The 72,089-nt window shown below is 41.7% G+C and overlaps 1 long non-coding RNA gene across 2 annotated transcripts; it reads right to left on the bottom strand.

Moving 5' to 3' along the window:
• Positions 1 to 19,981: 19,981 nt before the first annotated feature.
• On the bottom strand, positions 19,982 to 58,682 carry LOC109903263 (uncharacterized). 2 transcript variants are annotated; one of them, XR_002256998.2, is made up of 5 exons: positions 58,567 to 58,682; positions 58,197 to 58,299; positions 41,940 to 41,997; positions 37,348 to 37,382; positions 19,982 to 20,192 (listed from the first exon to the last, which is right to left on the bottom strand). It is a non-coding gene; the product is annotated as an uncharacterized LOC109903263 (long non-coding RNA). The 2 variants fall into 2 exon arrangements; XR_004202817.1 differs by lacking the exons at positions 58,197 to 58,299; positions 58,567 to 58,682 and adding an exon at positions 56,425 to 56,886.
• Between the last annotated feature and the right edge of the window lie 13,407 nt (positions 58,683 to 72,089).

Below are 72,089 nucleotides of genomic sequence, written 5' to 3'. Positions count from 1 at the left end.
TAGTTTTCTGTTCCCAAAACTAGAATCTGTTAAGAACAGAGTGTACTAAGTTTTGTAGACTTTATCCTTTGCAAAAGTTGTAAAAAAAAATTGCTCTGTTTAAAAGGAGTGCAAGGCAAACTGAGTTATTTCACATGCGCTTCACACTTCAATCTCAAATATAAAATATATTTGGATTTGTTCAACACCTTTTTTTGGTTACTACATGATTCCATATGTGTTACTTCATAGTTTTGATGTCTTTATTCTAAAATGTAGAAAATATCCAAACGTATGACGTAGGTGTATCCAAACGTATGACTGGTACTGTACATCTATCATCATCTCTACATCTGAACAACACTCAGTCCCTCTGCAGCAAATATGTCCCTAAGAATCTACCGCTTATAAATATCTCTTAATATAAATATTTTACAGTTAGAATCCCAACTATAATATGCATACATCTGCCATCTCTTCATAGATCATTTCTATTTGGCAGAGGCACATTTATCTTAACTGCACACATGAACAGGTTCACTGTGAAACGATTTTCATGTTACGTTGTTCACTTGTTCTGCACTACACTTGAGTAGCACTTTTAACCAACACAAGTTCAAGATAATTCCATGTGAGACAATTGGTTATCATATCAAGAATGGCTGACGGAAGAAAAGTCGAAAATAATAAAAATGCCCCAACAAGCCCATGAATGGCAGGCACACAGTTCCAAAATAGCAGACAATTGTTGGCCTTCTACTGGAGGAGAGACCAAGGCAGTCTTTCTTTGTCAGCGTAAAGAAAAGAGCAGTGGCAGGCACAGATTGCTGATATATGCTCTTTTTCCCTCCTTACTGGAGCACTGCGCAATGCGGATACTGACTGTCTGAGCCACTAGCCAGACACACTGGGGGGACTAAGGGGAGTGGAGGGGGGGATATAAGGAGAGGAAGAGGAGAGAGGGGGAGGCGGTACGGTGGGGGAGCTCCCACACGAGCTCCCATGCATTTGGACATTTTGATACCAATGACCGTGCATATTGTCACACTTCCTGCAACCACACAGAACAGCAGACTCTTGTGAAGATGGCAGATTTAAGAGATTACAGTATAACAATGCTCACAGTCCATTTTATTCAAAGGCAGTGGCCATATAATCCAGTCTGTGTGCCTTTTTTAAATGCAACTTTTATTTAGTTAGGGGAAACCAATTGAGACTAGGGTCTACCTTTCAAATAGTACAAAATTAGCACTCTAACAAAGACAAAACATTACAACCACAACAATCTCTTAATTCAATCCAAAAAAATGCAACTCTCATTAAACACATCGAATATTAGAGTCTGTAGCGGTTTCAGGGGTTGTGTGGTGGATGGATGGTATGTGCCTGCGTGGTTTCTGTGTTTTCTGGCTGCCAGGACCACGGACAGAAATGACAAGTATTCCCCAGAGGCAGGACCAGGGACAGATCAGGGGAAACTTCCAGACTGCAGCAGAACAGCCACACCTGTCTCCAGTTGTAATTAGAGACTAAACTGCAAAAGAGGTGAAACCACTCAGGGCCTCTACTTAACCGCGCCCTGGGTTTGCTTTCTTTGTCTGTCCTTTGACCCCGGCAGGTGAAGGAAGAGGAGAAGGAGGAGGTGGCGGCTATTGGAGAGACTGAGCATACGGTGGAGAAGGAGGTTTACCGGAATAACCTAACTGAAGATTTCAACACGGAGTGAACCCCAAAGGACCTTCCACTGGTGAAGACATATTTACTTTGATTGTTTGAGTTGTGTATATCAGGAACACTGCCGGTAGCTAATAAAGAATAAACTGTTAACCCTTCACGTGAACTGGTGGTGTGTGTTTGTAAGTGTAAACCCTGCCTTACCAAGAACACCATGACCTCCACCATTTATAATGGAAGAAGTTTGGAACCACCGAGACGCTTCCTAGAGCTGGCTGCCCGGCCAAACTGAGCAATCAGTGGCGAAGGGCCTTGGTCAGGGAGGAGATAATAGCGCCAGAGGAGATGGCTGCCGTTTCACGGGCTCCTAACCAATTGTGCTATTTTTGTAATATTTTTTTTTTTCACAATGTTTGTTTAACTTATTTTGTACATAATGTTTCTACCACTGTCTCTTATGACCGAAAAGAGCTTCTGGATCGGTGTCCCTAAACCGGGACAGTTGTTTCTAATGTGACTAGAATGACGTAAGTAACAGCCAACTTTCCAAGACATAGACATGTCTTATGGGCAGAAAGCTCAAATTCTGTCCAATTTACAGAAGCTATTACAGTGGGGAAAAAACACCATGCTATTGTTTGAGGAGCGTGCACAGCAATAACTTTTATCACGGCAACTGGTTTGATACCACCTCTGAAGGTAAATAATCGAGTTACATTCTATAATCTTGCTCCGATTTGTCATCCTGAGGGTCCCAGAGATAAAATGTAGTATAGTTTTGTTTGTTAAAATTCATTTTTACATTCAAATGTAGGAACTCCTTATTAAAACTTCTTAGGGCTGCAATCCAGTTAACGGGATTGATATGACAACAGCCAGTGAAAGTGCAGGGCGCTAAATTCAAAACAAATCTCATAATTAAAATTCCTCAAACAGACATCTTGTTTAATCCCACCACAGTGTCCGATTTCAAATAGGCTTTACAGCGAAAGCACCACAAATTATTGTTTAGGACACCACCACAGCCATTTTTCCAGCCAAAGATAGGAGTCACAAAAAGCAGAGAAGAGAGAATTAATCACTAACCTTTCATGATCTTCATCAGATGACACTCATAGGACTTCATGTTACACAATACATGCATGTTTTGTTTGATAAAGTTAATTTATATATAAAAAAAAGTTTACATTGGCGCGTTGCGTTCAGAAGTTCCAAAAACATCCAGTGATTTTTTTAAATATTTTTTTTGCATAACCACATCAATTTTACAGAAATGCTCATAAGTGTTGATGAAAATAAGTGTTACACATGGAATTATAGCTATTCCTCTCCTTAATGCAACTGCTGTGTCAGATTTCAAAAAACCTTTACGGAAAAAGCAAACTATGCAATAATCTTTTTTATTTATCTGCCATGTTTGAGTCAACAGAAATAACAAATATTCCCTTACCTTTGATCTTCATCAGAATGCACTCACAGGAATCCTAATTCCACAATAAATGTTTGATTTGTTTAATGTCCATTTATGTCCAAGTAGCTACTTTTGTTAGGGTATTTAAATCCAAATCCAAACGTTCGTGCAGTTCCAGCCAAACGTCGGACGAAAAGTTCAAAAAGTTATATTACAGGTCGTAGAAACATTTCAAACGAAGTATAGAATCAATCTCTAGGATGTTTTTATCATAAATCTTCAATAACGTTCCAACCGGAGAATTCCATTGTCTGTAAAGCCATGGAAAGCAGGTCGCTCTCATGTGAAATGCGCATGACCAGGACCTGGCTCTCTGCCAGACCACTGACTCAAAGAGTTCTCATCCGGCCACACCTCAGTAAAAGCCTCATTCAAGTTTCTAAAGACGGTTGACATCTAGTGGAAGCCCTAGGGAGTGCAACTTGAACCATATCCCACTGTGTATTCGATAGGGCTGAGTTCTAAAACTACAAACCTCAGATTTCCTACTTCCTGTTAGGATTTTTTTCTCAGGTTTTTGCCTGCCACATGAGTTCTGTTATACTCACAGACATCATTCAAACAGTTTTTTAGAAACTTCAGTGTTTTCTATCCAAATGTACTAATAATATGCATATATTAGCAACTGGGACTGAGGAGCAGGCCGTTTACTCTGGGCACCTTATTCATCCAAGCTACTCAATACGGCCCCTGCAGCCATAAGAAGTTTTAACAAGTCAGACGCAAAGGGTTTACTCCAGATACCAGGCCGGGTGCCTTGTTAGAATTCGTCGGCGAGTGTGTAACCCCGCCTCTACCATCCGTCCTATTGGCCAACGTGCAATCATTGGAGGTTTTGCTTGCCTGAGGTAGAATATCTCATGATAAGCTGTAGACCACACTATTTACCAAGAGAGTTGATCTATATTTTTCATAGCTGTTTATTTACTACCACAAACCGATGCTGGCACTAACACCACACTCAACGAGCTGTATAAAGCCATAAGCAAACATGAAAATGCTCATCCAGAGGCAGCGCTCCTAGTGGCCGGGAACTTTTTTTTGTACCTAATTTCTACCAGCATGTTACATGTGCAACCAGAGGGAAAAAACTCTAGACCACTTTTACTCCACACACAGAGACGTGTACAAAGCTCTCTTTGGCAAATCTGACCATAATTCTATCCTCATGATTCCTGCTTACATGCAAAAACTAAAGCAGGAAATACCAGTGACTCACTCAATACAGAAGTGGTCAGATGACACAGATGATGACCTACAGGACGGTTTTGTTAGCACAGACTGGAATATGTTCTGGAACTCATCTGATGGCATTGAGTATACCACATCAGTCACTGGCTTCATCAATAAGTGTATCAATGACGTGGTCCCCACAGTGACGATACGTGTACCAACCAGAAACCAATGGATAACAAGCAACATCCGCACTGAGCTAAAGAGTAGAGATGCCGCTGTTAAGGAGCGGGACTGAGACTGTATCCTACAATACTGGCTCCGACGCTCATCGAGGGTGCGTGCTTAGTCCCTTCTGTACTCCCTGTTCACCCCCTGACTGCATGGCCTAGCACGACTCTAACACCAACATTAAGTTTGCAGATGACACAACGGTGGTAGGCCTGATCACCGACAACAATGAGACAGCCTATAGGGAGAAGGTCAGAGACCCCGCAGTGTGGTGTCAGGACAACAACGTCTCGCTCAACGTGATCAAGACAAAGGAGATGATAGTGGACAACAGAAAAAGGACGGCCGAGCATGTCCACATTCTCATCGACGAGGCTGTAGTGGAGCAGTTGAGTGTCAAGTTCCTTGGTGTGCACACCACAAACAAATTATCATGGTCCAAACACACCAAGAGGGCACGGCAACGACTATTCCCTCAGGAGACTGAAAAGATTTGGCATGGGTCCTCGGATCCTCAAAATGTTCTACAGCTGCACCATCGAGAGCACTGGTTGCATCACTGCCTGGTATGGCAACTGCTCGGCCTCGGACCGCAAGGCACTACTGAGGGTAGTGCGTACGGCCCAGTACATCACATCAATTGACATTGTGGTCCCCCCCCCCCCCCCCCCTCCTTAGAGCAATAGAGCATTATAGCATAGACCTGACACTTTCTAAATGCCCCACTCTGTCTAAGAACTGTCATGGGTTCTTTAGTCAACTGTTCATACTTACCACAAGGGAGTTGAGAGAAGGGGTCCATCTTTGACTGATGTATTGGTGACACCGCAGGGAAAGCTAGAAGGTTGTACAGTTATCTCCGGACTGTTTATTATGCGAAACCATACAACCAACTACCTCACACTGCAGAGCCCTCTTAGAGCAGGGTCATCGCTGATGTCTCTCTTTAATGGCCTATCTGTTTCTCTGACCATGTCCCTTTCTTTGAGTATTTTCACTCTAAATACAGTCAGTGGTGGAAAAAGTACTCAAAATTCATACTTGAGTAAAAATAAAGATACCTTAATAGAAAATGACTCAAGTAAAAGTCACCCAGTAAGTTTTAAATATACTTAAGTATCAAAAGTAAATGGAATTGCTAAAATGTACTTAAGTATCAAAAGTGAAAGTATTAATCATTTCAAATTCCTTATATTATACAAACCTGTCAGCACAATTTCTTAATTAAAAAAAATGTACAGATAGTGTTGTAGTGAGCCCATGGCTAACATTAATTTACAAACAAAGCATTTGTGTTTAGTGAGTCCGCCAGATCAGAGGCAGTAGGGATGAACATGGATGTTCTCTTGATAAGTGCGTGAATTGGACCATTTTCCTGTCAAAATGGAAATGGCAAATGTATGGAGTAAAAAGTACATAATTTTCTTTAGGAATGTAGTAAAAGTAGAAGTTGTCAAAAATATAAATAGTAAAGTAAAGTAAAGATACCCCCAAAAAACTACGTAAGGAGTACTTTAAAGTATTTTAATTCAGTACTTTACACCACTGAATACAGTATGTCTTTCACCTGATTGATCATCCAATTCAATACTTGTTCAAAAGTCAGCCTGAATAAAATGTTTATTTATGTATTTTCTAAACAGGTTTGTTAACTTATATCCTAACATTGTACATGGTGGCATGATAGAACTCACAGACTCAAAGTGATCAACAATGCGTTTGGGTTAAGCAATGTATCCACCCAATGCATTTCTGTGGTATTGTCTCCCTCTTGTGGTAAATGACTGAACCTTCAAGATATTCCCTCTCCCTCACCCATGGTAATACCTTTGTGAGTCCCAAATGGCACTTTATTGCCTTTATAGCACACTACTTTTGACCAGATCTGGCACTATTTATGGCTCTTTTGGGAATAGGGTCCGATTTGGTACGCACATTCACTGTCTCACAGCCAGGCACTCTATCTGCAGTCTGTCTGACCTACATAAACAATAATGTGGTGCATCTGAAATCTTCACCCCCTTGAATACGGAGAAAACTTCATTATTCTGAAGCAGCCTAGAAAGACTGGGTTCAGTATCATAATTTTTCTCTCACTTTCTCTTTCGTCAACCACAAAAAGTACATTGGAATGGAAGTATTGTCGCTCTTTGAATTGTTAATCATCACTTTACTCAGGCAAAAGGGTCTGTATTCACTAGAATATCAATTGGTGGAAATAAGAGTGTGATAAAACAACATCCAATATAGTGTGTAGTGATTTGGGAATTATGTTATATGATTTGGAAATGATTATGGTAGATACAGTACCTACTTTTAGCTCACTTTCAATCTCCACAGCCAAAACTATAGTTTGTTAACAAGAAATTTGTGGAGTGGAAACAGATACAAAAGTATCTATATCCACAGTAAAACAAGTCCAATATCGATCAGCAAGGAAGAAGCCACTGCTCCAAAACCGCCATTAAAAAAGCCTGATTAGTTTGCAACTGCACATGGGGACAAAGATCGTACTTTTTGGAGAAATGTCCTCTGGTCTGATGAAACAAAAATAGAACTGTTTGGCCATAATGACCATCGTTATGTTTGGAGGAAAAAGGGGGAGGCTTGCATGCCAAAGAACACCATCCCAACTGTGAAGCAAGCAGGTGGCAGCATCATGTTGTGGGGGTGCTTTCCTGCAGGAGGGACTGGTGCATAGATGGCATCATGAGGAGGAAAATTATGTGGATATACTGAAGCAACATCTCAAGACATCAATCTGGAATTTAAAGCTTGGTCGCAAATGGGTCTTCCAAATAGACAATGACCCCAAGCATACTTCCAAAGTTGTGGGAAAATGGTGGGAAAATGGCTTTAAGGACAGCAAAGTCAAGGCATTGGAGTGGCCATCACAAAGCCCTAACCTCAATCCCATCGAAAATTTGTGGGCAGAACTGAAAAAGACAGAAGAAAAAAAAGAGTACAAGAGTATGTACAAATATTAAATATTACATTTACATAAGTATTCAAACCCTTTACTCAGTACTTCGTTGAACCCCCTATGCAGTGATTACAGTCTTGAGTCTTCTTGGTTATGACGCTATAAGCTTGGCACACCTATATTTTGGAAATGTTCTCCCATTCTTCTCTGCAGATCCTCTCAAGCTCTGCCAGGTTGGATGGGGAGCGTCACTGTACATGCATTTTCAGGTCTCTCAAAAGCTGTTCGATCAGGTTTAAGTCCAGGCTCTGACCGGGCCACTCAAGGACATTCAGAGACTTGTCCCGAAGCCACTCCTGCGTTGTGCTTAGGGTCGTTGTCCTGTTGGAAGGTGTTGAACCTTCACCCGCAGTCCTGAGCACTCTGGAGCAGGTTTTCATCAAGGATCTCTCTGTACTTTGCTCCGATCATCTTTCCCTTGATCCTGACTAGTCTCCCAGTCCCTGCCGCTGAAAAACATCCCCAGAGCATAATGCTGCCACCACAATGCTTTACAGTAGGGATGGTGCCAGGTTTCCTCCAGACGTGACACTTGGCATTCAGGCCACAGAGTTCAATCTTGTTTCATCAGACCAGAGAATCTTGTTTCTCATGGTCTGAGAGTCCTTTAGCTGACTTTTGCTGAGCCTTTTTGCATGTGCCTTTTGCTGAGGAGCAGCTTCCGTCTGGCCACTCCACCATAAAGGCCTGCTTGGTGGAGTGCTGCAGAGATGGTTGTCCTTCTGGAAAGTTCTCCCAACTCCACAGAGGAACTCTGGAGCTCTGTGAGAGTGACCACAGGGTTCTTGGTCTCCTGGAGGCCACTTTGTTCTTGGGGACCTTCAATGCTGCAGAATTGTTTTGGTACCCTTTCCCAGATCTGTGCCTTACAAGAGTGTGCAAAGTTGTCATCAACTGGCTATTTTGTGGCTATTTCAGTGGCTATTTTGAAGAATCTCAAATATAAAATATATTTTTGATTTGTTTAACACTTTTTGTGGTTACTACACAAATCCATGTGTTATTTCATAGTTTTGATGTCTTCACTATTATTCTACAATGTAGAAAACAGTAAAAAAAAAGAAAGAAAAACCCTTGAATGAGTAGGTGTGTCCAAACTTTTGACTCGTTATGTATATCAGGTGGGAAAGACCAACTATTATTTCCCTCAATAGATTTAGTGCGAATTTCACGTGTGAGCAGTGGAGACATGACAGATTGTAAACATTTTTTTTAAACTAATGTTGAATGGCATCCAACTGCAAACCCCATTTGCCACTTCTCTTTCGCTTTCTTTCTCCTTCGCTCTACCCCACCCTCATGTCTACCCTTCATTCACTTTCATTGGCCGGCTTAAGTGCCTCTTGTTAGTCCATTTCTGTCTGAGAAATCAATTAAACTCTTTCTTTTTTAGGGACAATCTCTCTTTTCATACAGGTCTCCCTTTTTCATCGCCCTTGATTCCACTCCTCCCCTTTCAATCTCTCTCACTGTCTAATTCGCAGTCGAATCACGCGTGTATGCGGCATGGCTGTGCCAATGCCAGCTCTCTGCCCGTCTGCTTGTGTGTGTTTGTGTGCCAACATAAGCCTGATGGAAATCCCTCATGTTGGATGGCAGAGTCTATGAACCCCAGTTGGTTTGGGGTTGGGTAAAGCTATTGTACGTTACCATTCAAACCACTTGATCGACCCAAAAATCACTGAGTGGGTCGGAGCATAGAGATCCACTGTCAAGAAAAAAAGTGATACAGAATATTTATAAAAAATGAATTAGAAATTCCTCAGTATATTCAGGAAGTGACAATACATGCACTTATCAAGCTATCTGGAAATCTGTGACTTTACACCAAACTCCAGAGTTGGGCTTGTTAAGGTGAGAGAGGGAAGCACATCCGTCGATGGAACACACATTTGGTACTGCACAGTTGACTGATGGATGGTCACACTTTCCAGCTGTTTTACAGTGGGTGGCTCCCTCCCAGTCCATCTCTATAACTGGCCGTGTCTACGTCCCAAATTGCACCTCATTTCCTACTGTATATAGGGCACAACCTTTGACCAGGGCCCATTGCAGTGCACTATACAGGGAATAGGGTGCCATTTGGGACACACAGGTGTCCCACTGGATATTCACTGAAGATAGAAGGACATTAGCCCATTGCTGACTTCTGGTAGTTAAAAAAATGTTTTATCCATTAAGGATATAAGGGAAAAAAGGAGAAACAAAAGTAACACAAGCTTGTTTGTTGAAAGAATAAGCTTAACATCTGTTTCTGTAGTCAAAAGTTGAGAGATTGACAAAGTCTTAAATTAGATGCTGCTTTTAGGAATGAAGAGAATAAACTTTAACGTAACCAGGGAAAGAACGCAAAAACAAAAGCTTTTACATTGATATGCTTCTGACTAGACTGACTGGAGAGAGACACTAGATCGATATGACAGCTGCATTGGTATCAAATGTGCCTATCTGTCACCGTCTTCACAGACATCTTTGCCAATTACTGATATTATTTTCTCTGGATACAAAGCTAAAAATAATGAGCTCAGGTGACAGATACACCTTTGACACACTTCAAAAGTGAAACCTCTTAACACGGTCTCCTCTGTGATATGAGTGACAGACAGCTAAGCTACTGTGTGTGGCTCGATCTCCCACTATTATCATTGTCATTGTCTCCTCCCCTAACTGGAAAACCGGATTAAGTTGGACGGCAAAGTCGACGTGACAGGTATTACATCACCAGAGCTGAGGCAGGTAGGAGTATAAACTGTGTGTACTGTGTGGATATGTGGTAATTCTTTTCCTTTTTATTTTCATAATTTTTATGAGAGTGTGGTTATGTGACTGTTAGACGTTGGGGAGTGTGTTATACTCCTCTCCGGAGTCACATTCAGACCTTGGGTCTGGTTTCCTGTATGGGAGAGCAAGGCTCAGACCACCCCACAGACAAACATTCCCTCTTCAGCCAGATAACAACTTAATTTAGTGCCAGGGTAAGTATCTGCTACTCCCAGACCATAAATTATTAGCTTTCTCAAGATGATATGAGATGCTGTAGTAGCTATCCTTCCCAAACCCCCTTTTATCTCTCCCCATACCTTATTTACAAATGCAGCAAATAAAATGTTACCATGGGAACACTGAGATTGCCTGGCAACCTCAATTGCTTGGCAAGATGCCCAATGGTTGCTAGGGCACCGTTGTCAGTTGCTATGGGTAGTGTGCCAATCCTGAGAGTGCGTGCATGCGCGTGTGTATGCAACGTTTGTGTTTGTGTAGCCTATGCAAGTCAATGTATTTGTACCCCATTCTAATGAAGCCAATGGAAAAAGTTGATATAGCCCATTATTTCATGTTTTATGTAAAGTAGATATTCTCTCCTGTATTTCATACTGTCCACCATCTATATGAAATAGCTACTAGTTGAAGTGTTCGTGTGTGGAATGAGATTTGAAGTTGCTAGAACATTCACATATGCGCTACTCTGAGTGCACAAAACATTAGGAACACCTTCCTAATATTGCGTTGCACCCCCTTTTGCCCTCAGAACAGCCTCAATTCATCGGCATGGACTCTACAAGGTGTCGAAAGCGTTCCACAGGGATACTGGCCCATTATTAACGCCAATGCTTCCCACAGTTGTGTCAAGTTGGTTGGTAGTGGATCTCTACTCCGAATAGCTAGTTCCATCTCATCCCACAGATGCTCAGTTGGATTGAGATCTGGTGACTGGGCAGGCCACTGAAGTAAGCTGTATTCACTGTCATGTTTGTGGAACCATTCCTGGAGAATCTTAGCCTTGTGGCATTATCCTGCAAAAAAAATCTATTCACAGATGGATACACTGCTGCCATGAAGGGATGCACCAGATTGGCAATGATGGTCAGCTATCCTGTTGGCATTCAAACGTTGCTCCACTTTTATCAAGGGACCCAATGTGTGCAATGAAAACACACCCAACACCATCACACCACCACCAGCCTGCAATGTTGATACCCATCGGCATGGACGGTTACATGTATTCACGTGGTTTTCTCCATACCCATGTCCCATCAGAGTGAAACAGCAGGAACAGGGATTCATCAGCCCAGGAAATGTTTTTCCAGTTCTTCAGTGTCCAGTGTTTTCTTTCTTTAGCCCACTGCAACCACAGTTTCTTGTTTTTTGCTGAAAGAAGTGCAACTCTTTAAGGTCATCGGCTGCCATACCCCATTCGTGTCAAGGTACGAAGAGTTGTGCATTCTTTTATGGGTCTTTGGGCACCAATGTTGTACTGGAATGTCAGCTGACTAACTGTATTCCGTCTATTGTTCCGCACAATTCGTGTAAGCCTCCTTTCAACCACTGGCCTGCCGTTGGCTGGATGTCCTTTGGATGGTGGACCATTCTTGATACACATGGGAAACTGTAGATCTTTTTTTTTTAAACAGCAGCGTTGCAGTTCTTGACACACTCAAACCGGTGTGCCTGGCACCTACCATACCTCGTTCAAAGGCACTTAAAAGTTGTGTCTTGCCCATTCATCCTCTAAAAGGCACACATACACAATCCATGTCTCAATTATCTCAAGGCTTAAAAATCCGTATTTAACCTACCTCTTCCCCTTCATCTACACTGATTGAAGTGGATTTAAAATGTGACATCTATATTTTTTATTTCACCTTTATTTAACCATGTAGACCAGTTGAGAACAAGTTCTCATTTACAACTGCGACCTGGCCAAGATAAAGCAAAGCAGTGAAACAAAAACAACACAGAGTTACACATAAACAAAGTACAGTCAATCTATGTAGAGTGGACGGGATCATAAGGGATCAAAGCTTTCATCAGGATTCAACTGGTCATTCTATGTCATGGAAAGACAAGGTGTTTCTAATGTTTTGTACACTCAGTATATATATATATAATATATATATATATATATTGATCATTATGGGGTATTGTGTGTATATTAATGATTAAAAAACTAAATGTAATCAATTTTAGAACTATATATATATCTATATATATATATATATATATATAAAATAGTTTTTTAATCATTAATCTACACACAATACCCCATAATGATCAAGCAAAAACAGGTTGTAGAAATTTTGGCAAATGTATTAATAACAAAAAAATCACATTTACATAAGTATTTAGACCCTTTCCTCAGTACTTTGTTGAAGCACCTTTGGCACAAATTACAGCCTCAAGTCTTCTTAGGTATGATGCTACAAGCTTGGCACACCTGTATTTGGGGAGTTTCTCCAATTCTTCTCTGCAGATCCTCTCAAACTCCGCCAGGTTGGATGGGGAGCGTCGCTGTACATCTATTTTCAGGTCTCTAACAGAGATGTTCGATCAGGTTCAAGTACAGGCTCTGGATGGGCCACTCAAGGACATTCAGAGACTTGTCCCGAAGCCACTTCTACGTTGTCTTGGCTGTGTGCTTAGGGTCGTTGTCCTGTTGGAAGATCTGAGGTCCTGAGCGTTCTGGAGCAGGTTTTCATCTAAATCAAATCAAGTCAAATTGTATTTGTCACATGCTCCATATAGAACCTTACAGTGAAATGCTTACTTTACAAGCCCTTAACCAATAATGCTTTAAATATATAAAAATAGGTTAAAATATATACAGTGCCATGCGAAAGTATTCGGCCCCCTTGAACTTTCTGCCACATTTGAGGCTTCAAACATAAAAATATAAAACTGTATTTTTTTGTGAAGAATCAACAACAAGTGGGACACAATCATGAAGTGGAACGACATTTATTGGATATTTCTAACTTTTTTAACAAATCAAAAACTGAAAAATTGGGCGTGCAAAATTATTCAGCCCCCTTAAGTCAATACTTTGTAGCGCCACCTTTTGCTGCGATTACAGCTGTAAGTCGCTTGGGGTATGTCTCTATCAGTTTTGCACATCGAGAGACTGAAATTTTTTCCCATTCCTTCTTGCAAAACAGCTCGAGCTCAGTGAGGTTGGATGGAGAGCATTTGTGAACAGCAGTTTTCAGTTCTTTCCACAGATTCTCGATTGGATTCAGGTCTGGACTTTGACTTGGCCATTCTAACACCTGGATATGTTTATTTTTGAACCATTCCATTGTAGATTTTGCTTTATGTTTTGGATCATTGTCTTGTTGGAAGACAAATCTCCGTCCCAGTCTCAGGTCTTTTGCAGACTCCATCAGGTTTTCTTCCAGAATGGTCCTGTATTTGGCTCCATCCATCTTCCCATCAATTTTAACCATCTCCCTGTCCCTGCTGAAGAAAAGCAGGCCCAAACCATGATGCTGCCACCACCATGTTTGACAGTGGGGATGGTGTGGTCAGGGTGATGAGCTGTGTTGCTTTTACGCCAAACATAACGTTTTGCATTGTTGCCAAAAAGTTCAATTTTGGTTTCATCTGACCAGAGCACCTTCTTCCACATGTTTGGTGTGTCTCCCAGGTGGCTTGTGGCAAACTTTAAACAACACTTTTTATGGATATCTTTAAGAAATGGCTTTCTTCTTGCCACTCTTCCATAAAGGCCAGATTTGTGCAATATACGACTGATTGTTGTCCTATGGACAGAGTCTGCCACCTCAGCTGTAGATCTCTGCAGTTCATCCAGAGTGATCATGGGCCTCTTGGCTGCATCTCTGATCAGTCTTCTCCTTGTATGAGCTGAAAGTTTAGAGGGACGGCCAGGTCTTGGTAGATTTGCAGTGGTCTGATACTCCTTCCATTTCAATATTATCGCTTGCACAGTGCTCCTTGGGATGTTTAAAGCTTGGGAAATCTTTTTGTATCCAAATCCGGCTTTAAACTTCTTCACAACAGTATCTCGGACCTGCCTGGTGTGTTCCTTGTTCTTCATGATGCTCTCTGCGCTTTTGACAGACCTCTGAGACTATCACAGTGCAGGTGCATTTATACGGAGACTTGATTATACACAGGTGGATTGTATTTATCATCATTAGTCATTTAGGTCAACATTGGATCATTCAGAGATCCTCACTGAACTTCTGGAGAGAGTTTGCTGCACTGAAAGTAAAGGGGCTGAATAATTTTGCACACCCAATTTTTCAGTTTTTGATTTGTTAAAAAAGTTTGAAATATCCAATAAATGTCGTTCCACTTCATGATTGTATCCCACTTGTTGTTGATTCTTCACAAAAAAATACAGTTTTATATCTTTATGTTTGAAGCCTGAAATGTGGCAAAAGGTCGCAAAGTTCAAGGGGGCCGAATACTTTCACAAGGCACTGTAAGTAAAAAATAGAAACTAAAAGTATCAAAAAATCTCTCTGTACTTTGCTCCGATCATCTTTCCCTTGATCCCGACTAGTCTCTCAGTCCCTGTCGCTGAAAAACATCCCCACAGAATGATGCTGCCACCACCATGCTTCACCGTAGTGATGGTGCCAGCTTTCCTCCTGAAGTGACGCTTTTAATAAAATGGCGCCGGAGCAGAAGGCAGACGTTTTACGCAACCCCAAAACATTGTGTTTTTTTGTTTGTAACTTTTTTTTAAACTCATTTTGTACATAAAATGTTGACGCTAGCGTCTCTTAGGACAGAAAAAAACAGGACATCAGGACTGTGATTAGCAGAATCCTTTTTCTTCTTTCACGACTCTGAGGATATACGGCTCCCTCGGGAACAGGGGAAAAAGAGGTCGGAGAGCGGGCTGCCTGCTGATAAGTTAAAAGCGATCGAATAAACATCTCTCAATTATGTAGCAAATGTGCAATCTTTGGACAATAAAATCGACAAGTTAAGCTTAAGAATAAACTACCAACGGGACATTAAAAACTGTAACATCTTAGGCTTCACGGAGTCGTGGCTGAACGACGACAACATCAACCTAAAGCTGGCTGGTTATACGATGTACCGGTAGGATAGAACAGCGGCGTCTGGTAAGACATGGGGCGGCGGTACATGTATTTTTGTAAACAACAGCTGGTCCACAATATCTAAGAAAGTCTCAAGCTATTGCTCGCCTGAGGTAGAGTTTCTCATGATAAGCTGTAGACCACACTACCTACCGAGAGAGTTTTCATCTGTATTCTTTGTAGCTGTTTACATACCACCACAGTCAGAGGCTGGCACTAAGATAGAACTGAATAAGCTGTATTCTGCCATAAGAAAACAAGAAAACGCTCACCCAGAGGTGGCGCTCCTAGTAGCCGGGGAATTCATTGCAGGGAAAAGATCACCACCTATACTCCACACACAAAGATGCATACAAAGCTTTCCCTCACCCTCAATTTAGCAAATCTGACCATAATTCTATCCTCCTGATTCCTGCTTACAAGCAAACATTTAAGCAGGAAGGACCAGATCAATAAAAAAGTGGTCAGATGAAGCAGATGCTAAGCTACAGGATGGTTTTGCAAGCACAGACTGGAATAAGTTCCAGGATCCCTCCAATGGTATTGAGGAGTACACCACATCTGTCATTGGCTTCATCAATAAGTGCATCGATGACGTTGTCCCCACAGTGACCGTACGTACCCCAACCGGAAGCCATGGATTACAGGCAGCATCCGCACTGAGCTAAAGGCTAGAGCTTCTGCTTTCAAGGAGCGGGACCTGGGAGCTTATAAGAAATCCTCCTATGCCCTCCGACGAACCATCAAACCAGCAAAGCGTCAATACAGGACTAAGATCGAGTCGTACTACACTGACTCGGACGCTCATCGGATGTGGCAGGGCTTGCAAACCATGACAAACTACAAAGGGAAGCACTACCAGACGAGCTAAACTACTTCTATGCTTGCGTCGAGGCAAATAACAGTTGAACATGCATGAGAGCACCAGGTGTACCGGAAGACAGTGTGATCACGCTCTCCGCAGCCGATGTGAGTAAGACCTTTAGACAAGTCAATATTCACAAGGCCGCGGGGCCAGATGGATTACCAGGACATGTACTGTGAGCATGCTCTGACCAACTAGCAAGTGTCTTCAATTACATTTTCAACCTCTCCCTGTCCGAGTCTGTAATACCAACATGTTTCAAGCAGACCACCATAGTCCCTGTGCCCAAGAACACTAAGGTAAACTGCCTAAATGACCACCGACCCGTAGCACTCACGTCTGTAGCCATGAAGTGCTTTGAAAGGCTGGTCATGGCTCACATCAACACCATCACATCCCAGAAACCCTAGACACACTCCAATTTGCATACCGCCCAAACAGATCCACAGATGATCCATTCTCATCGACGGGGCTGCAGTGGAGCAGGTTGAGAGCTTCAAGTTCCTTGGTGTTCACATTAACAACAAACTAACATGGTCCAAGCACACCAAGACAGTCGTGAAGCGGGCACGACAAAACCTATTCCCCCTCAGGAGAATGAAATTATTTGGCAAAAGGTTCTACCAGCTGCACCATCAAGAGCATCCTGACGGGTTGCATCACTGCCTAGTATGGCAACTGCTCGGCCTCCGACCGCAAGGCACAACAGAGGGTAGTGCGAATGGCCCAGTACATCACTGGGGCCAAGCTTCCTGTCATCCAGGACCTCTATACCAGGCGGTGTCAGAGGAAGGTCCTAAAAATTGTCCAGCCACCCTAGTCATAGACTGTTCTCTCTGCTACCGCATGGCAAGCGGTACTGGAGCGCGAAATCAAGGTCCAAGAGGCTTCAAAACAGCTTCTACCCCCAAGCCATAAGACTCCTGAACATCTAGTCAAATGGCTACCCAGACTATTCACATTGCCCCCCCCCCCTCCCCACCACTGCCACTCTCTGTTGTTATCTATGCATAGTCACTTTAATAACTCTACATACAAACTACCTCAACTAACCGGTGCCCCCGCACATTGACTCTGTACCGGCAACCCCCTGTATATATTGTTATTTTTTTACTGCTGCTATTGAATTACTTGTTACTTTTATCTCTTATTCTTCACCATATTTTTTGAAACTGCACTGTTGGTGCAAGGTCTACACCTGTTGTAGTCGGTGCATGTGAATAATAACATTTGATTTGATTTGGCATTCAGGCCAAAAGATAATCTTGTTTCTCATTGTCAGAGAGTCTTTAGGTGCCTTTTGGCAAACTCCAAGTGGGCTGTCATGTGCCTTTCACTGAGGAGTGGCTTCAGTTTGGCCACTCTACCACAAAGGCCATAAAGGCCTGATTAGTGGAGTGCTGCATAGATGGTTGTCCTTCTGGAAGGTTCTCCCATTTCCACAGAGGAACTATGGAGCTCTGACAGAGAGACAATTGGGTTCTTGGTCATGTCCCTGACCAAGGCCCTTTTCCCCCGATTGCTCAGTTTGGCCGGGTGGCCAGCTCTAGGAAGAGTCTTGGTGGTTCCAAACTTCTTCCATTTAAGAATGATGGAGGCCACTGTGTTCTTGGGGACCATCAATGCTGCATAAATGTTTTGGTATCCTTCCTCAGATCTGTGCCTCGACACAATCCTTTCTCGGAGCCCTACGGACAATTAATTCAACCTCATGGCTTGGTTTTGCTCTGACATGCACTGTCAACTGTGGGATCTTATATAGACAGGTGTGTGCCTTTCCAAATCATGTCCAATCAATTGAATTTACCACAGATGGACTCCAATCAAGTTGTTGAAACATCTCAAGGATGATAAATGGAAACAGAATGCACCTGAGCTCAGTTTCGAGTCTCATAGCAAAAGTGTTGAAAACATATGTAAATAAGGTATTTCTGTTTATAACATTTTATACATTTGCAAAAACCTGTTTTTCGCTTTGTCATTATGGGGTATTGTGTGTAGATTGATAAGGGGAAAAAAAGATTTAATCAACGTTAGAATAAAGCTGTAACGTAACAAAATGTGGAAAAAGTCAAGGGGTCTGAATACTTTCCGAAACCACTGTATATACAGTAGCAGTCAAAGGTTTGGACACACCTACTCATTCTGGGGTTTTCCTTTATTTTGTACTATTTTCTACATTGTAGAATAATACTGGGTCTTCCCGTCCTGTGGCAGTCCTCATCAGAGCCAGCTACATCATAGCGCTTTATGGTTCTTCCGACTGCACTTGAAGAAACGTTCAAAGTTCTTGACATTTTACGGATTGATTGACTTTCATGTCTTAAAGTAATGATGTACTGTCGTTTCTATTTGCTTATTTGAGCTTTTATCAAATAGGGCTATCTTATCTTTATACCACCCCTACCTTGTCGCAACACAACTGATTGGCTCAAACACATTAAAAAGGAAAGAAATTCCATAAATTAAATTTTAACAAGGCACATCGTTTAATTGAAATGCATTCCAGGTGACCACCTCATGAAGCTGGTTGAGAGAATGCCAAGAGTGTGCAAAACTGTCATCAAGGCAAAGGGTGGCTACTTTGAAGAATCTAAAATCTAAAATATATTTAGATTTGTTTAACACTTTTATGGTTACTACATGATTCCATATGTGTTATTTAATAGTTTTGATATCTTCACTATTATTCTACAATTTAGAAAATAGTAAAAATAAAGAAAAACTCTTGAATGAGTAGGACGTGTCCAAACCTTTGACTGGTACTGTGTGTGTGTGTATATATATATATATATATATATATATATATATATATATATATATATATATATACATAAATATATATATATATATATATATATATATATATACACACACACTACCATTCAAAAGTTTGGGGTCACTTAGAAATGTCCTTGTTTTTAAAAGAAAAGCAAATGTTTTGTCCAATAAAATAACATTAAATTGATCAGAAATACAGGGTAGATATTGTTAATGTTGTAAATGACTATTGTAGCTGGAAACGGCAGATTTTTTATGGAATATCTACATAGACGTACAAAGGCCCATTATCAACAACCATCACTCCTGTGTTCCAATGGCACGTTGTGTTAGCTAGTCCAAGTTTATAATTTTAAAAGACTAATTGATCATTTAAAAAAAACTTTTGCAACTATGTTAGCACAGCTGAAAACTGTTGTTGTGATTAAAGAAGCAATAAAACTGGCCTTCTTAAGACTAGTTGAGTATCTGGAGCATCAGCATTTGTGGGTTCGATTACATAACAAAGTTGCTTCTGAAACTTGTCAGTCTATTCTTGTTCTGAGAAATGAAGGCTATTCCATGAGAGAAATGTCCAAGAAACTGAAGATCTGGTACAACGCTCTTACTACTCCCTTCACAGAACAGCGCAAACTGGCTCCAACCAGAATATAAAGAGGAGTGGGAGGCCCTGGTGCACAATTGAGCAAGAGGACAAGTACATTCGAGTGTCTAGTTTGAGAAACAGACACCTCACAAGCTCTCAACTGGCAGCTTCCACCCCACTGGGCCAGGCTCAGACAATCAGAATAAGTTTTCCCCTCCAGTGTATATGTATATGTGCTTGTTTCCGTGTGTGTGTGTGTGTGTGTGTGTGTGTGTGTGTGTGTGTGTGTGTGTGTGTGTGTGTGTGTGTGTGTGTGAGAGAGAGAGAGAGAGAGAGCGAGAGCGAGAGATAGAGGAGAGATACAGAAATAAGCAGTATTTGGGAGAGAGAAAGGGAAAGAGAAAAAGAGGGTGAGAGCGAGAGCGAGAGAGGGAGAAAGAGAGACAGAGAGATTTGAGGCGGATTTACCTCACTGAGGCTGAACTGAAATTCTTCCCATAGTTCCTCCTTAGTGGGGAGTTCCCACAGACTCAAGACAAGAGTAGACCACAGCATTCCCGAAACAACAAAGCATAGGCTGACCTTGTCCAGTGCTATTTCTGATGGAAACATAGAGCATTGCATAATTTAAGATAGACATTTGTTAATAAATCATGGAAAAAGACAGTGGTAGAAAAAACAAGAGCAGAGTAATTGAACCAAAAACACAGTAACTCAGTAACTCATAGCCTTAAGTCGGGAAACAGAGTGTATCCACACTATTATCTGTGAAGATAATGAAAGGGAAAGTGGAAGAGTGAAATTATTACATTGCTTTGTGCTATTGACAAAGATTGAATAGAACATGATATACAAAGCCATGAATATATGTTTAAAGACAACCGTGATGAATAATAAATTAATAATGATGAACAACACCATTCAACATCATAAATTAAATAGTAGTGAGCCAAACAAATGCAATAATTATGATATCTCAACACAATAACACTCACATAGATGGAGTTGTGCGTGAGTTTGGGTGTATCTAAGTGTATGCATGCACTTAGTATGAGATAGAGCAAGTGTTGCCTGCAGTGCATCTTATCTAACATCCCCAGAGGAAGTCCCCCCCCCATCCCTTTGAATTAAAACCATGGCTGGAGATTTCTGATTGAGCACAGCATGCCCTTAAAGGAGGCCAAAGGCCAGGCTAAACAGTCTGGTGTCATGGCAACTTGATGCCATCAACCAGAGATTGCAAGGGGGGATGCCCGGGGAGGTCAGACCACCTGTCAGGGGGTCATTATCAGAGACACATCATTCTGGCTCTGAATCAGCAACAAGGAAGTTGAGCTTAAAATATTGATGCTTCTTAAAATGTACACTGAACAAAAATCGAAACGCAACATGTAAACACGTTTCATGAGCTGAAATAAAAGATCCCAGAAATGTTCCAGATGCACAAAAACCTTATTTCTCAAAACAAATTCAAAAAAATTGCAAAGATTTGTTTACATCCTTGTTAGTGAGCAGCATAACAATTACAGAGGTGCACCTTGTGCTGGGGACAATAAAAGACCACTCTAAACTGTGAAGTTTTGTCACACAACAAAATTCCACAGATGTCTCATGTTTTGATGAAGTGTGCAATTCGCATGCTGGCGACTACAGGAATGTCCACCAGAGCTGTTGCCAGATAATTTCATGTTAATTTCTCTACCACAAGCTGCCTCCTGGAGATTCCTGAGGCCAATTGTCGTACCATTCATCCGCCGCCATCACCTCATGTTTCAGCACGATAATGCATGGTCCCATGTTGCAAGGATCTGTGTACAATTCCTGGAAGCTAAAAATGTCCGACTTCGTCCATGGTCTGGATATTCACCAGAAATGTCACCCATTGCTACAGTGCCTTGCGAAAGTATTCGGCCCCCTTGAACTTTGCAACCTTTTGCAACATTTCAGGCTTCATACATAAAGATATAAAACTGTATTTTTTTGTGAAGAATCAACAACAAGTGGGACACAATCATGAAGTGGAACGACATTTATTGGATATTTCAAACTTTTTTAACAAATCAAAAACTGAAAAATTGGGTGTGCAAAATTATTCAGCCCCCTTAAGTTAATACTTTGTAGCGTCACCGTTTGCTGCGATTACAGCTGTAAGTCGCTTGGGGTATGTCTCTATCAGTTTTGCACATCGAGAGACTGACATTTTTTCCCATTCCTCCTTGAAAAACAGCTCGAGCCCAGTGAGGTTGGATGGAGAGCATTTGTGAACAGCAGTTTTCAGTTCTTTCCACAGATTCTCCATTGGATTCAGGTCTGGACTTTGACTTGGCCATTCTAACACCTGGATATGTTTATTTTTGAACCATTCCATTGTAGATTTTGCTTTATGTTTTGGATCATTGTCTTGTTGGAAGACAAATCTCCGTCCCAGTCTCAGGTCTTTTGCAGACTCCATCAGGTTTTCTTCCAGAATGGTCCTGTATTTGGCTCCATCCATCTTCCCATCAATTTTAACCATCTTCCCTGTCCCTGCTGAAGAAAAGCAGGCCCAAACCATGATGCTGCCACCACCATGTTTGACAGTGGGGATGGTGTGTTCAGGGTGATGAGCTGTGTTGCTTTTACGCCAAACATAACGTTTTGCATTGTTGCCAAAAAGTTCCATTTTGGTTTCATCTGACCAGAGCACCTTCCTCCACATGTTTGGTGTGTCTCCCAGGTGGCTTGTGGCAAACTTTAAACAACACTTTTTAAGGATATCTTTAAGAAATGGCTTTCTTCTTGCCACTCTTCCATAAAGGCCAGATTTGTGCAATATACGACTGATTGTTGTCCTATGGACAGAGTCTCCCACCTCAGCTGTAGATCTCTGCAGTTCATCCAGAGTGATCATGGGCCTCTTGGCTGCATCTCTGATCAGCCTTCTCCTTGTATGAGCTGAAAGTTTAGAGGGACGGCCAGGTCTGAAAGTAAAGGGGCTGAATAATTTTGCACGCCCAATTTTTCAGTTTTTGATTTGTTAAAAAAGTTTGAAATATCCAATAAATGTCGTTCCACTTCATGATTGTGTCCCACTTGTTGTTGATTCTTCACAAAAAAATACAGTTTTATATCTTTATGTTTGAAGCCTGAAATGTGGCAAAAGGTCGCAAAGTTCAAGGGGGCCGAATACCTTCGCAAGGCACTGTATGCCCGCTTCGAGGCAAGTAACACTGAAACATGCATTAAAGCATCAGCTGTTCCGGACGACCGTGTGATCACGCTCTCCGCAGCCAATGTGAGTAAGACCATCAAACAGGTCAACATTCACAAGGTCGCAGGGCCAGACGGATTGCTAGGATGTGTACTCTTTGTTGTCTGCTCACACTGCTATGCTTTATCTTGGCCAGGTCGCAGTTGCAAATGAGAACTTGTTCTCAACTAGCCTACCTGGTTAAATAAAGGTGAAATAAAATAAAATTAAAAAAACTCAGAGCATGCGCTGACCATCTGGCAAGTGTCTTCAATTACATTTTCAACCTCTCCCTGTCTGAGTCTGTAATACCAACATGTTTCAAGCAGACCACAATAGTTTCTGTGGCCAAGAACACTAAGGTAACCTACCTAAATGACTACCGCCCCGTAGGACTGACATCGGTAGCCATGAAGTGCTTTGAAAGGCTGGTCATGGCTCACATCAACACCATCATCCCAGGAACCCTAGACCCACTCCAATTTGTATACCGCACCAACAGATCCACAGGTGATGCAATCTCTATTGCACTCCACAGCCCTTCCCACCTGGACAAAAGGAACACCTATGTGAGAATGCTATTCATTGACTACAGCACAGTGTTCAACACCATAGTGCCCTCAAAGCTCATCACTAAGCTAAGGACCCTGGGACTAAACACCTCTCTCTGCAACTGGATCTTGGACATCCTGATGGGCAGCCCCCAGGTGGTAAAGGTAGGTAACAACACATCCGCCACGCTGATCCTCAACACGGGGACCCCTCAGGGGTGCGTGCTCAGCCCCCTCCTGTACTCCCTGTTCACTCATGACTGCATGGCCAGGCACAACTCCAACACCATCATCAAGTTTGCTGATGACACAACGATGAGACAGCCTATAGGGAGGAGGTCAGAGACCTGACCGTGTGGTGCCAGGACAAAAACCTATACCTCAACGTGATCAAGACAAAGGAGATGATTGTGGACAACAGGAAAAGGAGGACCGAGCACGCCCCCATTCTCAATGACAGGGCTGTAGTGGAGCATGTTGAGAGCTTCAAGTTCCTTGGTGTCCACATCACCAACAAACTAACATGGTCCAAGCTAGAGGTCGACCGATTAATCAAGTTTTCATTAATCGGTTTCATTTTTTTTTTAAATTAGATATATTTTTTTTATACCTTTATACCTTTATAATCTTGCAACCTTACAGTTAACTAGTCCAACACAATAACGACCTGCCTCTCTCTCGTTGCACTCCACAAGGAGACTGCCTGTTACGCGAATGCAGTAAGCCAAGGTAATTTGCTAGCTAGCATTAAACTTATCTTATAAATAACAATCAATCATAATCACTAGTTAACTACACATCGTTGATGATATTACTAGACCGCAAGGAACAACAGAGGATAGCGTGTACGGCCCAGTACAACACCGGAGTCAAGCCTCCTGCCATCCAGGACCTCTATACCAGGCGGTGTCAGAGGAAGGCCCTAAAAATGGTTGAAGACTTCAGCCACTGAAGAACAGACTGTTCTCTCTGCTACCGCACGGCAAGCGAGCCGCAGTGCCAAGTCTAGGTCCAAGAGGCTCCTAAATAGTTTCTACCCCCAAGCCATAAGACTCCTAAACGGCTATTTGCATTGCCCCAACCCTCCCTGGAACGCTGCTGCTACCCTCTGTTATTATCTATGCATAGTCACATTAATAACTCTACTTACATGTACATATTACCTCGACACCGGTGCCCCCGCACATTGACATTGACTCTGTAACGGGACCCTTGTATATAGCCCAGCTATTGTTTTATACTGCTGCTCTTTAATTATTTGTTATTCTTACCTCTTACTTTTCATTAAAAACGGCATTGTTGGTTGAGGGCTTGTAAGTAAGCACTTCACTGTAAGGTCTACCTACACCTACACCTGTTGCATTCGGCACGTGACAAATAAAATTCGATTTTGATTTGATTGAGCCTGTTAGGGATGCTCTGGATCGACGTGTACGACAGCATGTTCCAGTTCCTGCCAATATCCAGCAACTTCGAACAGCCATTGATGAGGAGTGGGACAACATTCCACAGGCCACAATCAACAGCCTGATCAACTCGCACTACATGAGGCAAATGGTGGTCACACCAGACACTGACCGGTTTTCTGATCCACGCTCCTACCTTTTTTGTAAAGGTATCTGTGACTAACTGTATTCCCAGTCATGTGAATATTGATTCCCTTATACTGGATGAACTGTAACTCAGTAAAATCTTTGAAATAGTTGCATGTTGTGTTTATATCTGTCTGGATGCAGTGAGTTTTCACTTGTGTTCTTCTATGAATAAATGGTATGTGTGTGGTGCCAATGTTGAAAAAAACAACACCAATGACAATGCAACACTAAACAACGTAAAGCCCCATTAAAAAGACCCTTCAAAAACAGCAACACTGAAAAATAGTGTTACCTGCAAGGCCTGACTCTGTTTTCAATTCAGCTCTTAAGTGTTGGATCAATATGGAATCTAGGCTCCATTCTGTCATTACCTTGTCTGATTGTTGAGGAGAGACCTCTCTAAGCCTCAATATCTTCAACCTCTAAAACCTGTGAGTGTGACTGCAGAAAACGAGGTTGTGTGTGTGTGCATCCCTACCTGCATGCATGTGTGACAGAGAGAGAGAGAGATACACACATATTTACTGGAATAGCGCAGAGTGCCTGTTTATGCACGGAAAGTGGTATTGCCTTTCAATACAATTCCAATTGAGACCTGTCTTCACAACATGTATGCATATATGAAGTTCACGTATGTCCTATGTGAGTGGGTGTGTGTGTGCTTGTTTAATGCGCCAGAGGGTAGTGTCGGATCAATAAGAAACAAATGAATTCAGATCAATATGAAGCCAAGTGAGAGAGAGTGAAGAAAGGAGGTGAGAGAGAGAAAAGGGAGGAGAGGGACGAAGTGGGAGGTGGTGGGTTGGACAGGGGATTGCCTGTTAGTACTAGTGCACTGGCTAACTGTACACTAGGTAGAAACCAGTCATCTCTACAGCACAACATGAGTGCTTAGACTTTAGAAGTCAATGACAGTGAAGAAAGAGGGCCAAGGAGATTAGAGAGAGGAGAGTAGAGAGATACTGGAGACTAACTCAACCTTCCTACATTGTTATTGATATTCTGTTAAAGCAGTGACTCAGACTAGAGATCCCAGGACTGAGAGATACGAGAGGGAATTGGACATGAATCTCCTTCTCTTCTCTTCCTTATTGTTTCTCCTCTTTCTTGTTGTTATAGTTCTACCATCAGGAAAGCATTACTTTGCAAACTGACCAAGCACCAAGTGGCATTCTAGCAATTAAGAGACAGGCAACATCCCAAAAGGCACTCTATTACCTACATATTGCACTACTTTTGACCAGAGCTGTATGAGTAGTGCCATCTGGGGAATATGGTGCCATCTGGGGTGAAGCCATGGTCAGGAGGGGGAGCAGGGTATGACTGCGTGTCACCTACCCTTGACTGCTGAACACCAGTCATTGACATCTGGCTGTCTGATAGAGGCAGACATGCTGCAGCTGAGGGCCTAAAGCACATCTGTCTTAAAAAAGCATATATAGTAAATCATAAGTATCATACACTATACATATCTACATTATATATCTATTCATACTATCAATTTTCTTTTCAGACTGGAATTTTCTTTCTATCGTGACAAATATTTAAAAAAATCTGCCAATGTCTTCACACATCACAAAAGTGAAAACAGGATTACTTGGGGTTTCTTCATCGCCTCATCGCTCAGTGGCGAGATCAAAGTTTCGAGGGACATTTATAGTCTAGACTAGATGAGACTTCTTTGATGTGAAAGAAGTGGTGAAAACAAACACCTGGCTACTGAGTGGTATTGTACCTGCTCTCCATCTCACTCAAGGTTCCTCAGCACTTGAGACACATTTGAATTAGAAAACTTCCACATACAAATCTCCCTCCTGGTTTTGACCCTTGTCTGTCCTGACTCTGAGCCCGCCCGCCTGCCGACCTGTACCTTTGCCCCCCTCTGGATTTACCGACCTCTACCATACCCTGACGCTGAGCCTGCTTGCCACCTGGTATTGTTGCCCCACCTCTGGATTTCTGACCCCTGCCTGCCTTGACCTGTGTGTTGCCTGTCCCTGTTGGAACATTAAACTATTGTTTATTCAACATGGTCTGCATCTGGGTCTTACCTTCATACCTGATAGTTGAACCCCCTTTGCTGCTATAACAGCCTCCACTCCTTCTGGGAAGGCTTTCCACTAGATGTTGGAACATTTCTGCAGGGACTTGCTTACATTCAGCCCCAAGAGCATTAGTGAGGTCGGGCACTGTTGGGCGATTAGGCCTGGCTCGCAGTCGGCGTTCCAATTCATTGTTCCTCCTCCACCAAAATGGCACTGCACATAGTGATCTTAGGCTTGTGTGCGGCAGTTTGGCCATGAAAACCCATTTCATGAAGCTCCCTACAAACAATTATTGTTCCTGACGTTGCTTCCAGAGGCAGTTTGGAACTTGGTAGTGAGTGTTGCAGCTGAGGACAGGTGATTTTTAAGCGCTACGTGCTTCAGTACTCAGTGCTCCCGTTCTGTTTGGTTTACCACTTCGCGGCCGAACCAACGTTTCCACTTCCCAATAACAGCACTTACAGTTGACTGGGCAGTTCTAGCAGGGCAGAAATTTGATGAACTGACTTGTTGGAAAGGTGGCATCCTATGTCGATGGCACGCTGAAAGTCACTGAGCTCTTCAGTACACACCATTCTACTGCCAATGTTTGTCTATGGAGATTGCATGGCTGTGTGCTCTATTTTGTACACCTGTTAGCAATGGGTGTGGCTGAAATAGCAGAATCCACAAATTTGAATCCGAGTCCACATACTCTTGGCCATGGAGTGTACTTACGGCTCTATTTTAACAAACCTAATGCAATGGTAAATCTTAGTACTGGAGGTAGAGCTATAGGTTTAGGGATGTGTCAAATATTTTTTTCTATTTTCACAACCACAATTATGGACGCAGTAGCTGGTGGTGGCGCAAAAGGCCTGTGTTTTGATAAATAAATCAATTGGAGGTGTGACAAGGGCTTGGCCCCTCGCTGGTCAATCAACACGTTTCATGGCTTAATACAGCATGCTGTTGTCTCAAGTTTTGTAGGTTATTGACAGTCTTTGCGTTGTCATCTCCAATTCGGTTGGGGACACAATATTCTCATCCTAGTCCACTGTGGATTGATACTACAGTTTGCTCAATATGTTTGGAGTGTTCACAGTCAACATTGTTGAAATTCTCTTGGTTGTTGGTGCAGTGGGGGGGTTCTTGGGGGTGGGGAATGGAATTGATTGAAATATTTATTTTTCTTCTTGAGGGAGACTGTGGGAGGGGTCTCGAATGTTTGAGGGACAACTATTTGGGAACTGTGGGGGGGATCTTGGAGGATTGGGTTCACGTTTTTTGGCCTGGTGGGAGATCTGTCAATGTGCCCTTGAGCAGGGCATTGACCCTGGATTCTTCTGTGTCGCTCTGAATGGGAGGCTGTTGGATGACTGGTATGGTGTAGCTGTTGAGCGGCTTCACTGCAAGTATATTGTATGTTTCGGACATTCAATAAAAAATAAAAATTGAATTGGCTTCAATGAGTATAGGCCTACATGTCTGTACGAATCGCACGTCTCCTCAAATACAATACAATATAGGCATATGTGAATTGTAAAAAATGCAAGTGCATGACAGCAGATGCCTCAAGAGTAGACAATTTAGAAACATTTTATGGATAGGCTGCTTGGCTAATGAATGGCCATGATAAGAAACACAACCAACGCATTGCTGTTGAAACAGCTTTCGTTATAAACTCAGCAAAAAAAGAAACGTCCTCTCAATGTCAACCGCGTTTATTTTCAGCAAACTTAACGTGTAAATATTTGTATGAACATAACAAGATTCAACAACTGAGACATAAACTGAACAAGTTCCACAGACATGTGACTAACAGAAATTGAATAATGTGTCCCTGAACAAAGGGGGGGGGGGGGGGTCTTGTGTGAGATGTTACCCCACTCTTCCACCAAGGCACCTGCAAGTTCCCTGACATTTCTGGGGGGAATGGCCCTAGCCCTCACCCTCCAATCCAACAGGTCCCAGACGTGCTCAATGGGATTGAGATCCGGGCTCTTCGCTGGCCATGGCAGAACACTGACATTCCTGTCTTGCAGGAAATCATGCACAGAACAAGCAGTATGGCTGGTGACATTGTCATGCTGTAGGGTTGTTGCCGGTGGTGTCTGGTGAGGACCTGCCTTACAACAGGCGTAGGCCCTCAGTCCAGCCTCTCTCAGCCTATTGTGGACAGTCTGAGCATGCCTAAGGTACATTCACACAGATGGGACCCTGGGCATCTTTATTTTGGTGTTTTTCAGAGTCAGTAGAAAGGCCTCTTTAGTGTCCTACGTTTTCATAACTGTGACCTTAATTGCCAACCGTCTGTAAGCTGTTAGTTTCTTAGCGACTGTTCCACAGGTGCATGTTCATTAACTGTTTATGGTTCATTAAACATGGGAAGCATGGGAAACAGTGTTAAAACCCTTTACAATGAAGATCTGTGAAGTTATTTGGATTTTAACAAATTGTATTTTAAAGACAGGGTTCTGAAAAAGGGACTTTATTTTTTAGCAGGGGGTAGCTTACTGAGGGCTGAGGGTTTTTTAATCACATGAAACGGAGAACAAGCAAATGTTACAGGAAAATAACAAATATTTCTAATTAGGGTCCTCCATCAGCTCATCTCACATTCCATGAGGGGTATATTGACATGTAGCCTACATGGAGGGTGTTTTACACACACCCAAAATAATAACAGGAGCTGGCTAAAATAATATACAGAAATTTACATTTTTGCTGCTCCCAAACTTGATCTTGCAAGGTAGCTTTGGTGATTATGATTTATTTCAAAGCGGTCGTAAGAGCCAAACCTTTTAAAATCATATCAAATCCAATTGTATTTGTTGCATACACATGTTTAGCAGATGTTATTGCGGGTGTAGTAAAATGCTTGTGTTCCTAGCTCCAGCAGTGCAGTAATATCTAACAATTCACAGCAATACACAAAGATCTAAAAGTAAAAGAATTAAGAAATATATAAATATTGGAGTCCGCAGTATAAACATACAGCACCAGTCAAAAGTTTGGACATAACTAATCATGGAGGAGGTGTGATGGTGTGGGGATGCTTTGCTGGTGACACGGTCTGTGATTTATTTAGAATTCAAATCACACTTAACCAGCATGGCTACCACAGCATTCTGCAGCGATTCGCAATCCCATCTGATTTGCGCTTAGTGGGACTATCATTTGTTTTTCTACAAGACAATGACCCAACACATCTCCAGGCTGTGAAAGGGCTATTTGACCAAGAAAAAGAGTGATGGAGTGCTGCATCAGATGACCTGGCCTCCACAATCACCTGACCTCAACCCAACTGAGATGGTTTGGGATGAGTTGGACCGCAGAGTGAAGGAAAAGCAGTAAACAAGTGCTCAGCATACGTGGGAACTCCTTCAAGACTGTTGTAAAATCTTTCCAGGTGAAGCTGGTTGAGAGAATGCCAAGAGTGTGCAAAGTTGTCATCAAGGCAAAAGGTGGCTACTTTGAAGAATCATAAATCTAAAATATATTTTGATTTGTTTAACACTTTTTGGTTACTACATGATTCCATATGTGCTATTTCATAGTGTTGATGTCTTCACGATTATTCTACAATGTAGAAAATAGTAAAAATAAAGAAAAACCCTTGAATGAGTAGGTGTGTCCAAACTTTTGACTGGTAATGTATATGACATGCCAGCAACAAACGCTGACACTACACATCCAAGTATATCGAACCAAATTATGAAAAACAAGAATTGTACTTCTGAATTCTGTAAAGTCCGTGTGGAAGAGGTGAATTTTGTTGTTGTTGTTGTCTATCAACAATAACAAGCCACCAGAGTCTGGCAATCTGGATAGAAATTTACTGAGGATAATAGCAGACGATATTGCCACTCCTATTTGCCACATCTTACACAAATGATTGATGATTGGCTGAGAGAAATTGATGATAAAATGATTGCGGGGGCTGTCTTGTTTGACTTCAGTGCAGCTTTGACATTATCAATAATAGTCTGCTGCTGAAAAAACTTATGTGTTATGGCTTTACACCCCCTGCTTTTATGTGGATAAAGAGTTACTTGTCTAACAGAACACAGAGGGTGTTCTTTAATGGAAGCCTATCAAGTATAATTCCGTTAGAATCAGGAATTCCCCAGAGTAGCTGTTTAGGCCCCTTGCTTTCTTAAATTTGTACTAATGACACACCAGTGACTTTGAGTAAAGCCAGAGTGCTGTGTATGCGGATGAATCAACACTATACGCATTAACTACTACAACGACTGAAATGACTGCAACACTCAACAAAGAGCTGCAGTTAGTTTCAGAGTAGGTGTCAAGGAATAAATATTTCCTAAATATTTCTAAAACTAAAAGCATTGTATTTCAAACAAAACACTCACTAAACCTCAACTAAATCTTGTAATACATAATGTGTAAATTGAGCAATTTGAGGTGACTAAACTGCTTGGAGTAACTGTCATGGTCAAAACATATTGATGCAGTAGTAGCTAAGATGGGGAGAAGTCTGTTCATAATAAAGCAATACTCTGCCTTCTTAACAACACTATCAACAAGGCAGGTCCCACAGGTCCTAGTTTTGTCGCATCACAAAAAAGGACTTCGGAAAATTGCAATTGGCTCAGAACAGGGACGCACGGCTGGCCCTTGGATGTACACAGAGAGCTAATATTAATAATATGCATGTCCATCTCCCCTGATTGAAAGTGGAGGAGAGATTGTCTTCATCATTACTTTTATTTATGAGAGGTATTGACATGTTGAATGCACCGAGCTGTCTGTCTAAACTACTGGCACACAGCTCGGACACCCATGCATACCCCACAAGACACAAGAGGTCTCTTCACAGTCCCCAAGTCCAGAACAGACTATGGGAGGCACAGTACTACATAGAGCCATGACTACATGGAACTCTATTCCACATCAAGTAACTGACGCAAGTAGTAGAATTTGATTTAAAAAACGGATAAAAAAACACCTTATGGAACAGTGGGGACTGTGAAGCAACACAAACATTGGCACATACACACACACAACCCTAATTACATACACACAGATTTAGTACTGTAGATATGTGGTAGTGGTGGAGTAGGGGCCTGAGGGCACACAGTGTGTTGTGAAATCTGTGAACGTATTGTAATGTTTTTAAAATTGTATGAACTGCCTTAATTTTGCTGGACCCCAGGAAGAGTTGCAACTGCTTTGGCAGCAGCTAATGAGGATCCATAATAAATCCAAATGCAAATGGTGTGATGGGATGTAGACATTATAGACATTATGGACAGTACAGTATGTGGATAGAATATTTAGTATATCTGTAGGATACGTAGGATAGCATATTATATATACAGCAATAGTTGAATAGGATGGCATTGACTAGAATACAGTATAAACATATGAAATTAATAAAACAGCCGTAAACATTTTAAAATGACAAGTGTTCCATTTATAAAGTTACTATGATTCCATGTCTACATACATAAGGCAGCAGCATCTAAGGTGCAGGTTTGAGAAACCGGATGTAGCCGGCTAGGGACAGTGACTAAGTTCAGGGCAGGGTCCTGGGTGGATGCCGGCTAGTGATGGCTATTTAACAGTCTGATGGCCTTGAGATAGAAGCTGTTTTCCAGTCTCTTTAGTCCCAGCTTTGACACACCTGTACTGACCTCACCTTCTGGATGATAGCGAGGTGAACAGGCCATGGTGGTTGATGTCCTTGATGATCTTTTTGGGTGCTGTAGGTCCTGGAGGGCAGGCAGTGTGACCCCGGTGATGCGTTGGTCAGACCGCACCACACTCTGGAGAGCCCTGCAGTTGCGGCCGGTGCAGTTTCCGTACCAGGCGGTGATACAGCCCGACAGGATGCTCTCAATGGTGCATTTGTACAAGTTTGTGAGTGTCTAAGGGGCCAAGCCAAATTTCTTCAGCCTCCTGAGGTTGAAGATGCGCTGTTTTACCTTCTTCACCACGCTGTCTGTGTGGGTGGACCATTTCAGATTGCCAGTGATGTTTACGCAGAGGAACTTGAAGCTTTTCGCCTTTTCCACTGTGGCCCTGTTGATATGGATTGGGCGTGCTCCCTCTGCTGTCTCCTGTAGTCCCCGATTAAACTCTTGGGGCCCCTGTGTTGAGGATCAGAGTAGTGGAGGTGTTGTTTCCTACCTTCGTCACCTGGAGGTGGCCCGTCAGGAAGTCCAGGACCAAGTTGCACAGGGTGGGGTTCAGACCCAGGGCCCCAAGCTTATTGATGACCTTGGAGGGTACTATGATGTTGAAGGCTGAGCTGTAGTCAGTGAACAGCATTCTTACATAGGTATTCCTCTTGTCCAGATGGGATAGGGCAGTGTGCAGTGTGATGGCGATTGCATCGTCTATGGATATATTGGGGCAGTATGCAAATGACAGTAGGTCCAGGGTGTCAGACAAGGTGGAGGTGATATGATCCTTAACTAGCCTCTCAAAGCACTTCATGATGACAGAATTGAGCGCTATGGGTTGATAGTCATTTAGTTCAGTTACTTTTGCTTTCTTGGGTACAGGAACAATGGTGGACATCTTGAAGTAGTTGGGGACAGCAGACTGGGAAAGGGAAAGATTGAATATGTCTGTAAATACTCGAGCCAGCTGGTCTGCGCATGCTCTGAGGACGAGGCTAGGGATGCCATCTGTGCCGGCAGCCCTGTGAGGGTTAACACGCTTAAATGCCTTACTCACTTCAACGACGGAGAAGGAGTGCCCATAGTCCTCGGGACCAGCCGGCATTGGTGGTACTATGTAATCATCAAAGTGGCCGAAGAAGGTGTTTAGCTTGTCTGAGAGCAAGACGTTGGTGTCCGCGATGTGGCTGGTTTTCCCTTTGTAATCTGTGAATATCTGGAGTCCCTGCCACATACGTCTCATGTCTGAGCAGCTGAATTTCAAATTCACTTTGTCAGTCACCTTGCCATGGTTAAATGCAGTGTTTCGCGCTTTCAGTTTTGCGTGAATGCTGCCATCTATCCACTGTTATTGGTTTGGATAGATTTTAATAGTCACAGTGGGAACAACATCCCTTATACACTTCCTGATGTATTCAGTCACCGTGCCAGTGAATACGTCAAAGTTATTATCAGATGCAACCTGGAACATAGTCCGCCTCATCAAAACAATCTGGAAGCATGGATTCCAATTGGTCAGACCAGCGTTGAATAGACCTTAGCACGGGTACTTCCTGTTTGAGTTTCTGCCTATAGGAAGGGATTTTTATTGATAGTTTTGACTACTTGGCGAATGTATTGGGCAGGACAAAATAAAATAATTGAGAGGAGGGAAGGCTATTATGCTTGGTTTTTAATCAAATTAAATTAAATGGGAACAAACATTTGTTTTTTGTGTTTCTAAACATGAAGTTTGGGGGCACAAAAAGCACATCTCTGTTCCATGCGCATATGGGCACTATGCATCACGGTTGGATAGGCTGCGCTTCCACTGTCAAAATCAATGCCATAACTAACCGCGTTACCAATAAGATCAGCTTTTGGTTGGTCTTAAATATCTCCACCAGCACTGCCTGAAATTGGAACTTTGGCACACGTTTTTAAGCATACACCAGATATTGTGCCACCGTTCCCATCTTAGCGTAAGCGAGCTCATGTAATACAAGTAAATTACCAATCCTGGCACAAGTATTAGAAAATAGCAGAGCGGCGGTCGAAATCACCAACGAGCGTTCATTTTACAATAGCACTGGCCTGACGCCAGTGGAAAAATACAACTTTTGACCAGGTCCAAACACGATTTCAGAAAATGAACTGCAATTGTTAAAGGAACTGGTTGACTTTGTATTTTAGCTAGCTAGGTCTTTTTAATTTATCTCAATTCAAGTCAAATTTTATTGGTCACATACACATGGTTAGCAGATGTTAATGTGAGTGTAGCGAAATGCTTGTGCTTCTAGTTCCAACAGTGCAGTAATATCTAACAAGTAATCTAACAATTCCCCAAACAACTACCTACTACACACAAATCTAAAGGGGTGAATGAGAATATGTACATATACGTATATGGATGAGCTATGGCCGAGCGGCATAGGTAAGGTGCAGTAGATGGTATAAAATACAGTATATACTGTACATGTGGTATGAGTAATGTAAACGTTATTAAAGTGGCATTATTTAAAGCGGCATTGTTTAAAGTGACTAGTGATCCATTTATTAAAGTGTCCAGTGATTGGGTCTCAATAGAGTATATGCATGTGATATGAGTAATGTAAGATATGTAAACATTATTAAAGTGTCATTATTTAAAGTGCCATTGTTTAATGTGACTAGTGATTGGGTCTCAATGTAGGCAGCAAGCCTCTCTGAGTTAGTGATTGCTGTTTAGCAGTCTAATGACCTTGAGATAGAAGCTGTTTCACAATCTCTCGGTCCCAGCTTTGATGCGCCTGTACTGGAGGGCAGGTAGTTTGCCCCCCGGTGATGCGTTGTGCAGACCGCAACACCCAGCACCAGCCTTGCGGTTGAGGGCTGTGCAGTTGCCGTACCAGGCTGTGATACAGCCCGACAGGATGCTCTCGATTGTGCATCTGTAAAAGTTTGTCTAGGTTTTGGGTGACAGGCCCAATTTCTTCAGCCTCCTGAGGTTGAAGAGGCGCTGTTACGCCTTCTTCACCACACTGTCTGTGTGGGTGGACCATTTCAGCTTGTCTGTGATGTGTACGCCTAGGAACTTAAAACTTTCGACCTTCTCGGTGATCTGATCCCTTCGATGTGGATAGAGGGGTGCTCCCTCTGCGGTTTCCTGAAGTCCACAATCACCTCCTTTGTTTTGTTGACGTTGAGTGAGAGGTTGTTTTCCTGACACCACACTCCGAGTGCCCTCACATCCTCTCTGTAGGCTGTCTCGCTGTTGTTGGTACTGATGTTGTTTCGTCTGCAAACTTGATTGAGTTGGGGGCTGAGCACACACCCTTGTGGGGCCCCAGTGTTGAGGGTCAGTGAAGTGCATATGTTGTTTCCTACCTTCACCACCTGGGGGCGGCCCATCAGAAAGTCCAGGACCCAGTTGCACAGGGAGGGGTTGAGACCCAAGGCCACCAGCTTGATGATGAGGGCACTATGGTGTTGAATGCTGAGCAGTAGTCAATGAACAACCTTCTTACATAGGTATTGTATTTGCCAAGATGGGATAGGGCAGTGTGCAGTGTGATGGCGATTGCGTTATCTGTGTACCTGTTGGGGCGGTATCCATACGGGTGGGTCTAGGGTGGCGGTGATATGATCCTTGACTAGCCTCTCAAAGCACTTCAGGATGAAAGAATTGAGTGCTACGGAGCAGTAGTCATTTAGTTCAGTTATCTTTGCCTTCTTGGGTACAGGGACAATGTTAGCCATCTTTAGGCATATGGGACAACAGACTGGGATAGGGAGCGATTAAATATGTCCGTAAACACACCAGCCAGCTGGTCTGTGCATGCTCTGGGGACGCGGCTAGGGATGCCATCTGGGCCAGCAGCCTTGCAATGGTTAACAAGTTTAAATGTTTTACTCACGTCAGCCACTAAGAAGAAGAGGGGGGGGGATGAAGTCTTTGTTAGCGAGCCACGATGGTGGCACTGTATTATCCTCAAAGCTGGCAAAGAATGTGTTTAGTTTGTCCGGAAGCGTGACGTCGGTATCCGTGACGTGGCTGTTTATGTAGTCCGTGATTTCCTGTAGACCCACATACGTCTCGTGTCTGAGCTGTTGAATTACGACTCCACCTTGTCCCTGTACCGGCATTTTGCTTGTTTGATTGCCTTGCGGAGGGAATAACTACACTGTTTATATTAAGCCATATTCCCAGACCCCTTTCCATGCACTAAGAACATGTCAATTTTTAAAGGAACTGGTTGACTTTGTCTTTTAGCTAGCTAGGTCTTTTTAATTTGTCTAAATTTGTACTAAGAATTAAATAGGGATTATGGTGCCATTGGGGACACATCCACTGACATAAACCTGTCTGTAGCAAAGAGCTCAACAGTCCTGTAACCATCAGGACTGCTTAATTCGACCTCCTTGAGCCTACACTATAATTTCCACCTTTGGCAATTTCTCTCTGTTAGACCGGTGAAAGGGATACTTGGCCGGCTGACTGTGTGTGTGTATGTGTGTGGAGTCCTCACAAAAATGAGAGATCCTTGATTGCCGGTCCTTACTTCTAAAAGGGCTATTTTAGGCTTAGGCGTTAGGTTTAGGGTTAGATATAAGGTTTAAGGTAAGGGTTAGGTTTAGGATAAAAAGTCCACACTAGTATAGTTTGTGTGTGTGTGTGTGTGTGTGTGTGTGTGTGTGTGTGTGTGTGTGTGTGTGTGTGTGTGTGTGTGTGTGTGAGACACATACCTTATACCCTGACTACACCACTCGCGTCGCGTGCACTGCAAAATAAATGTAGAAATCTGTATTATTCAATTATTGCGCCAACGAGCGTCTGTATTGCCAGGCGCTAAAATATTAGTCAGTTCTATTTGTGACGCAGATAGCGCTGCAAATCCATCCTCTCCCGTCTCCTCATTGGTTTATAGAAGCAGGTACCCACGTGCCATCTCCTCATTGGTTATAGCCACGTGGGTGACTGAAAGATGAACGAGGTCGGTGGCGATAATGCACCTTATTTATGAAAGTTGCCAATCGCAATATAAAGTCCAGAGAAGAAAAAGCCTGGAAGGAGGAGATATGGATAGAAACGATTCGGTTGACCGTTTCATGCGTGGATTAATTGGCGGAGTAGAGGACCTTGTGCATTTCAGGTTAAATAACAACTCAATGTTTATATCCCAGGACAAATTAGCTAGCAACAGCAAGCTAGCTAAATAGGACAGTTTAGCTAGCAGGTGCAAGCTAGCTAGCTTAATTGCCATAAATGTTTAATGCTTTTAGACCTGTCCCCAAATTAATGTAATTGGTTGAGAGTTTGTTTTGAAATTTTAACCTGCGTGTCGTGATCGCGTTTGGTGTGGGGGGACAAAATAAATGTATACACGCGTGCAGTCGGTTTGGGGTTATGCAGTGATAGAACTTCAAAGATCTGTCAGTCTGGCCTCTCTCTCTCTCAGCAGAAAGTAAAACAGCAAAGCAGGAAGAATGAGTGAGAGGTTGATCCAGTGCATTCAGAAAGTATTCAGACCCATTGACTTTTTCCACATTTTGTTAGAGCCTTATTCTAAAATGGATTAAATATGTTTTTTCCCTCATCAACCTGCACATAATACCCCATAATGACAAAGCAAAAACAGGTTTTTGGAAATTTTACCAAATGTATTACAAATAAAAACGTAGCGCATTTACATAAGTATTTAGACCCTTTACTCAGTACATTGTTGAAAGCAACACAGCTCATTACTCTGGATACACCATCCCCACTGTCAAACATGGTGGTGGCAGCATCATGGTTTGGGCCTGCTTTTCTTCAGCAGGGACAGGGAAGATGGTTAAAATTGATGGGAAGATGGATGGAGCCAAATACAGGACCATTCTGGAAGAAAACCTGATGGAGTCTGCAAAAGACCTGAGACTGGGACGGAGATTTGTCTTCCAACAAGACAATGATCCAAAACATAAAGCAAAATCTACAATGGAATGGTTAAAAAATAAACATATCCAGGTGTTAGAATGGCCAAGTCAAAGTCCAGACCTGAATCCAATGGAGAATCTGTGGAAAGAACTGAAAACTGCTGTTCACAAATGCTCTCCATCCAACCTCACTGAGCTCGAGCTCAGTGGGGATGGTGTATCCAGGGTGATGAGCTGTGTTGCTTTTACGCCAAACATAACGTTTTGCATTGTTGCCAAAAAGTTCCATTTTGGTTTCATCTGACCAGAGCACCTTCTTCCACATGTTTGGTGTGTCTCCCAGGTGGCTTGTGGCAAACTTTAAACGACACTTTTTATGGATATCTTTAAGAAATGGCTTTCTTCTTGCCACTCTTCCATAAAGGCCAGATTTGTGCAATATACGACTGATTGTTGTCCTATGGACAGAGTCTCCCACCTCAGCTATAGATCTCTGCAGTTCATCCAGAGTGATCATGGGCCTCTTGGCTGCATCTCAGATCAGCCTTCTCCTTGTATGAGCTGAAAGTTTAGAGGGACGGCCAGGTCTGAAAGTAAAGGGGCTGAATAATTTTGCACGCCCAATTTTTCAGTTTTTGATTTGTTAAAAAAGTTTGAAATATCCAATAAATGTCGTTCCACTTCATGATTGTGTCCCACTTGTTGTTGATTCTTCACAAAAAATACAGTTTTATATCTTTATGTTTGAAGCCTGAAATGTGGCAAAAGTTCGCAAAGTTCAAGGGGGCCGAATACTTTCGCAAGGCACTGTATAAACAAGTGTGTGCCTTTCCAAATAATATCAAATAAATGTAATTATTCACAGGTGGACTCAAATCAAGTTATAGAAACATCTCAAGGATGATCAATGGAAACAGGATGCACCAGAGCTTAATTTCGTGTCTCATAGCAAAACGTCTGAATATTTACGTAAACAAGGTATTTTTTTGTATTTTTTTAATTAGGACAAATTTCTAAAACCCTGTTTTCACTTTGTCATTATGGGGTATTGTGTGTAGATTGCTGAGGATTGTTATATATTTAATACATTTTAGAATAAGGCTGTAACGTAACAAAATGTGGACAAAGTCAAGGGGTCTGAATACTTTCCGAAGGCACTGTATGGCGCTACAAAAATACATTGTGACAACATCTGGATATGAAGGACTCTATTGTGTCGCTGAGGCAGAATGTAGCTCTTATTCTCCTGGTGGGGACGGGGGGTTATTACATCAACACAAAGACAAAAATGTAATGTGAAGCTTCTCAAAGCCACAAGCTCTTCTTTATGCCCCTCTGTGTTCTCTGATTCCCTAGCAATTAACTACTTACAATACCAGGACATGACCAACTGGCAAACTCACCACTTGTAACTCAGTAAGAGATACATTGTGTCAAAGACCAAACTGGCAACCCCCATTGTACAAAGCTCAAATGTGACATGAAATACCTATCACTGTTAAGAGGTTGACCAATTAATCGGAATGGCCGATTAATTAGGGACGATTTCAAGTTTTCATAACAATCGGAAATCGGTAATTTTTTTATATATTTTTTTACACCTTTATTTAATATTTATTTAACTAGGCAAGTCAGTTAAGAACACATTCTTATTTTCAATGACGGTCTAGGAACGTTGGGTTAACTGCCTTGTTCAGGGATTCAATCTTGCAACCTTACGGTTAACTAGTCCAACGCTCTAACCACGTGCCTCACGAGGAGCCCGCCTGTTACGTGAATACAGTAAGAAGCCAAGGTAAGTTGCTAGCTAGCATTAAACTTAATCAATCATAATCACTAGTTATAACTACACATGGTTGATGATATTACTAGTTTATCTAGCGTGTCCTGCGTTGCATATAATCGATGCAGTGCGCATTCGCGAAAAAGGACAATGCCCTTCTTAAAATCAATACACAGAAGTATATATTTTTAAACCTGCATATTTAGCTAAAAGAAATCCAGGTTAGCAGGCAATATTAACCAGGTGAAATTGTGTCACTTCTCTTGCGTTCATTGCACGCAGAGTCAGGGTATATGCAACAGTTTGGGCCGCCTGGCTCATTGCAAACTAATTTCCCAGAATTTTACATAATTATGACATAACATTGAAGGTTGTGCAATGTAACAGGAATATTTAGACTGATGGATGCCACCCGTTAGATAAAATACGGAACGGTTCTGTATTTCACTGAAAAAATAGACGTCTTGTTTTAGTGATGACAGTTTCCGGATTCAACCATATTAATGACCTAAGGCTCACATTTCTGTGTGTTATTATGTTATAATTAGGTCTATGATTTGATAGAGCAGTCTGACTGAGCAATGGTAGGCACCAGCAGGCTCGTAAGCATTAATTCAAACAGCACTTTTGTGCATTTTGCCAGCAGCTCTGCTGTTTATGACTTCAAGAATATCAACTCCCGAGATTAGGCTGGTGTAACGATGTGATGTGAAAATGCTAGCTAGTTAGCGTGGTGCATGCTAATAGCGTTTAAAACATCACTGGCTCTGAGACTTGGAGTAGTTGTTCCCCTTGCTCTGCATGGGTAACGCTGCTTCGAGGGTGGCTGTTGTCGTTGTGTTCCTGGTTCGAGCCCAGGTAGGAGAGAGGAGAGGTACGAAAGCTATACTGTTACACTGGCAAAACTAAAGTGCCTATAAGAACATCCAATAGTCAAAGGTATATGAAATACAAATGGTATAGAGAGAAATAGTCCTATAATTCCTATAATAACTACAACCTAAAACCTCCTACCTGGGAATATTGAAGACTCATGTTAAAAGGAACCACCAGCTTTCATATGTTCTCATGTTCTGAGCAAGGAACTTAAACGTTAGCTTTCTTACATGGCACATATTGCACTTTTACTTTCTTCTCCAACACTTTGTTTTTGCATTATTTAAACCAAATTGAACATGTTTCATTATTTATTTGAGGCTAAATTGATTTTATTGATGTATTATATTAAGTTAAAATAAATGTTCTTTCAGTATTGTTGTAATTGTCATTATTACAAATACATTGTAAAAATCGGCTGATTAATCGGCAGCGGCTTTTTTGGTCCTCCAATAATCGGTATCGGTGTTGAAAAATCATAATCGGTCGACCTCTAATCACTGTAGATCATATTATTTTGCTATTAAGCTTTTGTGGGAGAACAACCTTAATTCAATTGTTCTAATGGTAAATCAATGGGTCGATCGGTTCAGAGCTCAAAATGGCTGACCAAGTGATCCTCCTCACTGCTGGATGTTTGAGGAAAAACTTGACCGATAGGGCACTTCTATTCACATTCACATGACTTCCCTGAAGGATAAGTGAAATATGATGGATGATTTGTGTTGGTTAATTTTCATTGAAAATTAAAATATCTCCTTACCTTTCAGGTCTTGGGCTATATGGAATGGGAGTGTCTATGTTGGGTGCGTAGGTCAGATCTGAAAAAGAGAAACAAACATCCTGACTATAAGTTAAGGTTCACCATTTTTTGTAATGTCTTTTGTTATTTTAAAAACGTCCTGTTCTAATGATGTATGCTTCTACACCTGAAGAAAGGTAGCCTCTGTCTTCTCTATATTTGTCTTTGCTTGTCTGTAAGGCTGCCTGTTGTTTTTACAGTACATCCACCTGTCTGTTCCCAGTATGTCTATGTTATATATGAATGTCCACTTCAAATCAAATCAAATGTTATTTGTCACATGTGCCAAATACAACCTTACAGTGAAATGCTTACTTACAAGCCCTTAACAAACAATGCTTTAATGCTTTAAGAAGTTAATAAAAAGAGTGTTAAGTAAAAAATAGAAAATAAAGTAACAAATAATTCAACTGCAGCAGTAAAATAACTAGGGATGCACGATATATTTGTCAACATATCGGAATCCGCCGATATTAGCTACAAATTCCAACATCGGTATCAGTCGATGTCTAATTTAACTCCCCGATGTGCAAAACCTATATGACGTAGGTACATGATGTAATGACGCCACGTAAAATTTGGCGCTATACCTGCAACACATGATTCCTAAACTAGCCCACAATGTAATTTGAAAGAGTAACAACAGCGAGACAACTCAAAGGCGAAATCCATTAAAGGCAAGACAATGGAATTCATTACCCTTGACAATCAATCGTTCTCTGTCGTGGGTGATGTTGGCTTTCGCCGACTGGTCGAGCACCGGTACACTACCAAGTGCGCTGTTTTTCAGATGTTGCCCTACCAGAGTTACACAATAATAGTGTCACTGCTATTAGCTTCACGACATACAGTGGGGCAAAAAAGTATTTAGTCAGCCACCAATTGTTCAAGTTCTCCCACTTAAAAAGATGAGATAGGCCTGTAATTTTCATCATAGGTACACTTCAACTATGACAGACAAAAGGAGGGAAAGAAATCCAGAAAATCACATTGTAGGATTTTTTATGAATTTATTTGCAAATTATGGTGGAAAATAAGTATTTGGTCAATAACAAAAGTTTATCTCAATATTTTGTTAAATACCCTTTGTAATAACGTTTTCTGTAAGTCTTCACAAGGTTTTCACACACTGTTGCTGGTATTTTGGCACATTCCTCCATGCAGATCTCCTCTAGAGCAGTGATGTTTTGGGGCTGTTGCTGGGCAACACATACTTTCAACTCCCTCCAAAGATTTTCTATGGGGTTGAGATCTGGAGATTGGCTAGGCCACTCCAGGACCTTGAAATGCTTCTTACGAAGCCACTCCTTAGTTTCCCGGGTGGTGTGTGATCATTGGCATGCTGAAAGACCCAGCTACGTTTCATCTTCAATGCCCTTGCCGATGGAAGGAGGTTTTCACTCAAAATCTCACGATACATGGCCCCATTCATTCTTTCCTTTACACGGATCAGTCGTCCTGGTCCCTTTGCAGAAAAAACAGGCCCAAAGCATGATGTTTCCACCCCCATGCTTCACAGTAGGTATGGTGTTCTTTGGATGCAACTCAGCATTCTTTGTCCTCCAAACACGACGAGTTGAGTTTTTACCAAAAAGTTATATTTTGGTTTCATCTGACCATATGACATTCTCCCAATCTGCTTCTGGTCATCAAAATGCTCTCTAGCAGACTTCAGACGGGCCTGGACATGTACTGGCTTAAGCAGAGGGACACGTCTGGCACTGCAGGATTTGAGTCCCTGGCGGCGTAGTGTGTTACTGATGGTAGGCTTTGTTACTTTGGTCCCAGCTCTCTGCAGGTCATTCACTAGGTCCCCCCGTGTGGTTCTGGGATTTTTGCTCACCGTTCTTGTGATCATTTTGACCCCACGGGGTGGGATCTTGCGTGGAGCCCCAGATAGAGGGAGATTATCAGTGGTCTTGTATGTCTTCCTAATAATTGCTCCCACAGTTGATTTCTTCAAACCAAGCTGCTTATCTATTGCAGATTTAGTCTTCCCAGCCTGGTGCAGTTCTACAATTTTGTTTCTGGTGTCCTTTGACAGCTCTTTGTGACTGTTTGAGGTTGTGGACAGGTGTCTTTTATACTGATAACAAGTTCAAACAGGTGCCATTAATACAGGTAACGAGTGGAGGACAGAGGACAGAGGCCTCTTAAAGAAGAAGTTACAGGTCTGTGAGAGCCAGATATCTTGCTTGTTTGTAGGTGACCAAATACTTATTTTCCACCATCATTTGCAAATAAATTCATTAAAAATCCTACAATGTGTTTTTCTTTCTCATTTTGTCTGTCATAGTTGAAAATTACAGGCCTCTCTCATCTTTTTAAGTGGGAGAACTTGCACAATTGGTGGCTGACTAATTACTTTTTTGCCCCACTGTACATACTATGGAACGCCGTTTGGGTCTTTGCGTGTCAAAAAAGATACAGTAGCACTGTCAAAGCTGTACAAAAAAATTCTGCAAACAAGCAAACACCGGCCACTAACGATGTGTTTACAATACCGTGTTGGTAATAAAGCATCATTTGTTAGACCACAACTTCTGGGGTAGCTAGCTTTAGCTTGGTACCTAGCTAGCACCAATACAACCAGCCTGAAAACACTCTCCAAGGTGGAATAGCAGTTCAGACGTCTTTTGTCCTCATCTTGTCGTGTTCTGTATATATATATATATTTACAACTTTTTTCACGTACATTTTATTTTTATTTTCCATCAACTCATCTTCAAAACACTCTCCTGCAACCCGCCTCACCAATTTATATTTATAAAAAAGTATTATTTACCTCAAATCTGTAATCCTCCAAGAAGCTAGCCAGAAACTCCAAGAAGCTAGCCTGAAACTAGCCAGAAGCCAGCCAGAAGCTAATCCAGAAGCTAATCAGAAGCTAGTTCAGAAGCTAGTTAGCTCCTTTACTGGCAAATCGTTAGTATTCAGCTAACCACGGTTTGTGGTCATCAGCTATCCTTTAGCTCGAAAATCTATCGCCAGTTCTGTACGGCGCAGCGCGGCTCGGAACGGAACATACCGGAACAATTTTTCTCTCCATGTCCCTGGATTTCAACTGCTCTCTGGACATTCATACCCGGATCTCACAGCTAGCTAGCTGCTATCCGTGTGACTATCGGCCTTCGTCGATTCCGGAGCAAACATCAATTATTCCGGAGCTAGCCAGCTCCGTCAATCACTCCTGAGTTCCATCAATCACTCCTGGGCTGCAGTCACCTATCCGGACCCGTTTTACTGCCTACGCGGAGCCCCACCGGGCCTTCACAACTGGACTGCCGACGTTATCTACCCGAAGGAGATCCGGCTGGCTCCTCCGTCGCGACGTTACCTGAACGCCCATCTGCGGCCTGCTAACCGTTAGCTGTCTTACCGGCTGCTATCTGAATAGACAAATCGGACAATTTATTTATTTTTATTATTATTATTATGTTTTCTTCTTGGGCCTCTATAACTATATCTATTGTTTTTATTTCTGTTGTTGTTGTGTGATTTGGATTAATCCCCTCTACCACACGGAACCCCACTAATCTACTGACGGAACGCAAGAGGTGGCTAACAACAGACCTCCATCCTATGCTAGCTTGCTACCGATGGCCTGGCTAGCTGTCTAAATCACCAACCAACCTCTCCACTCACTGGACCCTTTTGATCACTCGACTAAGCATGCCTCTCCTTAATGTCAATATGTCTTGTCCATTGCTGTTCTGGTTAGTGTTTATTGGCTTATTTCACTGTAGAGCCTCTAGTCCTGCTCACTATACCTTATCCAACCTATTAGTTCCACCACCCACACATGCAATGACATCTCCTGGTTTCAATTATGTTTCTAGAGACAATATCTCTCTCTTCATCACTCAATATCTAGGTTTACCTCCACTGTATTCACATCCTACCATACATTTGTCTGTACATTATACCTTGATGCTATTTTATCGCCCCCAGAAACCTCCTTTTACTCTATGTTCCAGACGACCAATTCTCATATCTTTTAGCCGTACCCTTATTCTACTCCTCCTATGTTCCTCTGGCGATGTAGAGGTGAATCCAGGCCCTGCAGTGCCTAGCTCCACTCCTATTCCCCAGGCGCTCTCTTTTGACGACTTCTGTAACCGTAATAGCCTTGGTTTCATGCATGTTAACATTAGAAGCCTCCTCCCTAAGTTTGTTCTATTCACTGCTTTAGCACACTCTGCCAACCCGGATGTTCTAGCTGTGTCTGAATCCTGGCTTAGGAAGACCACCAAAAATTCAGAAATTTTAATTACAAACTACAACATTTTCAGACAAGATAGAACTGCCAAAGGGGGCGGTGTTGCAATCTACTGCAAAGATAGCCTGCAGAGTTCTGTCCTACTATCCAGGTCTGTACCCAAACAATTTGAACTTCTACTTTTAAAAATCCACCTCTCTAAAAACAAGTCTCTCACCGTTGCCGCCTGCTATAGACCACCCTCTGCCCCCAGCTGTGCTCTGGACACCATATGTGAACTGATTGCCCCCCATCTATCTTCAGAGTTCGTGCTGCTAGGCGACCTAAACTGGAACATGCTTAACACCCCAGCCATCCTAAAATCTAAACTTGATGCCCTCAATCTCACACAAATTATCAATGAACCTACCAGGTACCTCCCCAAAGCCTTAAACACAGGCACCCTCATAGATATCATCCTAACCAACTTCCCCTCTGCTGTCTCTGCTGTCTTCAACCAAGATCTCAGCGATCACTGCCTCATTGCCTGCATCCGTAATGGGTCAGCGGTCAAACGACCTCCACTCATCACTGTAAAACGCTCCCTGAAACACTTCTGCGAGCAGGCCTTTCTAATCGACCTGGCCGGGGTATCCTGGAAGGATATTGATCTCATCCCGTCAGTAGAGGATGCCTGGATATTTTTTTTAAATGCCTTCCTAACCATCTTAAATAAACATGCCCCATTCAAGAAATTTAGAACCAGGAACAGATATAGCCCTTGGTTCTCCCCAGACCTGACTGCCCTTAACCAACACAAAAACATCCTATGGCGTTCTGCATTAGCATCGAACAGCCCCCGTGATATGCAGCTGTTCAGGGAAGCTAGAAACCATTATACACAGGCAGTTAGAAAAGCCAAGGCTAGCTTTTTCAAGCAGAAATTTGCTTCCTGCAACACTAACTCAAATAGGTTCTGGGACACTGTAAAGTCCATGGAGAATAAGAACACCTCCTCCCAGCTGCCCACTGCACTGAAGATAGGAAACACTGTCACCACTGATAAATCCACCATAATTGAGAATTTCAATAAGCATTTTTCTACGGCTGGCCATGCTTTCCACCTGGCTACTCCTACCCCGGACAACAGCACTGCACCCCCAACAGCAACTCGCCCAAGCCTTCCCCATTTCTCCTTCTCCCAAATCCATTCAGCTGATGTTCTGAAAGAGCTGCAAAATCTGGACCCCTACAAATCAGCCGGGCTAGACAATCTGGACCCTTTCTTTCTAAAATGATCTGCCGAAATTGTTGCCACCCCTATTACTAGCCTGTTCAACCTCTCTTTCGTGTCGTCTGAGATTCCCAAAGATTGGAAAGCAGCTGCAGTCATCCCCCTCTTCAAAGGGGGGGACACTCTTGACCCAAACTGCTACAGACCTATATCTATCCTACCGTGCCTTTCTAAGGTCTTCGAAAGCCACGTCAACAAACAGATTACCGACCATTTCGAATCTCACCATACCTTCTCTGCTATGCAATCTGGTTTCAGAGCTGGTCATGGGTGCACCTCAGCCACGCTCAAGGTCCTAAACGATATCTTAACCGCCATCGATAAGAAACATTACTGTGCAGCCGTATTCATTGATCTGGCCAAGGCTTGCGACTCTGTCAATCACCACATCCTCATCGGCAGACTCGACAGCCTTGGTTTCTCAAATGATTGCCTCGCCTGGTTCACCAACTACTTCTCTGATAGAGTTCAGTGTGTCAAATCGGAGGGTCTGCTGTCCGGACCTCTGGCAGTCTCTATGGGGGTGGCACAGGGTTCAATTCTTGGACCGATTCTCTTCTCTGTATACATCAATGAGGTCGCTCTTGCTGCTGGTGAGTCCCTGATCCACCTCTACGCAGACGACACCATTCTGTATACTTCCGGCCCTTCTTTGGACACTGTTAACAACCCTCCAGGCAAGCTTCAATGCCATACAACTCTCCTTCCGTGGCCTCCAATTGCTCTTAAATACAAGTAAAACTAAATGCATGCTCTTCAACCGATCGCTACCTGCACCTACCCGCCTGTCCAACATCACTACTCTGGACGGTTCTGACTTAGAATACGTGGACAACTACAAATACTTAGGTGTCTGGTTAGACTGTAAACTCTCCTTCCAGACCCATATCAAACATCTCCAATCCAAAGTTAAATCTATAATTGGCTTCCTATTTCGCAACAAAGCATCCTTCACTCATGCTGCCAAACATACCCTTGTAAAACTGACCATCCTACCAATCCTCGACTTTGGCGATGTCATTTACAAAATAGCCTCCAATACCCTACTCAACAAATTGGATGCAGTCTATCACAGTGCAATCCGTTTTATCACCAAAGCCCCCATATACTACCCACCATTGCGACCTGTACGCTCTCGTTGGCTGGCCCTCGCTTCATACTCGCCGCCAAACCCACTGGCTCCATGTCATCTACAAGACCCTGCTAGGTAAAGTCCCCCCTTATCTCAGCTCGCTGGTCACCATAGCATCTCCCACCTGTAGCACACGCTCCAGCAGGTATATCTCTCTAGTCACCCCCAAAACCAATTCTTTCTTTGGCCGCCTCTCCTTCCAGTTCTCTGCTGCCAATGACTGGAACGAACTACAAAAATCTCTGAAACTGGAAACACTTATCTCCCTCACTAGCTTTAAGCACCAACTGTCAGAGCAGCTCACAGATTACTGCACCTGTACATAGCCCACCTATAATTTAGCCCAAACAACTACCTCTTTCCCAACTGTATTTAATTTGTATTTATTTATTTATTTTGCTCCTTTGCACCCCATTATTTTTATTTCTACTTTGCACATTCTTCCATTGCAAAACTACCATTCCAGTGTTTTACTTGCTATATTGTATTTACTTTGCCACCATGGCCTTTTTTGCCTTTACCTCCCTTCTCACCTCATTTGCTCACATTGTATATAGACTTGTTTATACTGTATTATTGACTGTATGTTTGTTTTACTCCATGTGTAACTCTGTGTCGTCGTATCTGTCGAACTGCTTTGCTTTATCTTGGCCAGGTCGCAATTGTAAATGAGAACTTGTTCTCAGCATGCCTACCTGGTTAAATAAAGGTAAAATAAATAAACTAAAAAATAAATGACCAGTAGAACCTGCAGTCATTTTCATTATTCTTAGCAATGATTTAGGAATCCATGTGAGTAGGAATTAGCTAGGTTGCCACTTGTTGGTCGCCTATTGAAATTGAACTTCAGTTCATGAAAATAAATAGCTAGCCAGCTACTTAACCCTGTTGCCCAAAGCTAAAGTTATAAGCAGCCAGCTAGCTTCATCTGGCTAGTGAGGCTCGATCGCCCCGGGTTATGTGTTGTGAAGCTAGCCACAATAAGGATTAGGCACAATAGTGGAATTTGCAGTTTGCCTTCAAAATAACAGTATGTCATTGACAGTAATGCAAATTGAATACAAATAGTAGAATTATGCCATTTTTATTTTGAAGGCTGACCGCAAAGTCCACTATTGTGGCTAATCCTTATTGTGGCTAGCTTCACATAGATGGGTCTGGCCACCATTAATCAAATAAGAACTGTCTTAAAAATAGGGTTATTGAGGCCTCCCGTGTGGCACAGTGGTTGTAGCGATGAGACAAGATAGTCGCTACTAAACAATTGAATACCACGAAATTGGGGAGAAAACTGGGTAAAAAAATATATATATATATAAAAATATATATATATATAAAAAATATTAAAAATTGGGTTATTTTAGATGACACCTAGATTGTTGTTTTGCTATGTTTTTGGGGAAGAACATTATTTGCATGTTTGTTTCAGTGTTACTTGCCTCGAAGCGAGCATAGAAGTAATTTAGCTCGTCTGGTAGGCTCGTGTCACTGGGCAGCTTGCGGCTGTGCGGCTTTGTAGTCTGTAATATTGCAAGCCCTGCCACATCCGACGAGCTTCAGACACGATTCAATCTTAGTCCTGTATTGACGCTTTGCCTGTGTGATGGTTCATCGGAGGGCATAGCGGGATTTCTTGTAAGCTTCCGGGTTACAGTCCCGCTCCTTGAAAGCGGCAGCTCTACCCTTTAGCTCAGTGGGGATGTTGTTTGTAATCGATGGCTTGTGGTTGGGGTATGTACAGTATATATCATCAATGACCAGTGTATGATATATCAACAGATTTCTGTGGGTGAAAATTAACATTCAACCCCTATATATCTCAATGATTCAACCCCATCCACACACACAGCCTTCGAAGTCCTGAGGTCTGCATTAATCCAGTTAATGTATGTGGTTGAATATCATGTTTTATGAATGAGCAACACAACAGACTCACAGACAGAAGAATTGAACCTGTAGAGAGGAACCTTTAGATGCTAAAACAATGTTACACATCGATGGTATACTTATTCCCTATATAGTGCACTACTTTTGACCAGAGCCCCCATATAACTCTGGTCAAAAGTAGTGCACTATAATAGGGTTCCATTTGAGACTAAGCCTAGCTATGGGCTTGTATGTATTCCCAGAACATGTTGGAAATATCACATGAACTGCTGGGGGGGTGCCATATTCATTCAGTGTACTATATTTGTTCAAATTCTCAATTTCAGCATAATATGATGATGTGTGATTTCCAAATGTTTAAATGGGGTAGATTTTAACGAACTAGGCAAGTCTAGAACAAACTCTTATTTTACAATGATGGCCTACCCCAGCCAAACCTTCCCCAAACACGGACGACGCTGGGCTAATTGTGTGCCGCCCTACGGGACTCCCGATCACTGCCAGTTGTGGTACAGCCCATGATCGAACCTGGGTCTGTAGTGACACCTCTAGCACACATTTACTACATGATATCCCTCAAGCAGTTTGTATAAAAATACCACTCAAAATCCATAATGAACATAAATGAGAACTTACAGTTACTACTGAGTCTATAACAAAGACAAAGTAAAGGCAGAGTATACAAAGGGTGCACAGGTGTCCTTGACGCATAGCGGCTGATTACTATTTAACAAAAGTAACAAAGCCAGTCAAACTGGTAAAGAAACTCTCAAACTGCCTGTAATAAGGTCACTCCATACACACAGCTCATGACACAGTACTGTGCAACAATGTTCGAAAACGGGGTCTGCCGTAAAATGTTCAATTCAATCCAAAGCGTTTGAGAGCTTATTTCCAGTAGATCTAACAAACAGGTAGGGCTGTTCTGATGCTGCGGATGGTCATTTGTAGCCAACCAAACTTTCTAACTGCCTGGTACTCAGCACTCTAGTGTCCCTCTAATCACTCTGACATCAATGAAAATGTAATTGAAAATCAAATCAAACATTCCATGAGAGCCCATGAGCTCATGTTGCGCAACATTTCTTTAGGCTATGTAATTGCTTGAGAAAACAAAGTTGAGGGCCTCTATTAAAAAGAAGAGGATCCCGTCAGCTTTCTATAGGCTAGGCCTATATTTATTTCTCAACTTTCCTAATATTAAGCACATTGCTTCGCTTTACCACAGGAGAACAGCATACTTGGCTGGCATGAAATTTAATCATGGGAAATCGTCCTCCATTCACAATTGAAGTGCGTAGATGACACATGTATAATTGTTCCCCTGCCCCTGTTCCGAGACAGGTGCATGGTAATGGTACATTCTAAATCAAAACTAATTTCACACATACAGTATATTATTTAGTAGGCTATATGTAAAGACCAGATTAAATTAAGAACAGTCAGATGGGTGACAATATTAGCCTATCACTTGTGAATGATGTCCAGTGTGTGCAGAAAGGCATAAACAGCACACCCCTTTTTTTGCAACTTTTTCAAATCACAGTCGTACACCTCATGTAGCCTAGCCCATAGGCCTATATTTTTTGATAAGGTGGCCAAATAACTTCTTAAAATTAAGCACATTATTCTGCTTTACAAATGGTGTAGAGCCTAACTGGCATACATAGGTGGTGAGTGAGTTTCAAGTTTGGGGAAGATCATTTTCACCATAAAAATGTACCTTTATGTATAATCGCATTTGTGGTCACTTTTGAGAACAGTGTTTTCCCGCTAATTGATTGCATTTGGAAACATTTGCGCTTATAGCCTACTGCCGTGTGCGCATTGCTGTGCTTATAATGTGAAGAAATAGCCTAATAGTTTATCAACATCTTAAGCTAAACGTTCTGATCTGTTGCATCAGCCTCATTACTTTTAAACGTGTTTTCGATGCGAGTGGTTGTATTAATTTGGGATCTATTGTATACCACAACTGTCCCAGAGTATGTTTGGAATATTTATTTCTCGCACAGAAGGACAAGTTGACCAATAGAATAGGTCAACTTTTGTACTATAAAGTGTAGTAGATTGACATAGGCTAGTGTGTTTTCTGTTTGTTAGGCCTACTCATCTTGTTGGCTGACGAAAAGTAAATGTGGACATTTCTAACATCTTCAATATGAGCCTCGGAATTCCATAATAAATAAGCATTGAGATTTCTGAGAGCCATGTGAGTGAGAGCTTCTTCAGAGCAAGGCTGCTGGGATAAGGGAATTACAATTATTATATTCAGCCCAAGGACACAATGGCCACTTTGGTCGCAAAAGGCAATAGATTTTTTAGGAGGAATTATTGCCACACAAGGGGGATGCAACTAGGAAATTTGAGGCCTGGTGAGAATATTATTAAGTGCTTGTCAAATTGTGAATGAGAGACTGATGAAGTGTGTGCAGCCTGCACAAGAAACAAAGCAGAGCTCGTGCCTTTCATGCAACTGTTTTCAAATCATCATTAGAGTGAATCACGCAACCTTAGAAAGTATAAAAAATCTAAACATATAGCCCAATGTTTGTGTCACAACTAAAGTTGCATAAATATCTCTAAATTAAGCAAATTGGAGGACCTATTTCTTTGTTAACCACTCAACACAGAATAGCCCTTGGAAATCATTTGGAAAAAATGTGTATTCTATTTTATTCAGCTATGTTCAATTGTATTATTCATACAATAAAATAATATCAAATAATGCCACGGAATTCTAAGCAAATGTTGTCTGCTAAATTAACTAGTGTAGCCCACAGCCATATGACATAGCCAGATCAGGGATAAACATCCCAGTATGCTATTCTGTTCTTCTGAAATAGACTACATTTTCTTCATATCACGTTTCTTTAGAACTGTCTAAAATAAATAAACAGCAGTTATTTGCCTGACAATCACTGGCTAACATAATTTCATGACCGCCACAGCCACCACTACGTACAGACATACTCGCAATCGAACACAACCGATAGACACACACACACGCACACACTGGGGCCCCTGCAAATATGTATGTACACCAGTCGCAACTATAGATACCGTGGCACAATCTCAGCCATAGATGCACACCATGCACAAACGCACGGATTGAGATACAGAGAAAGCAGGGAGATAGTTAGTACCTATATAAATCAACCACAGAGTAGGGAGGCAGATAACACAGGGGAGGGAAGAGAGAAAGGAAGAGGGAGAAATATATGTGACTGATCATGGAGATGGAGAGAAGGTGGGTTTACATACTGGTACTGGACACACAATACCGTACATATGGACAGATTAGCAGCAGAGGTAGCGCAGATTTGGGCCTTTATCTAGCAACAATAACATAACAATCACATACGTAGTGTGATTCGCCAGTGCCTCACAAGTCATTACATTAATATAAACAACATAATGCTTAGGCTTGGGCGATATACCGTTTATTTCTTGAGACTCTAAGCCGTTGAGAAAATATTGAAGAAAATATTGAATTTGGCCTTTACTGCTATAGCCCATAAAAACAAATTGAATAGTGCATAAATAAATAGCAAAAAAACACAGTAAAAAAAGAAATCATAAGGAATACGGTTTTGAAGTGTCTGTCCTATATTCAGGGAATAAACGAAAGCTCAGTGCCTTCAGAAAGTATTCAGACCTCTTTCCTTTTTCCAAATTTTGTTACGTTACAGCCTTATTCTAAAATTGATTAAATAAATCAAAATCCTGAGCAATCTACACACAATACCCCATAATGACAAAGTGAAAACAGGCTTTTAGAAATTTTTGTAAATTTATTAGAAATAAAAACAGAAATAACTTATTTTCATAAGTATTCAGACCCTATGCTATGAGACTCGAAATTGAGCTCAGGTCCATCCTGTTTCCATTGATCATCCTTGAGATACAACTTGATTGGAGTCCACCTGTGGTAAATTCAATTGATTGGACATGATTTGGAAAGGCACACCTGTCTATATAAGGTCCCACAGTTGTCAGTGCATGTCAGAGCAAAAATCAAGCCATGAGGTCGAAGGAATTGTCTGTAGAGCTCCGAGACAGGATAGTGTCAAGTCACAGATCTGGGGAAGGGTACCAACATGTTTTGCAGCATTGATGGTCCCCAAGAACACATCATTCTTAAATGGAAGAAGTTTGGAACCACCAAGACTCTTCCTAGAGCTGGCCGCCAGGCCAAACTGAGCAATAGTGGGAGAAGGCCCTTTGGTCAGGGAGGTCACTCTGACAGAGCTCCATAGTTACTCTGTGGAGATGTATTTTATTTTACCTCTATTTAACTAGGCAAGTCAGTTAAGAACAAATTTTCAATGACGGCCTAGGAACAGTGGGTTAACTGCCTTGTTCAGGGGCAGAACGACCGATTTTTACCTTGTCAGCTCGGGGATTCGATCTTGCAACCTTTCGGTTACTAGTCCAACGCTCTAACCACTAGGCTCCCTGCCGCCCCAAGATGGGAGAACCTTCCAGAAGGACAACCATATCTGCAGCACTCGTCATTGAATCAGGCCTTTATGGTAAAGTGGCCAGACGGAAGCCACTCCTCAGTAAAAGGCACATGACAACCCGCTTGGAGTTTGCCAAAAGGCCAAAGGTGCTTCACAAAGTACTGAGTGAAATGTCTGAATACTTATGTAAATGTAATATTTTGGTTTATACATTTGCAAAAATGTCTAAAAAACTGTTTTTGCTTTATCATTATGGGGTATTGTGTGTAGATTGATGAGATTTTTTAAATCAATTTTAGAATAAGGCTGTAACGTAACAAAATGCGGAAAAAGGGATGGGTCTGAATACTTTCCAAATGCACTGTATTTCAGTCCAAGTCCAGCACTGCACATACCAAGCCTCTCTCTTTACCAGTAAATATCCCCACATCAAACAAGTCATCCCAAAAATGCAGGAAAGATAATCGAACAAACTTTTAAAAACCATTTCTATCACTTTCAGTGTTTTGGAACCAGCAGTTCATTTACTCAGATTGATGACATCAGACCACATGATGATTTGTGGATATTGTCTTTAGTTACAGGAGGACAGACAGATCAAGGGGTACCCAGATGAATGGATGGAAGATGGGACAGGAAAGGGGAAAAAGATGAGTGTATAACGGAAAGGGAGAAATGGCGACCCTATACTTCTAACTTCCAATACCATCGCCATATATTGTAATACTAAAATAATACAACCTGGTTCTCACCAGCCATGCTGCCATGCCCTTCATGTCTCTCTTAAAGTTGAATTATAACACACATATTTTCAATACACACATTGATATATAACATGAAACGTGATTGGCCCAACCCCACGCATGCACAGGGGGTGACATGAGAGTGACTGGGCCCTCAGAACTGGATGCTCTGAATGCAGCCCCCTCCAAATCCTAATCTAAATGTGACCACGGGTAATCCTACAGGGAGAGGCACCGAGGATAGCATATGAGATATGAACCCACATAACAGCAGAGGGGGGAGAGTAAGAGAGAGAGGGAGTGCGAGAGCGAGAGAGGGGATAGGATGGGGGATTAGGATCTTAGGTAACATATTTTTCAAGCAAAAAGTTGAAAAATAGAGCAAGGCGTGAGGAGGGCGGGAGAAAGGAGAATCTAGGAGAAAGAAAGCAATAAAGGATGAGTGTATGAAGAGGAAAAGGATACGAACAGACACACAGCGGCAAGAGGGAGATGGAAGGAATTATAAAACATTTGGACAAGTGAAAGCGCAAAAATATAAAAGTGAACAGAAAGTACCAGCATAGATTTAGGAGATAAATCCAGTTCTGTCTCTTTTTCCCTCCTTTTCCCGCAATTATGAAGAGTCCTATCCAGACATCCCTCCCTTCTTCTCTCCCCCTACGGGTCCCCCTTCTGTTCTCGCCCTAAAATGTTTCTTGGTAATGCCGGTATTCTCTCTCCTACCTCTCTTGCTCTCCCACAGAACATGCTCTCCATTTTCTCACTCTTTATTTTTGCTGTCCCCTTTCATCTGTGCATTCCGCAAGCGTTCTCTTCTTTTCTTCGTCCCCTCTTCCAGAATGGGTATGTGAAGAAATTTGTCGAAGTGGACTGAATACAAAATGAAAGTTAGCGAGCAATTTTTTTTTTTTGAAAGAGCAAAAATAATAGGGAGGCGTAAATGCACAAATCAATTAGTAGCATGCAGTCTGATGCATGAACAATCCCGGGCCTATGTTTTCAGGGGCACTCTCTCTGCAGAGTAAGGGTGAAGTGGGTCTAGTCTCTCTGTACATGAGGGGAAAACCCAAAGCAAGCAAATAAAAAAGAACAAAAAAAACAAAGCCCTGGGTTTGTCTCAGGCGAAAGTGGATAGTAGACGCGCGTGAGGGAAGGAGTCAGCCCGGGTGTGTGTGTGTGTGTGTGCCTATGTGTAAAAAGGTGGGAGGAGAGAAAGGAAAGCTAGCACGACTGGGGGTTCATTAAATATCCAGGAGGGAGGGATAGAGGAAGAAGAGTGTGTCGGTGGGGAGAGAGGGAAGGGGAGGGGGCTGCTGGAATATTTTCTTTCTCACTCTCCCAGTGTTCGATTTTTGGACTTCCATTTTTACCCTCATTCCAGGGTTAATACATTTTCTTTCAGCTTTGTGTCCTGCCTCTTTTTGCCTTCCATTTTCCTTGCTTACTTTCTGCTCTCTCTCTGTTTTATTCAGGCCATTTTCTACACATGCACTTGAACCCTAAATCCCGCCATACCCTCCCCTTTCCCTCTTTCTCGCGTTTGCTCTCTCTGTCTCTGCCTGTCTCGCTCTCTCCTAGACAGAGGATTGAAATAGTGCTTGCAGGCTAAAAGCGAGCGAGTGAGAGGGAGGGAGGGAAAAGGAGAGGGGGACCAAAAAGGGGAGAGAGATGTAGAGAGGGGGAAGGGAAGATGCTTAGAAGGTCTGATTCAGAGCTGAGGGTGGCTGTGTGTGTGTGTGTGTGTGTGTGTGTGTGTGTGTGTGTGTGTGTGTGTGTGTGTGTGTGTGTGTGTGTGTGTGTGTGTGTGTGTGTGTGTGTGTGTGTGTGTGTGTGTGTGTGACTTATCATATGTGTTACTTAATGCTTTCGGACTTTTTCATGAAAAGATGCAATATCTGAACACTATGAACATGAACACATATTCAAGTGTTCCCTTAACAGCACAGACAGTGACAATAACTTTTATTTTGGAGCAATTTTCCTGCATTATATTTACCATGTACTACTCTGAAATAATAATATAATTACAATGAAATGAAGGGGTATCTGGGAAAAATAATGTATTATGAATAACTTGTTACCATACTATTACTAAATTAGTAGCACTTCATGATGTGCTACCCATTTAACAATGTGCATTGTCCTATTGCAAAACATTTTCTATGACCTAGAAAATCGAAACCAGTTTATGCCATACTGACAAAGCATGAGGCTTTTCCATTTCATATTTATGTTTGTGGGCTCACAGCGTCTGAGCGACATCTGGTACCACAAGTCCTTTCACTCCCTATCTGCATCCCAAATGGCACCCTATTCCTATAGTGGACTACTTTTAACTATAGCTTTGATCAATAGTAGTACACCATATAATTTATGGGGAATAGGGTGGCATTTTTGATGCAACCCCATCTCTCATCTAGTGATGTAAAATGTCACTACACCAGCTAAGTTGCCTGAAAGCATTGATCTAAGGTCAGTTTGTTTATATAGGGTACCTTTGTAGGTGGTCGGTAAACTTGCTGATCCTCCATCTACTGTAGGTGTAGGCTATCTTCTCCCTGAGGCCACTGCACCACACTTCATGTATAGGAATGGTCGCTGGGGAAAGAAACATGTGGACATAAAATGAACAAGGCTGCCCTCTGCTGGTATAGCAGTGTGTGTGGTCTCACCTGGTGTCCACACTAAGAGGCTAAAGACATGAATATCACTTGAAGCTTGATGATGACTTGATCATTTGAATCAGCTGTGTAGTGCTAAGGCAAAAACTAAAATGTGCACAGGTGTTTAGAGCATTCCAATATGCCACAGCTGGTGAGGTGTCAGGTTCGCCTCTGTACTTAAAGGGTGATTATTCCAACTCACTGTGAAATGCTGCAGATCTGCTCGCAGACGAGATAGGAACACATATCCCACAGAGAAGAAGTGGATAGAATTCGACAGGTCAAGGTATCCTTCTTCCTCCAAAACTGTGCATGTGAGACAGGTTCTATGTACAACAAGACAGGCAGAGGAAGAGAGAAAAAGAACACAGAACAGTGCCTTACCTCCCTTAACTTACCTCATTTGCACACACTGTATATAGACTTTTTCTATTGTTATTGACTGTATGTTTGTTTATTCCATGTGTAACTCTGTGTTGTTGTTTGTGTCGCACTGCTTTGCTTTATCTTGGCCAGGTTGCAGTTGTAAATGAGAACTTGTTCTCAACTAGTACCTGGTTAAATAAAGGTGAAATAAAATGTACCTCTGGTTATGGACACTTTTGCCAGCAATATAGCTTCCACGGCCTGTTGCAATATGCAATGCAATATCTACATTTTCGACCCCTTGATCAGCCCGCACTCAGAAAGTACAGACAATAGCTTATTTTTTGTAGATATGAAAACAATAACTGAGATATGGCCATTCAATCTAAAGCAGATGTCATTTTCAGGATACGCCAATACAGCACAGAAAGCTTAACACCAGACTGGTATTGTGGTTGTTCATTAGGTGATGGGAAATATGCAGTTTGTATACAAAATAAGATACCTGTTGTATCTTGAAAAAAAGCATTGGAAATAAAAGTTAAATGTTTAACCTATTAACCTGCTTCATTATTTACGTATTACCAGTTGATGAAGAACAACTCCAATTTCATACATCATTGAAAACGTGTCTGGGAATAAGAATTAAAAATGTTAAAATAACTTCTTAGATTTGATGGAGAAATTATACAGCTTAGTACTTTATCAATGTATATCCATGTGGACGAGAGACAGGGGAGCAGGAACAGCTGGATCATTCTGGCAATGATACCCGCACCATCTACACGCTGCAAAGACTCCCCAACTCTTCTCCATTGTACACGATGACCCGTTACTCTGAGACGTCCTTTGACCATTCTAAAGCCCGCATGGGGGCATCCTTGCCTTAATGGCGCTGACTTTCTGTTCTAACTCTTCATCTCACATATCAGATTAGCATTCCCTGACAGACATAGTGTTCTTTCATCCTTCTGTAAACAAAGCTAACCGTTACACTGTCATGAAATATGATTATATATCGACTATGAAACAAATACGACATGGCCTGCTTATGAGTTGCCATGAAAGAAAGTTAGATCAATTCAACTGAAAATGGCGAGAACAGTCGTTCGTAGCTAAATGCTTTTGGTTAGCATGATAATAATAGGAATAATAATTGCATTATTTATCACTCTACGGTATGTATGTATCTATGTAATATAGTACAATGTTATGAACCGACACTGAATCGTAGGAGCGAACTACTAGCTATGTAAAAGTTGGACGGAAGAACGCCCAGTGCTGCTTACCTGAGATACCATCATCAAACAAGTCTTTCTTCGTGGGTGTCCGCTATGACTTCCTTTGTGTCGGAAAGAAAGGCTGAACAGTATTCGTTGTAGCCAAACTGACACTCAAAAAATGGCCAAAATGGAGGGTGGTTGATAGCGAAATTAAGTTCTGTTCAAATACATGTTTTGTTCTCGAAATATTTTTGGGTGAATAAAATGCATAAAGTTTTGCGCTCTCTTACAAAATATTTGATTGCAAAACATTTTTTGTTTTAATTTAATGTTTAACGTATTTGCTTTCAGAAAAAAAAGTTGCTTTCAGAAAAATTGTTTTTGACTTGACAATAAAAAAGGTTTTCTCTCGTCAAAAATATATCCATTTGTTGCAAGTTGGGGAGGGGGGCTAATAGCTGAACAATAGACTATTCAACCTTTACTAAAGAATTGTCTAATAGCCGAGCTCGGTGTGAGAAAAAAAACGTCCTACCACAGACCAGATTTACCTTAACGGCCAAGGGGGAGTTAGAGCACTGATTATGCTTTTGGGTCCCTATGCACTACTGTCTCTAACTGACAATGAATGGGCAATATAAACCAAATAAGAAACTGATAATTGTGCACGAATTCAAATGAAACAAGCAGGGAGCAGGTTTCGAACACTCAACCTTCTATCCCGAAGTCCAGCGCGCTATCGACAGTGCACCAAAAACGTGCTCAAGCCGCAGAGTCGATAGAGCGTGTTCTCGCGGTAGCTTGCTAGTCAATGAAATAAAGTAATGACGTTTTCAAATAAATGACCTTAGCGTTATATTGGCTGACAATTTGTTAGCTAAGCTGTCCTTACAAAGCACATAGCATATCATTACAGCAGTATGTACCGGTATGTTACCTATCTACTCAACGTTAGTAGTTATACATCAAACTTGACAGTATATTAACTATAGGCTATCTAACTACCCAACGTTTATTGACTTGATTATTCCTGTCATTCTTAGCTTTGCTAAATGGTATAGTCGGCGTGCGTTCTCAATGGACATTCGGGTGCTTTCATAAATTCGCTCTGGCTATCTACTCCGATTTCAGAGGACTCTCGTCTGTCCCAGAGCGCAGATTAATGAATTTACCGGCGCTCGACACCCGTTGAATATGGCCGGTGTCAGTAAACGTGTTTCCCGCAGCAATAACCAGCTCTGCTAGGGCGAATAAAATGGTCAGAGTGGTCTTATTTGTGTCTGAAAGTAGCTAGCAAGCTAGCCAACGTTTGCTTGGGTGCTTTACTGCCTCGGGCCGAACGTCCAGTGTGCGCTCCGAGAACGAAACGGTCTGAATTTACCCAGACGGTTTTGCGTTTTTCATGGAATTGAAACACCATAATATTAATCTAATTAATTAAGCATGTACCAGCCAAAAGTTTGGACACACCTACTCATTCCAGGATGTTTCTATATTTTTACTATTTTCTACATTGAATAATAATAGAGAAGACATCAAAACTCTGAAATAACACATATGGAATCAGTTAAGAACTCATTCTTATTTACAAGGACAGCCTACTCCTTCCTCCACGTTGGGGGATTGAACCCAGGTCTCCCGTCCACAGGACATATGTATTATTTAGCTAAATAGCCCAGTACTGTACTGCCGACCATCATGTTGTACAGAGCTATATTTTCCGTTCCATCCTAACAGAAATCCAGAGGTTTTTTTTTGCGTTTTCATGGAATAGAAACACCATAATATTAATGAAATGAATTAAGCAAGTACCAGTCAAACGTTTGGACACACCTACTCATTCCAGGATGTTTCTATATTTGTACTATTTTCTACATTGTAGAATAATAGTGAAGACCTCACAACTATGAAATAACACATACGGAAGTCAATCTCTCCTCCACTTTGAGCCAGGAGAGATTGACATGCATATTATTATTATAAGCTCTCTGTGTACATCCAAGGGCCAGCCGTGCTGCCCTGTTCTGAGCCAATTGCAATTTCCCTAAGTCCTTTTTTGTGGCACCTGACCACACACTGAACAGTAGTCCAGGTGTGACAAAACTAGGGCCTGTAGGACCTGCCTTGTTGATAGTGTTGTTAACAAGGCAGAGAATCGCTTTATTATAGACAGACTTCTCCCCATCTTAGCTACTACCTCATCAATATGTTTTGACCATGACAGTTTACAATCTAGTGTTACTCCAAGCAGTTTCGTCATCTCAACTGGTTAGCAGATGTTAGTGCGAGTGTAGCGAAATGCTTGTGCTTCTAGTTCCGACAATGCAGTAATAACCAACTAGTAATCTAGCTAACAATTCCAAAACGACTACCTTATAGACACAAGTGTAAGGGGATAAAGAATATGTACATAAAGTTATATGAATGAGTGATGGTACAGAGCGGCATAGGCAAGATACAGTAGATGGTATTGAGTGCAGTATATACATATGAGATGAGTATGTAAACAAAGTGGCATAGTTAAAGTGGCTAGTGATACATGTATTACATAAGGATGCAGTAGTGAATGTTAGTGAATAGTAGTAGTGAACATTAGTGAATGTTTTGTTCCAAATACAGTTATTTTAGTTTTAGAAATATTTAGGGCTAACTTATTCCTTGCCACCTACTCTGAAACTAACTGTTGAGTGTTGCAGTCATTTCAATCGCTGTAGTAGCTGACGTGTATAGTGTTGCATCATCTGCATACATAGAAACTCTGGCTTTACTCAAAGTCAATGGCATGTCATGAGTAAAAATTGAAAAAAGCAAGGGGTCTAAACAGCTACCCTGGGGAATTCCTGATTCTAACTGGATTATATTTGATAGGCTTCCATTAAAGAACACCCTCTGTGTTCTGTTAGACAAGTAAATCTTTATCCATTTTAAAGCAGGGCGTGTAAAGCCATAACACATACATTATTTCAGCAGCAGACTAGGATCAATAATGTCATAGCTGCACTTAAGTCTTACAAGACAGCCCACACAAACATTTTATCATCAATTTCTCTCAGCTAATCATCAGTCATTTGTGTAAGTGTTGTGCTTGTTGAGTGTCATTCCATATAATCAATGTGAAATTCTGTTGTCAATTTATTTGTTTACTGCAAAATAGCATTGTATCTGGTCAAACACAATTTTTTCCAGAAGTTTACTTAGGGTTAGTAACAGGCTGATTGGTCGGCTATTTGAGCCAGTAAAGGGGGCTTTACTATTCTTGGGTAGCGAAATGACTTTAGCTTCCCTCCAGACCTGAGGGCACACGCTCTCTAGTAGGCTTAAATTGAAGATGTGGCAAATAGGAGTGGCAATACCGTCTGCTGTTATCCTCAGTAATTTTCCATCTAGATTGTCAGACCCTGGTGGCTTGTCATTGTTTGCCAGACAACAATAATTTTTTCACCTCTTCCACACTGACTTTACGGAATTAAAAAGTACAATTATTGTCTTTCATAATTTGGTCTGATATACTTGGATGTGTAGTGTCAGCATTTGTTGCTGGAATGTCATCCCTAGGTTTGCTTATCTTGCCAATGAAAAAGTCATTAAAGTAGTTTGCAATATCAGTGGGCTTTGTGATGAATGAGCCATCTAATTCAATAGATGAAGGAGCCGAGTTGGCTTTTTTCCCCCAAAATGTAATTTAAGGTACTATCATTCTTTATATAATTTATCTTTGTTTCATAGAGCAGTTTATTTTTTATTTAGTCACATGATTTCTTAATTTGCAATACGTTTGCCAATCAGTTGGGCTGCCAGACTTAATTGCCATACCTTTTGTCTCCTCCCTCTGAACCATACAATTATTAAGTTACTCATCAATCCAAGGGGATTTAACAGTCATTTTTACAGTCATTTTCTTAATGGGTGCGTGCTTTTTAGTAACTGGAATAAGTAGTTTCATAAATGCGTCAAGTGCAGCGTTCATTGGCTCGCTGTGGGTCTGATCACTGAGCACTCTCAAACAACCAGAGAATCAGGATAAACAACCCAAAATGTAATCATTTGTGGCATCTACTGTAGAAACAGCAATAATTAACTGAACTCTGTTGTTTTTTTAACGCTATGTAGCTAACATTAGCTCGTTAATTCGATTGTTTCGAACTTTACTTTCTCTCTCTGAGCTGCTTTTCTAAAATCACCTTCATTCCACTCTAGAAAGTTCTGACGCAGTTCTCTATTGCAAAACCCTATTAACTCCCTCTACTGGAACTAGGTAAAACATACAAGGCAACAATTAACCCTTCTCTGACAGTGATCAAATTAACAGGGTTACATCCTCCCCTCCTGAATCAGCATGCATCCTTGCACGTGATAAGACTATACCTTAAACACTCTCTGAAGACATAGCTCTGAGCTGACTCATGTAAGGAGTAGTGTAAAAATCAAGGGCTTGGGAGAATACTTGATCCAAACCACTTAAGATTGACTGCATGACTAAGACTAGGATCTCCTCAATTCCATCTCCTAATCCTGGACTGATTCACCACCTTCTGAAACTCTAAGCCTCTCTTCATACTCCTGTTCTTCCTTTCCTTCAGGTTCCGGATCCTTTTTGGTTTCCTCCACAGATTGTGCACTTTGGCTTGTGTCCATAGTTTCATCTCGGATATTCTCTGTTACAACTTCTACACTATGATCCACAGGTAAATATTGTACTTTGTTCCCTTCCAAGTTTCCATCCATTTGTGCCTCTTGAGGATGGAACGTTTGGGCTATGGGGTTAAGTGTAGAATCTTCCTGACTAGATTCTCACTCTCACTCTCACTCTCACTCTCTTCTTTTGATCGAACTTCCTCTTCCACTTGTTCCTCTAGTCCTGAAGATCTTTCCTCTGATCTGGATTCCTGTTATTCAGCTTTGTAAGTCCTACCATTCTCAATTTCAATGACTACTGTGTTGTCCAAGAACCCAGAGTGAGGAAATAAATACTCAACCTCATAATCACCTTCAGGAATGTGTGCCTGGTCAGTATTATTATTCACTTCAACAGCTGGAATATGCTGTGAGGTGTCTGGCTTCCTTGATGGCCTACGCTGATGTAGCTCCTCATCACTTGATGACAAGAAGCCACAAGGTAGGAGTAGGTCTAGATGAAACACCCGTTCAGGCACTTCTGAGTGCTCTAATACCGCAACGTAGACAGGGGAGTCCTTGATCTGTTTCACAACGGTGTAAGTAGTCTCACTCCAACAGTCTGCAATTTTATGCTTCCCCGGGATCCCGATGTTCCATACCAGAACGCGATCTCCGGCCTGCAAAACAGATTCTCTAACCTTTTTGTCAAATCTCTGTTTGTTATGTTGATCAATATTTGAACTACGCTCAATAGCAAGGGTATAGCTCTCTTGAATGCTTTCTCTGAGCTTCTTGACATACTCTGAGTGAGACACTTTGCTGCATCCTTCAGGGTTCAAGCCAAAAGTGAGATCAATTGCAGGCATGGTTGTCCCCCAAACATAAATTGATATGGAGAGTCGTGTCATTTCGTGTCATTTCTTGTGCATTTATATGCATTAACCAAGGGCTGCACAAAATCCCTCCACCTAACCTTGTCTTCCTCTTCAAGGGTTCCCTACATCTCAAGAAGGGTCTGATTTAATCTCTCCACGGGATTCCTGTATGGATGATATGGAGTTGTCCTTGTCTTTTTGATACCAAGCAGTGAGCACATTTCTTTGATTAGGGTGGACTCAGTCATGACCTTGGTCGCTATGCAAACATTCTGGAAATCCATAATGGATGAAGTGGATCCACAAAATCTTTTGCTACCGTCTTTGCCTTCTCATCTGTGGTGGGAATTGCTACTGCATATTTGGTAAAGTGGACCATGATGACTAGGATGGTTTTAGTCCCTCTTCTATCAGGCTCCAATGAAAGGTAGTCTATACAGACTAGTTCCAAAGACAGGCTTGTTTTGATGCTTACCAGAGGAGCATTCCGTTCTGCTCAGACTCTCCTTTGAGTACACCTCTCAAAAGGTCCGGATCTTCTCATTTACATCCATGGCCATAGGCGGCTAATAGAACTGTGTGTGAACCAAGTCCATGGTTCGGTCGACACCCATGTGTCCAACAGCAACGTGGAGACCTTCAAGTGCTGCTCATCTGTAACTGCTTGGTAGAACCAGCTGGTAGGAGGGTTCTCACATGATGCCATTCTTCCTGTAGAGACCTTCATTGTTCAAGACGAGTTGTTCCCTTACTCTGAGCATCAGCTGGGCAGTGGTTTTCCAGTGTTCAGTATGGTTATATCCCTACTGATGACAGGATCATTCCTTTGCTCTAGGGCCCAGTCTTGTTGTAACATACGGGGCAGGGTACAGGATCCAGGGAGGATATCAGCTTGGCAAAACTCTGCAGGGGTGGCACTGTTGGTGGCAAGGAAATTGACTGACATGGGTAAGTCAGTGTTTTCTGGCTCTGTGTCAGAAGCTTGGGTGAGCAAGTGTCTCTGGCAAACAGCTTTGACAGCTTCTGCAGGAAAATAAGTCTCCTTTCTTTCCTGTATAAACCGAACAATGAACTGCTGAACTTCCCAGGTTTCAACTTCCCAGGTCTGCACGGAATGCTGAAGTCAAAACTGGAAAGAGCAGCAAGCCAACGATGTCCCCCTGCATCTACTTTGGCAGACATCAGTGCGTACGTTAATGGGTTGTTGTTGGTCACTATAGTGAATTTTGCCCCACAAAAGGTAGTCAAAAAATGTGTCAGTGACAGCCCTCTTAAAACCTCTCTGGGATAGGCGGGACGCTTGCGTCCCACCTGGCCAAAAGCCAGGGAAAATCTTCAACCTATTTAGTACCCGTAGCAGACAGTACTCATGTTTCTCCAGGGTGCTAGAGAAAACAATCAGGTCGTCGAGGAAGACTAGAACTTCCCTGAGGTTCACACACTTCTCCATAACTCTCTGGAAGGTGCTGGGTGTGTTTGTTTCTCCCTTGGGAATTCTGTTAAATTCATAGAACCCCATAGGTGTCATAAAAGTGTTTTTTTGCTTGTCTTCTTCTTCCATTTCCACTTGGTAGTATCCAGACATTAGATCCACGACAGAGAACCATTTAGAGCCTGTCAGCGCAGAGAATGTCTCCTCTATATTTGGCAAGGTATATGCATACTTGATTGCTTGGTTGTTTAGCTTTTGGTAGTATATGCACAGCCCAATTGCTCCACTTTTCTTCTTCACAACCACAATAGAGATGCGAAGGGGCTTTCAGACTCATAAATTATATTTGCAGCTTGATGCTATTTTAGGTGAAGTGTCACAGCCTTACAGTCAGATGGGTGGATAGGCCTTGGCCTCTGTTTGAAAAGGATAGGGTCTGACAGTAACCCTATTTTTCCACTCTGCAGGCTCAGCGGAATCTCCAAAGTCAAAGGTATGTTCTTGGAGTCAGGTGAGCACATTGTGGTACACACTGCTATTGTTGGAGCAGGGTGAGATGTGTTATATTTCTCTGCTTTGCTTGTACCTGAGGTTAGGGAAGTCAGATACATGGGAACAGAGAGCTCAACAATTTTTGACTAGCAGGCACTTAGATATCATGGGCACTCTCTCTCTTGGAAGGATGTGGGTGCTGGGCTCATCATGACGTAACTACAGAACAGCAGGCCGCCTGATGTCACTTGACTGAATGGATGTTTAATGGTAAATTATTTTTGGCTTCCCTCCCCACAAATACACGCCACTGGTAAATAAGAATTGCAACGCCATAGCTTTAGCCGGTGGTAACGTGTGAAATACACACCAGCTGGAATGCGGTTTTAACCAATCAGCGTACAGGATTAGACCCATCCATTGTATAATTAAGCAATAAGGCACAAGGGGTATATTAAATAAAAGTTAAATAAATGAAGGTTAAATAAACAATTAAAAAATTAAAAATATGTGATTTTACTGCTTGCATAAGTTGCTTGATGTGGAATAGAGTTCCATGTAGTCAGGGCTCTATGTAGCCATGAGCCCCACCCTACCTATTGTAAACCATTTCTCCATCCCATTCCCCCAGTTAAGCAAACAAATTACTTTATTTGATAAACACCCTTTATTGTGTGTGTGTCCCATTTTGAAGTTTTAATAAAACCTTCATTCAGCCAAGAAATCCATATTTTCATTGATTAAATATTCAACAAACTGAACACTCATGTACCAATGAGATGAATTAGTTGCATTGCAGTTGTGTGTGGTGTTGTTGAATAACCAATAGTGTTTCTGTGGACACTGGATATTCTGACTAACACATATATACACACATCTGTTTGATCTCGCTGTGATACTGTGGGCCTACTTATGTTACTTTTCAATTCAGGTAGCATTTAATGTCCTGCATTTGTGTTAACCATGGCAGCCAGCATTGTAAATAAAGAGATGTGCAGAAAGATAATCAGCCTTTGTGTCTTTGGATCCTTTCCCCTTAATGTATTTTTCATGTCAGCCAGACTCATCTTTTCAAAGAAACACCATTTATTTCAATCTCTAGTTGAGTAAGGAGTCTATTGCTTCATTCCTTGAATATTTTTTATATTCTAGTTACCTGGTAAATAACCAACAACCATGGGTAACCACAAGGAGAATAAGGTGAGGAAACAGTCCATGTCAGTCAGGACCATTTCTTTTTAAAGAAACACAATTTATTTCAATCTCTAGTTGAGTAAAATAAGTAGTTTTGTTCTGGTGACAATAATCCAGAAAATTGCCGTAAACAGCACAACAATCAGGCAGAAAACTGAATATTCTCTTCTCAGCCAGGGCCATCTTTTCAAAGAAAACACAATTTAATTACATATCTATTTGAGCAAAATGTGTAGTTTTGTTGTGATCACAAGAAAATCCTAATAATTCCAATAAAAAGCCCCCCACAGTCAGGCAGACAAATCTGAATGTTCTATCATAAAGTGATAGTTTCATAAAGTTTCCCTTGCTCATATGGGCACTATTTAGAAATACTATGAGAGTAAATGAATTGATGACATTCACTGCTATAAACCTGTCTCCAATATAATCACATAATTTACATAGACCCACCGTGGATCTTCATGTGAAAAGGCGTTACATGGTCTGTTTTGTCAATGAGCAATGTAATTCCAAAGACTTGTGGTAACCAGATGATCCCAATAATTTAGGTAGCCTTGTAAAAGATGCCCCCTCTGGAATGTTCTATTGCAAACTGTCTGGGACTCGTTGTTGTTCCCCTGTTAACTATTCAAAGATATTTTATTTGTTAAGTCAAAGACAAAATTAACTGCAATACACTTGCCTCAAATATACAATTGAAGTCGGAAGTTTACATACACAGCCAAATACATTTAAACTCAGATTTTCACAATTCCTGCCATTTAATCCTAATAAAAAATCCCTGTCTTAGGCCAGTTAGGATCACCACTTTATTTTAAGAATCTGAAATGTCAGAATAATAGTAGAGAGAATTATTTATTTCAGCTTTTATTTATTTCATCACATTCCCAGGGGGTCAGAAGTTTACATACACTCAATTAATATTTGCTAGCATTGCCTTTAAATGGTTTAACTTGGGTCAAACGTTTCGGGTAACCTTCCACAATAAGTTGGGTGAATTTTGGCCCATTCCTCCTGAGAGAACTGGTGTAACTGAGTCTGGTTTGTAGGCCTCCTTGCTCGCACACACTTTTTCTGTTCCGCCCACAAATTTTCTATATGTTTGAGATCAGGGCTTTGTGATGGCCACTCCAATACCCTGACTTTGTTGTCCTTTTGCAATTTTGCCACAACTTTGGAAGTATGCTTGGGGTCATTGTCCATTTGGAAGACCCATTTGCGACCAAGCTTTAACTTGTCTTGAGATGTCTTGAGATGTTGCTTCAATATATCCACATAATTTTCCTACCTCATGATGCCATCTATTTTGTGAAGTGCACCAGTCCCTCCTGCAGCAAAGCACCCCTACAATATGATGCTACCACCCCCGTGCTTCACGGTTGGGATGGTGTTCTTCAGCTTGCTAGCCTCCCTCTTTTTCCTCCAAATATAACGATGGTCATTATGGCCAAACAGTTCTACTTTTGTTTCATCAGACCAGAGGACATTTCTCCAAAAAGTACGATCTTTGTCCCCATGTGCAGTTGGAAAGCGTAGTCTGGCTTTTTTGTAACAGTATTTTTATTGGAATTTCACAATTTTCACCCATATTAAGAGATACAACAACAGAGACAAAGCACACAAAAAAAACTGCACTCACTTACACATACCTACGCATATATATACATACACACACATACATATACATACACACATGCATATATACATATATACGCGTACACACATACATACACACACATACATACATACCACACACACCCATACATACGTACACCATTTTCCTCTTCCCGCTCGGTGCTTCTCTCACCCCATCCCCATCATTGCGTCTCTCAATACATACATTTTAAACAAACTTACAAACAGAAATTAAACAAAAAAGCTCAGTTTAACCTCTAGCGCGGAGCAATCCCGTATCCGGGAGCGTAATCATAGCCTCAAGCTCATTACCATAACGCAACGTTTCCTATTCATGAAAATCGCAAATGAAATGAAATAAATATATTCAAACACAAGCTTAGCCTTTTGTTAACAACACTGTCATCTCAGATTTTCAAAATATGCTTTTCAACCAAAGCTACACAAGCATTTGTGTAAGAGTATTGATAGCCTAGCATAGCATTAAGCCTAGCATTCAGCAGGCAACATTTTCACAAAAACAAGAAAAGCATTCAAATAAAATAATTTACCTTTGAAGAACTTCGGATGTTTTCAATGACGAGACTCTTAGTTAGATAGCAAATGTTCATTTTCATTTTCCAAAAATATTATTTGTTTAGACGAAATAGCTCCGTCACGTTTGGCTAAGAAAAAGACCGGAAAATGCAGTCACTTACAACGCCAAACCTTTTTCCAAATTAGCTCCATAATATCGACAGAAACATGGCAAACGTTGTTTAGAATCAGTCCTCAATGTGTTTTTCACATATCTATTCGATAATCTATTAGTGGTGGCAGTTGGCTTCTCATCAGAAGCAAACGGAAAAATACTGCTGCTGGAGATTACGCAATAATTGCGACAGAGGACACCAAGCGACCACCTGGTAGATGTAGTCTCTTATGGTCAATCTTCCAATGATATGCCTACAAATACGTCACAATGCTGCAGACACCTTGGGGAAAACGTGGAAAACGTAAGCTGACTCCTAGCTCCTTCACAGCCATATAAGGAGTCATTGGCATGAGGCGGTTTTAAAAAATGCGGCACTTCCTGATTGGATTTTTATCTGGGTGTTTTCTGTAACATCAGTTCTGTGGCACTCACAGACAATATCTTTGCAGTTTTGGAAACGTCAGAGTGTTTTCTTTCCAAAGCTGTCAATTATATGCATAGTCGAGCATCTTTTCGTGACAAAATATCTTGTTTAAAACGGGAACGTTTTTCATCCAAAAATGTAAATAGCGCCCCCTATATCCAAGAAGTTAAACCAAGAAGTTAGGTTCCACACATGGAACATACAGTGTAGTTCTGAAATACATAGATCCCCGCCATTCTACGAGAATCCTTGCAGCATAATAGCTGATACCTCAGGTTCATCATTTAGATAAGGTTCCCATACTTTGTAGAACTGGTCTGTTTTAGAATGCAATGTACATGTCAGATATTCCAGAGGCACCCATTCAAATAGTATCTTATGCCAATCTTTAATAGAAGGAGCCTTATCACTAATCCACTGTAAAAGGATGTTTTTCCTCGCTGCGAAGGTAAGGATGTTGTAAAGCCTTCTTTTACCCACAGAAGTAACATGCCTACTAGGGAGACCTAACAGTAAAGAAACTGGGTCCAATTCTAGATCAACCCCTAGGATCTTTTAAATTTCTTGCAGAACACCAGACCAGTATCTTTGTATTTTGGTACATGACCATAAACAATGTGTTAGGGTGCCTGTATCAGTTTTGCATTTAAGACACTGAGGGGAAGAGGAAGTGGGGCTAAAAGCATGTCTGCGATTTGGGGATATATGCAATCTGTGTATTATTCTTAATTGGATTGCTCTAGTACGATTACATATAGATATTGTTTTTG

This window comes from Oncorhynchus kisutch, linkage group LG14 (assembly GCF_002021735.2).
Source record: "Oncorhynchus kisutch isolate 150728-3 linkage group LG14, Okis_V2, whole genome shotgun sequence".
NCBI classification, from domain to species: Eukaryota; Metazoa; Chordata; class Actinopteri; order Salmoniformes; family Salmonidae; genus Oncorhynchus; species Oncorhynchus kisutch.
The sequence above is the reverse complement of the archived record's forward strand: the minus strand, read 5'-3'. Positions and strand labels throughout refer to the sequence as shown.